Source organism: Apium graveolens, chromosome 6, assembly GCF_009905375.1.
Source record: "Apium graveolens cultivar Ventura chromosome 6, ASM990537v1, whole genome shotgun sequence".
NCBI classification, from domain to species: Eukaryota; Viridiplantae; Streptophyta; class Magnoliopsida; order Apiales; family Apiaceae; genus Apium; species Apium graveolens.
In genome coordinates, this window is record NC_133652.1 from 8,875,929 (window position 1) to 8,936,876 (window position 60,948).

The window sequence follows — 60,948 nt, forward strand, 5'->3', positions numbered from 1 at the left end:
TTAGATTTAAGATAAGTAAAACCAATGTTTATACATATGAGGGAAATAATAAATGTATAGATAGAGAGAGTGGTTATTATATTATCCAAGTCCTCCATACTTGAGTATTGTCTGATCACCATCAAGGATTGTTCAGAATCAAGTCTTATAGCAATGTAGTGAATACAAGCAAGGTACCTCTCATTAACATCATGATTACGACAATATATAAACTAATCCATCATCCAATTGTTATAGTTCTCTTTATTGAAAAAAATATTGGCTCAACTGAGGGATGTGTAATTGAAACATCCATATGGTTGAAATACTGGACAGAAAAGTTGCCATACCCATAATATTCAAAAACAACAACAGAATACATCTTTAAATCATAAAATCTCATAAATTCTTAAAGGCCGCAGATTTTCTTTCGATACTTATCATAATTCGCATTCCAAACAATTGTCTTGCATTTTATGTGCAATTGGAAATGAAGTTTACTCCGGAATTTATCAATAAAACTAGACGGAACCCTCTGCAATTTTGGATAAATGATGCAGTCAGGTACAATATAAATTCAACTTCTTAATAACGTTTAAATACAATCAGTCAAACACTTACAAATGCTCCATCCTCATCTCTCTCCACATTTGCAGAAACAAAGCTGCTTAACGGTTTTCGTCCTCTACCTACATTTAACATTGATTAATCATGTATACCTAAATTTTTAATTCAACTTCCAATAAGCAATGAAAAACATTGTGTGACATATTTACCCATATCCCCGTCAACATTCCATTAGTCATGTTTTCTCTTAAGTTCCCAAACATTCAAATTTAAAACTCAATCCAAAACAGTTCATGCAGAAATCTTAATAAAATAGTGAATAATATACTATTGGAAATCTTAACAATTTGCTCTACAGAAATACAGGCATCCAGCGGTGAACTAGTTATATCAATTTGAAATCAAATCATTGTCTATATGACTCCGAACTAAAATATGCAATCAACATCAATACATGGAATACTCTTATACATACAAATGGAACATTATATATACTGAAAATTTATATTTAAATGAAAATTAAAGTTTTAATCAAACTATTCACCTTGAACTTTACAACCAATTGACAACAACTAAAACATGGATGGATGGGGTTACTAACTTCCAATTTTTTTTCATAATCTTCTGATTTAGAGAGTTGGTTTCCGTGATTTGAAGTAGTAGCCATCGATCCTCCCTCCGCGGAGCTCTGTTCTATGTTTTGTTGGTCGTTAACGGTATTATTCAATAGGCCTAAACCCAATACTTTGTTAAAGATATGTTGGTATGAATTACCTAATCTTAAAATATAAATTTAAATTCTTTTAAATTATATATTACAATATACATATTATTGAAATTTTGTAAAGTTTATTAAATTAAAATTTACAATTTACATATTGTTGAGATTATTTTAATTTTTTATTAATTAAATAAATTATTTTTAGATCATTTCCTTCATAAAATTGTAATATACCTTAAAATTAATCTATGTCATATGAAAAAAAGTGAAACATGTACTGATTTTATTACAAACAAAATTTAAAATTAGTTAATTATGTTTTTAAAAAAAATTATGACAACACAGCATATATCTTTCTAACATATGTGAAAAAGTATATCCGCGTAATTTTTTTTTTGTTAGAAGAGTAATGTTGTGTTAGTGTTCAACTGAAAAGTTACGTAAATATTTCTCTTTATATTATTTAATATTTTTCAAAAAATTAATTATATTTAGAACGCGTAGCGCGTGCAAAAATCCCCCGTGAGAACGAAAAATTATAATACTCGATCCATTCTGATCCCCAAAATTTTTTATATATCTATTCACAATTTCTGTCCCGTATATGAATAAATCTCCGGTTTTACCAGAAGCGGGAATCGGATAGGGGCGGGTCTGATCGGGGATCGGGGCGGGAGAATTCACATCCCTGGCTAACTCGTGGATTTGAACCCGGCCCACTAAAACGCAGGCCCAAATCTTCCGACCCTGGTGTTTACTGTTTAGTCCTGGAGTTAGGTATTGAGGTTTTAGCCGCGAGGGATTTTGTATTGCATCGTTCTACTGGTACCCTGTTTTTCATATTCAACTTGTGCAACCAAGCTTAAAATTATGTAAGTATCTTCCACTTACTCTAATTCAGCTGTGTATGTATTGTGTGTGTATATGTAGCTTGAATTTGTTTGATTATAAGATATGAAGCTAATTGAAATTATTATCATTTGTGGGGGTTTAGGTCTAGAATTTGTGTCAAGAGCTTACCAAAGCACGTTAATGAAGATCGACTCAGAGATTTTTTCTCTCAGAAAGGAGAAGTCACTGATGTTAAAATTATTCGTACCAAGTACCTCTCTCTCTCTCTCTCTCCCCTCTCCCTCCCTCCCTCTCTCTCTCCCCCCTCCTCTCTCTCTCTCTCTCTCCCTCCCTCCCTCAATCTCTCTCTCTCGACCTCCCTCTCTTTCTCTCTCTCTCCCCCCCCTATGTATATTAACATTTGTGTTTTTTTGTGTGATTTAGGGAAGGTAAGAGTAGGCAATTTGGTTTCGTGGGTTACCGTAGCGAGAATGAAGCACAGCAAGCTATGAAGTTTTTCAACAACTCGTACTTGGATACTTGCAGGATTACTTGTGAGGTTTGTGCCCTTTTTTTAAATTATATGAATCTAATTTACTGACTATGCTGTGAGCCTGTGACTAATTCATTTTGTACGGAATGGTCATGATTAAGGTTCGAGATTAGGATTGAATATGTTATTGAGGGTAGATGCTTAAAGTAAAAAGAGGTATATCGTCATAAGTAGTTTCTTATGTTAATAGAATTCAACTTTGCATATAACCAGTTTTCTCGTAAAGTTTGTGCCCTTTTTTGTATATGAATCTAATTTACAAACTATGCTATGACTAATATCTTTGTATAAAATGGTCATGATTAAAGTTCGATATTAGGCTTGAATATGGTTATGAGGGTAGATGCTTAAAGTAAACAGAGGTACTTGGTTATAGGTAGTTTCTTATGTTAATAAAATTTGAATTTGCAAATAGCCAGTATGCTCGTAAAGTTGGAGATCCAGATATGCCTCTTCCGTGGAGCCAACACTCCCTGAAGAAACAACAGAAAATGTTAGAAGAGAAAAGTCAAACTGCTGTTCCTAAAAGTTCGAAGGTGAAAAATTCGGAAGAAGAGAACAAAGACAATCAGAACGACGACCCACAACTGAAGGAGTTCATGGAGGTCATGCTACCTCGTTCGAAGGCAAAACTTTGGTCAAATGATACCTCAACAGTTGTTCCCATGGAACAAAAGAAGAAAGCAAGTAAAAAAAATATTAAAGTAGGAGGTAATAATAAAAATGCAGCGAGCAAGCTAGATGAGACAGACGAGAGCGAAAGTGGGTCATCAGATGGTGAAGCCGTGACTCGCAATTTGGATTCCACTCAAACTGCATCTGATATGGATTACTTCAAAAGCAAAGTTAAAACAGAGTGGTCAGATTCAGAAAGTGACGAAGAGGATACAGAGAACAAACATGATGCAGACCAAGATATCCAGAAAAAACAAGCCAAGAAAATTGATATGCTCGAAGAAGATGATTCTAAAGAAGGAAAAGAAGAAGGCAAGAGTGATGTTACTGCTGAAGCTGATCAATTAGAGGAAAACGAAGATTTTGAGGCTGGTCGTCTTTTTGTCAGAAATCTTCCCTACACTGCCACGTAAGATTTTCCCTCAAATACTTAATTTGAAGTACTAGGGTCTAAATGAAACTGGTTTCTGGTCCACAGTTTTCCTTTTTTAGTAACCATTGCAGTATAGTATCTGTAACTGCTTTCATGAATTTTTGATGTGATTCAGCGAAGACGAGCTGGAAGAGCATTTTAGCAGGTACGGAAATGTGTCCCAGGTCCATGTTGTGGTTGACAAAGATACAAAACGGTCAAAAGGATATGCTTATATTCTTTATACGCTTCCAGAATCTGCAGATAGGTGAGTGGAGAACTTTTATCCAAATACACATTTCAAAACCTTTACGCTTATTTTATTTAAAAATTACCAAAAATACTACTTTTTCTAAGTTTGTTTGCAATTTTACTATCTTTTGAAAATAATTGCAAAAATACGGTTTGTAACCACATCTGCAACTTCTTTTATGTTTTCTAAAAAAGTGCTGAATTTTTTTTGTTGCATTTGAGGTTGCATTTGGTTGCAGTGGGTTGCAAAATCGTATTTTTGCAAAACAAAAATAATTGAAAAATCTTATTTTTGCAAATTAAAATTTTAAAAAGTCGTATTTTTGCAAAAAAAAAACTTCAAAAAAACCTATTTTTGAAAAAATCTCTTTATTAATCGTCCTTGGTCTTTTCTACTAATATTAAATAATCAGCGTTGTAAATATGTTTGAAGTGCTCTTTAATATTATGTTAGTTCTAAAACATCAGCTTTATTGATATGATTACTTGCCAAATATTACTTTTATGAATCAACCAACCATATTGTATGCAGTATGTTTCTTGTTGATATGCCTCTTCTTTGACTGTTCTTGTGCTGTTCAAACATCCATCTTTAATTTTGTCTTGATGTTCAAACATCCATCTTTAATTTTGTCTTGAGTAACTGTCTTATAGTTTTTTTGGCTGACAGAAAGCTTTATAGTATGCTCAGCGGTGCCTCTGATCTTCGTAGAAGATGTCCTTATTGTTTCTATATCGCTTTGATGTCTACTTCATTATACATGTTATATGCAAGTCACTTGATGCAGGGCTTTAGAAGAACTGGACAACTCTACCTTTCAAGGCAGGTTGATGCATGTTATGCGATCAAAGCACAAAAATCCTCCTGTAAACCAAGAGTAAGTAGTTTTGAGATGTTTTGCATCATTTATGTTTTTTCATGACTTCTATTGCCTTTTGGTGCAACTTCAAAAAGAAAATTATTTTGTATTAAAAGAATGTTTTTTTAATGCTTATTAAAAGAATATTTGAATCTGTATTTTGTAGAACCAACGTGCCAGCTGACAAATCTAAGACGTTTAAGCAAAAAAGGGTAGATGAAAGGAGGGAATCAGAAGCTAGCGGGAATACAAAAGCATGGAACACTTTGTTTATGCGACATGATACGGTATGTACATGCTACCGTGGTGTTTCATATGATGCTTTTTGTTCTCTTTAAAGTTGCATCACAATCACAATCATATTTCTTTACAGTGTTACGATTTGTATTTGTTCAAGTTTAGTATCATGACTACAACACTCTTAATTAATTCTTGGAAATGGCTTTGGGATTTTTCAAGTGCAGGGAAAAATTTAATTTGTGAACTTGGGTCGTAGTTGTGGTTTAGCCTAGTGTGGATAATTTTTTATGGGGAGTTATGAGGAACAGAAGTGAAAATAAAAGGAGTCTTTTAATCTTTATTAGTAAATAGTATAATCATAATTAACGTGGAAATTAGCATATGTATTTATATTTCCTATATGCAGGGGTACTAGTTTTTCGGATATGTAGTAGGTTATATATATAAGCTCAATAGTTTACGGGCCTTAGCCCATTAGGTTATGTTATTAGGATTTCTATTCCCTATATATGTATGGTGATTCCAGCATTATCTTAGACTTGGTTAATATACAGTGATTTGATATCAATTTTGAATTGAGTCTCTGTTTGGATTGCAATCCAGAGTTATCCTCCCTTCTGCGATTGAGAAACATGTTGGATTTTCTGCGGTTAACACACCCAAGTTAATCTTTCATACTGTTTTAATTCAATGATCTTTGTTTGCAAAGTTGTCATGCATCAAAGAGCACCCTTGGTAAAAGTTAAGAGCCTGGGGCAAGAGTTATTTAGATACATGTCAGGTTTTTTAAGGAGGCTAGAGTTTTAGTAAATACCTTGGAGGGGAAACCGCGTGGTTTGAGTTTGCAAATCCATGTTAACTTGTGATTGGAGAAACGGTTGGTGATTATGTCATTATTAGTAATGAGTGATGCGAGAAGTTCTCGGCCCATTATTATGTTCAGACTTTTTTTTAATACATAAGGAACTGGTGGACCATTTTCGCTACAAAAGTTGTTGGTCTTGATTTTTTTTTAAATTTTAAATATGATTTTGTGAGATGCAGATCTGATTGTCATGTTGATCTGTTAAATCTAAGGGTGGTGTTACCTAAACTTATAACTGAACTAGCTACAGCCGTATCACGAGACAAGTTTGAGATGATCGGCTGTGAACGGTGCTTTTATGTACAATTATGACATGAATAGGGGCTGGTTCACATTATGAAAAATCCGGGGCAAACATAACATTTCAAGGATTTTTATAAACTATGTTGGTAACCTTTCCTCACTAGTGCTCAATATTTTTTTACAGACAGTATATCAGATAATAATACCAAATCATACTATCAGCAATCTTACTACCATTTCATCCATAACTAAATGAGTTCATCTGAGGAAGGACCAGATGATCTTGTAAGATAGGTTTGTCTGTTTATATTATGTTACATTTTCTTATGATTCGTGATAAGCATCTCCTCAATTTCATTCTCACTTCCTACCTGTTTCCATATTGTGTGATTGGACCTGTGTTCAGTGTTGCGGTAATTTGATGTTCTAAGCTTTGAAGTGGGTAAATACATTGTTCGTGTATGTATCATACTTCCTTGTGGAACTCAAATAGAGGGCACATCCAGATATTTTCACGTTTTTCACAGTTACATCTGCAATCTGCCTTTTTAAGGACATTTTAACACTTTTTTCTTATACTTTTTTATAGGTTGTCGAAAATATTGCCAGAAAATTTGGGGTTAGTAAAAGTGATTTGCTTGATCGAGAAGCAAGTGATCTTGCTGTTCGTGTTGCTTTGGGAGAAACTCAAGTGATTGCTGAGACAAAGAAGGCTCTTGTAAATTCTGGAGTGAATGTAGCTTCATTAGAGGAATTTGCTAGCAAAAAAACCGATAGCATGAAAAGAAGCAATCATGTTATTATTGTTAAGAATTTGCCTTATGATTCTTCTGAAGGTGAACTAGCCGAAATGTTTAGTAAATCTGGAGGACTAGACAAAATCATAATTCCTCCAACGAAAACTTTGGCACTGGTATGCTCATATGTTGTTATGGCTTTGAGATGTTATCTTAGCTTGTGCATCAAAATACAATACTGAATCTATATTTACTAAATATGATCATCACACTTGGCTATATAATATATGTAAAGAACTAATTTGTCTGATGTCACCAAAAAAATTAATCTTATTACAATTTTTTATTGAAGTGAACTTTTATATTTGGTTTTTATATTTAAAGATGTTAGAATATCTTACTGATATTGTCTGTGATTTTCACAGGTCATTTTTCTTGAACCAGCTGAAGCACGTTCTGCTTTTAAACGTTTATCGTACAAACGTTACAAGTATGTTCCCTATAATATTGTAAAATACATTTTATAGACAAGGGTTGATTACAAGTGTGACCCATATCCCAACCATAAGAAATTGAAAAGCACTTGTAGTCAGTACTTCAATTGTACTTGCATGGTTTTGCATATGTTTTTTGTCTGGATGCGTTTATAGTTTCTCAGTTTCATTTGGCCTATTAATCGGAAATATTCTCTTTCCTCTCTAATTTTTGATATATAGGAACTAGGAAGTATATTTTTTTTATGTGTAATATTACTGCTTCCCTTAGCTAAATTAAAGCATGATATTGTGCCATATCTTAGTCATGTACTTGTATGTTATAAAGAGTCCATCACATTAGATTAAGGGGTTTTGTTGTACGTTAGTCAAGTGATTGTCCATTCATTTTGTCACATCCCCAAGTTCAAGTGCATGCAAAGCTTAAACGATTGACCCCGAATTTGGAGAATATTTTTATTTTCAAAATTTCACTATTTTCTCAGTGGACGAATTTGCACTTTCAAAGATGTCTTAGTTAGAAAGTTTGTGCCACTATTTTAAAAATTATTTCACTAGCTCTAACTTTTTAATCTAATGCATCTTCTGGAGAATGTGTTACATATTAAAAGTTACAACATATATTTCATGTGTTGGTGGTTTGTCTTACTAAGAGATTATTTGGGTCAGAACCACAAAAGTTTGTGCTATTTTGGGCCAGTACCCACAAAATTTCTCCAGTGAACTCTCACCACTTTCTAAACTTCAATATGTGTCAGTTTGGGAGTTCTGTGTAGAAATCACTTATGCTCTTTTTTAATGCAGGGATGCTCCTCTATATCTGGAATGGGCACCGGCTAATATATTAAACCCGACATCAGCATCTTTAAGTGATGTAAACAACTCTGTCAATATTGAGGAACACAATTCCAAGCGGGGTTTTCTAGAAGATCTTGTGAATGGAACATCAGATGCTGATATTGATCCTGACCGAGTTGAGGTGTGGTGTAAAGTCTTGTTTGTGTACAGTAGTTGTTTGCTCCATTATGTTCCTTCTCTTGCGATTTTAAATTGCCACACTGACTCTATGGGTCCCACGGCCTGTTCTTTTTTTATCCATCAGCAACCCCCTTCCCCACCTATGATTTTTTATGTATGAACATGCCCATGATGCACTCACAAAACTTATCAATTTGGGAATGTAGACAATGATGTGTTTATGCTGGAACCCGACTGAACTGTATAATCTCATAGTGCCTTGTTTGCATATGCTTGTTTTTGAATTGTTCTACAGGTGAAGTTTTTATTTAGTGTGGGTTATATTTTCACTGGGCTAGGTGTAAATGTTGCCAAGTTTTGAAAACCTTTGGTCATTCCTAGTTTTGATTTAGTTACACTATAGCATGTACCAGGTACTATGAGACAGCACGGCTTGTAATAAATGTTTCAGTTAATACTGTATGGAGTTTTTGCTCCATGTTTACCTATCATTTATTTTGCAATATTTGTTTATTACTATATGTTTATCCTCTTTCTTTCGTGCTGGGTGTGTAGATTCTCATCAACAGCTCTTTTTTTTCTTACAGTCACGGTCACTATTTGTGAAGAATCTGAACTTTAAAACATCTGACGAGAGTTTGAAAAAATATTTTAGTGAACACATGAAGGAGGGAAGAATACTCAGTGTCAGGGTAATTCTTTTGATCCATTACCTTATTAACCTTTTGTTCACTTTGGAGCAGATTATTTTATTTGGTCGGTATTTGTATTCAATCTGCAGGTGAAGAAGCACATGAAAAATGGGAAGAATGTTTCAATGGGTTTTGGTTTTGTTGAATTTGATTCTGTGGATACAGCAACAAATGTTTGCAAGAATTTACAGGTTAGAAATTTTTCTACATGTACATGGCAGTTAAATAATTTAAGCAATATTGGTCAGTTTTCTATCATTCTTTTTTTCAGGGATCTGTTCTCGATGGGCATGCTCTAATACTGCAACGTTGTCATGGTAAGAAGGATGAGCAGACTCTGAAAAGAGTTCAGAAGGATCACAGTTCAACAAAGCTAATTGTAAGAAATGTAGCTTTTGAGGCAACAGAGAAAGAGCTCAGACAATTATTTAGTCCATTTGGCCAGGTAATCATTATATATATTTCAAAGTTCCAAAGTGTTTCTAACAAGTAAGGTGGTTCTGAGAATAATTTAGAATTTCTGTTTCACCCCTTTTAATTCTAGTAAAATGTCAAAATCAAGAGGCAATCAAAATAACTGAGTTTGGAGGGTCATTTTAGGACAGTAAGCGTTTAGTTCAGTGGTGAATAGTATTACAAAATAATTTTAAACAGAACTCAGTTGCAATATCCATTTTCTTCTTTACTGGTGCTGTGTCAGTAATATATATTTTATATTGATTTCAAATAACGGGCACCGAAAGACTTGGAGATGAGAACATTAGCCATCTTTATAAACATTGCACAAGGACTGTTGGAACATTACTTACTAATTTAGGGGAGTACTTAAAATTATACCCTTTAAAACTGATCAATTGTCACTAACTCGGTAGAAGTGATATTTACAGAAATGGGTGTTGTGACCTAAATGTACTTGGGAATAATTTTAGGAAGTAATTATTTTTTGAGAAATTTGTTATGAATCTTGTGCCGCCAAACTTGGAAACTTCTTCAATAGAAGTGGCAACGGCTGAACCTGAGTACCTATTTCTTCTTCTCTTTATATACAAAATTCCCTCCCTTCACATAATTACATTTATAAAAATGACGTATTCCTTCTCCACCGTGTTCTACTTAGTATTGACCAAATGACTAATGCTTAGACGTGCAGCAAACCTTTTTATTTAATAAGCTCAATAAACCATTTTTGTTTTGATATATTTGGCTTCCCATTTAATTTTCAGATTAAGAGTTTAAGGCTCCCGATGAAGTTCGGGAATCACAGAGGCTTTGCTTTCGTGGAGTATGTAACAAAGAAGGAGGCCCAAAATGCACTTGAAGCTCTTTCAAGCACCCATCTTTACGGCCGTCATCTGGTTCAGATACTTCTATTTCCCTTATTTTATGTACCTGCCCACATCAATCAATACTAAACTTTTATTGTCTGCCCAACTTTCAGGTCTTGGAGAGAGCAAAGGAAGGTGAGAGTTTAGAGGAATTACGTGCCAGAACTGAAGCTCAATTTACAAATGAACAAAACGGCTTTCAAAATCCAGCCAAACTATCGAAAAAAAGAAAGAGTATGGCTGCTTTGGATGACGGTAGTTTTAAATTTGGAAGAATAGTGGATTAATTTACTACATCTCAAGTTATATAAAGTATATTGTTTTTACCAGTGTTTTCACTTTCGATGTATTTTCATGATTGGCTCCATTTTTCCATGTTGAGAGCTATTTGGAGTTCTTTATAAATTACTACTTTTTTGTTTAACATATATTATATAACATATATTATATAATACAAGTAGTTGAAAAATAGTTTACAGATTAGTAAATACAACTTCTGAATTCTGAACAAATGGTGTGGTAATATGCTAGTACATTGACCAGTCGAATAGTAAAACAGGGTGAAACAAAGCATATTGACGCCAATTTTAAATTACCATATGAGTTATTAAAAAAAAAAAAAACCATCCAAGTTTTTTTGGAGAGATCAAGATTTGTTTGGGGGATGACCCTGAGTTGCTATTATACACATTTGAGTTGTTATATGATCACCTCTGTTTTACTTGTTCTTCAAGTAGTCTAGTATAATCAACGGTGGATCTTCTTTAATAGTAATTGAAAGATCAAGATTTTAATGGTCTATCAACCAAGTTTTACACTCTTAATTAGTAGGGGCATTATATTATAAAGTAATTGAAAGATAATTTCATCACTTGTTAAAATAATTAAATTTGTTCGTATTTTAAATTTCTCTAATAATACATTTAAACAGACATTTTTTCCCTGATAAAATTATGGTGAAAATTATTTAGTTGGATTTTTATGTTATATATTTATATAGTGCTATACTATAATAAATGGAACAGAGTATCATTTTGGTTTATTCTGCTTTAGTTATCCTAATCTGCTTTAGTGTCCGTTTGAGAAATCTTAAAATAAGTAAATTATGACTTAAACTGAATAAGTGAATGATAAGTGATAAGTTAAAAAATGCTTAAAAGTTATACAAGTGTTTGAATAATTTAACTTATAAGTCAGAATTGTTTTTATTTAAATGAACTAAAATAAATAATTTTTATATATAATTATTTTAATTCTTATATTTTAAATTAGATTAACATTTAAAAAAATATATTCTAAAATTAAAATTGATAGAAAAACGAAAAATAAAAAATAAGTCGAGAAAAAATACGTCGTTACTAACATTCAACTTATCAGCTTATAAGTTTATAAGAACTTATAAGTTGGGCCGACAAACACTCGTCAATAAACTGTTACAGAATTATAAGCCAATAAACAGACCCTTAGTTATCACTTTTGGTCAAAGACCCGACCTTTATTTAAGTGAGTAATCAGGATCCATAGATCCAAGTAGTAATACAATACAATACTCAAATTAACTAACATCCATATTATTATTTACACACTAGCTAAATAGCTAAATGATTAAGTTCAAATTCGTCCAACAATAAAAATCCATATTATTTTTATATTTATGAAGCTTCAAATTAACTATTTTCGTCAACAATAAATATTTATATTATTATTTATAAATATATAAATAAGGTTTATGGTTGAAATCTCTTCAACCATATACTATTTTACCCAATTTGATTATAATTAAAAAATAATATACATTCAAATTAAAATTCTCATGATAAGATTATAATTCTATATTAATTAATTTCAATATTTCATTACATATATTATAATTATAAATAATAAAAAATAAAAAAAATTATTATTGAGGCGCGGTTGTCAAAGTCAGTAACAATAACAAACCCTAATTGAAATCGGATGTGTTGTGTTACATTCGCAATTCAGATCAAATTTGATTAAACAATAAAGTAGTATTTTGGTTTAGTTGGACTGGGATTTGGACTAAACCCAACTTATTGTGGTTATATAAACTATAAAGACAGGAAAAAACATAAAAATATCAACTAGCTCACTTTCTATGACCAAATATGTCAAGTGAGTCACTGATTACAAAACTGACTCAAATGAGTCACTCATTTGAAAATTTTTATCAAAAATATCACTTTATCGTTAGTCGAAAATTCTAAAAGTATTATATATTGAGTTTTGCATATTTTTTATGAAAGATTCAGAATTCTAGTATTTTAGATGATATTTTTAAATTTTTAAAAAATTATCTACTATTTATTTTTATTTAAATCAAATAAAATAATAAAAAAATTAAAAATAAATAATTGATAAAATTTTAAAAATCTAACAATATCATCTAAAATATTTCGAAAATAAGAAAGGCCATTGCAGCAGGATTTTTCTTCCATGCAGCTAAAAAAGGATCCACAAGAAGGATATCAAAACCAGTTTACATCCATCCCAGCAGTCCTCTATTTCAAAGACAATCCGATTGGGTCATCTACAACGAGCTGGTAATGACAACTAAAGCGTACATGCATCAAGTTACTGTCGTTGATCCTAAGTGACTTGTAGAGCTAGCAGCCAGATTCTTCAAAATATCAGATCTTACCAAAATGAGCAAACGCAAACGTTAAGAACGCATTGAACCACTTTATGACAGGTACCATGAGCCTAATTCTTGGCGTTTGAGCAGAAGGTGTTGTAGAAAAATTGAGGATAACTTGGATTATTCTGAAGTCTTGACAAACAATTTCAGATTGAAATAATTTGGTGGTTATCCAAACTTTTCAACCGGATAAAATCAGAATATAACATAGAATGATGTATTTTGTGTGAATTCAACAACCAACCTTTTTCTTTTTTCTATATAAATGACCAAATCTGTTGCAAGTATTATATAGGTGTCCAAAAGCCATGTTCTAAGACACATCCATACATGTCCAAAAGACATGTCCTAAGACACATCCATACATATCCAAAAGACATGTCCTAAGACACATCCATACATGTCCAAAAGACATATCTTAAAACACATCATTTGAGGTATGCGGTTGTGTCTAAAAGACATGTCTTTTCACATTAACACGAATCCCCGCCAATACCGAAAATCATAATAAACTCAAACAAGCATGCACTCCGCACTCTCCCGACTTGTTTGATGAAATATTACAATCACATTGGTCAACTAGTTAATCCAATTACACTAAAATATCTAACAATCCTCCCCCATTTTAGCGTAATCCATGATTAACTAAACAAAATCACAACAAACAACAAATTTATGCATAAATGAAATATCATGACAATTGAATTTCATATTAGTATATTACACATTCCAGATATTCGAATATCAAGGTATCACAACTGATTGAACCTTTGTTATTCATAATGAATACCTGAAGATAATATACACATAAATTTACATTCTCAAAAGTTCTCACTTGACACTATCTTTTACTAGCCTTGTGTCCTAATCCTTCATAAACATAATAAAGTCAAGTCCTAACTTCTTGAAGCGGCTAAACTTCATGCTCACATAGGTAGCTCTTTTATTCTTGCACCTGCATATGCAATTTTTCAAAAGAACTAATAAGTAGATAAACTTCAACCTCCTCAACTTGCAGGTCTGAACACATACCTTGGGATGATACTATTAATGTGTTCCAATCTCTAGATGTTAAGTTTTCCGCATTGAATTCAACATCTAATGTCATAATAGATGGGAATTGGGTATCTCAACATGAGAAATTTAGATGGACTTTAATCCCACCCCTACAACCGATTTGTACACAATATCTCTTCTCAACCCTTTGGTCAAATGATCGGCTAAATTATGTTGAGTTCTTATAAACTCCACTGATATAACACCATGCATGATAAGCTCTCGAATCATGTTGTGTCTAACACCTAATTGTCTAGACTTGTCTTTGTACACTTCTCTATAAGCATTAGCCAAGGCAGACTCACTATCACATCTGATAGATATGGGAGATATCGGTTTAGGCCACAATGGAATTTCATAAATCAGATTTCTTAGCCATTCAGCTTCTTTACCATCAGCTGATAATGCTACAAACTCAGATTCCATTATTGAGTTATTAATGCAACTCTATTTTTTTATGCCCAAGAAATAGCACCTCCCCCAAGAAGGAATACCCAACCACTCATGGAAGAATGATCTTCTTTATCACAAATCCAACTTGCATCCGAATGACCTTCAAGAACCGAAGGAAATCCAGTATAAGTCAAACCATTATCCATGGTTCCTTTTAAGTACTTGAACACTCGGCTTAAAGCTTGCCAATGATGGGAACTTGGTTTACTAGTAAACCTACTAAGCTTACCAACAACATAGGCTATATCTGGCCTAGTGCTTATCATGGCATACATGAGGCTACCAATCGCTCTTGAGAATTCAAGTTGAGATACTACGACTCCTTTACTAGATACTAGCTTAAGACTAAGATCAATAGTAGTGCTAACTGGAGAACAATTATTAAAGTTAAATCTTTTCAGAATCTTCTCAATATAATGAGATTGAGAAATTGAAATACTATTTTTCGTACGCTTGATCTTTATACCAAGAATCACCTCAGCCTCTCCCAAGTCTTTCATGTCAAAATTAGATGACAAAAATTTCTTGGTTTTATCCACTTGATTTTGGTCAGTACCAAAAATCAACATATCATCTACGTATAAGCAAATTATAACTCCTTTACCAGAAGCATCAAACTTGCTATATACACATTTGTCTGCTTGGTTAAGAAGAAAACCATTAGACAAAACCACACTATCAAATTTTTGATGCCAATCTTTTGGTGCTTGTTTAAGACCATACAAAGATTTCTTCAATTTACACACCTTGTGCTCACTACCAGGCATAACAAACCCTTCCGGTTGTTTCATATAAATCTCCTCATCTAATTCACCATTCAAGAATGCAGTTTTTACATCCATCTGATGAATTACAAGGTTGTGTATAGATGCAAGTGCTATCAACAACCTGATAGTAGAAATCCTAGCAACATGAGCATAAGTATCAAAGTAATCAATCCCTTCTTTTTGTCTAAAGCCTTGCATAACCAATCTGGCTTTAAATTTGTCTATGGTACCGTCCACTTTCATTTTTCTTTTGAAGATCCATCTGTTTCCTAATGCTTTACAGCCAGGAGGTAGATCACTCAATTCCCATGTGTTATTATTCATGATAGAATCCATCTCATCCTGAATAGCTTCTTTCCAGAATGCAACATCCCTTGATGTCATTGCTTCATTAAATGTTTTTGGATCCTCCTCAATAATAAAACAATATTGGTACTCAGACTCAATCTCAACCTCATCTCTTGAACCTTCAACCAAATAAAGTTGAAAATCAGGTCCAAATGATTTGTTTTTTCTAGCTCTAAAACTTATCCTTGGTTCAGAAGGTCTATGAACATCTTCAGTTTGAACCGGGTTCCTACTGAAAGAATTCTGAATCATGTCTCTTGGTCTAGGTATAAATGTAAATCTATTTTCATCAAAGTCAGCATCTCTTGACTCGATAATCGTATTCACAGATACATAATCATTAGATTCTAATACATATAACCTATATGCAATGGAATGCTCAGCATACCCCACAAAAATAAAATCTAAACCTCTTTCACCCAAGTTTCTCCTTTTGGGTTCAGTGAGCCTTACAACTGCTCTACATCCCCAAACTCTCAGAAAACTCAATTTTGGTGGCTCTTTATACCAAAGTTCATAAGGGGTAAATTTATTCCTCTTAGTAGGAATCCTATTTAACAAATAACAGGCTGTTAACATAGCCTCACCCCAAAAACCTTCATTCAAACCCGAATAGGATAACATGGAATTAACCATCTCTTTCAAAGTCCTATTCTTCCTTTCTGCCACACCATTTTGTTGTGGTGTATAAGGAGCAGTGGTTTGATGTATTATACCAGTAGATTGAAAGTATACTGGATCATAATACTCACCTCTATCAGTACGCAGGTTTTTGATCATAGTACTTTTATGTAGCTCTACTTCTTCTTTATAGATTTTAAATTTATCAAGAGCTTCATCCTTAGTATTCAACAACTAAACATAGCAATATCTAGATGCATCGTCAATAAATGTAATGACATATTTTTTATTTCCCAACGAAGGTGTAGCATGAAAATCACATAAATCGCTATGTATCAGTTCCAACACTTCAGATATTCTGTTTACGTCCTTGAAAGGCTTTCTGGTTATCTTAGTTAACATACATGTTTTACATTTCTCATTGTTTATATCAATAGCAGGTATGAGACTCATTTTAGACATATCCTTTATTCTTTTATAATGTACATGTCCTAGTCTAGCATGCCACAATTTAGATTTATTCGAATTATTGCTAGCAGTATTAGAAATCATACAAGCAGATTCATCATCAAATGAGACATTAACATTCAACATAAATATGCCATTACATAAATAACCAAAGCCAACAAAAGTACCATGCTTTGACAAGATATACTTGTCACTTTCATACACTTGTTTGTAACCACAATTATTCAATACAACACCAGACAAGAGATTCTTTCAAATTCCAGGAACATACAACACATTATTTAATAATACATATTTTCCAGAAGTAAAAACAAGCTTTACATTTCCTAGTCCTTTTATTGGTTCAGTTGTAACATTTCCCATCTTTAACATAGATCCATCTTCGATTGGTTGAAATCTTCAAACCAACGAAGATCTTTACACAAATGACTTGTTGCTCCAGAATCAATCCACCATGCAACATTATCATCCTGCACATAAAATGTCTTAGAGATTAGTGACACATAATTCTGCCCAGAATTATAATTTAGTACTAAAATCTGACCTTGTTGCTTTTCTGGATCCTTAGATCCACTTGGACCAGTGTTATGCTTGCCTTTACCAACCCGATAATCCTTCTTGAAATGACCAGGTTTGCCACACTTCCAGCATGCCAATTTTGGTTTCTTGTTAGAACATGTATTGTTATTTTCTTTAAACTTTCTATTCTTACCATTGTCTTTGTTTTAATTCTTAGAAGATCCACCATCTTCAACCATATTTACAGAAGAGTTACCGACTTGATTCTTTCCCTTAGGATTATTCTCAATTTCTTGAGCCCTTAAAGCCTCTTCAATTCTGAAGTGACTTCCAAGTTCAACCAAAGTCATCTCTTCCTTATTATGTTTCAGGGTGTGTTTGAAATCTTTCCACGAGGGTGACAGTTTGTCTATAACACTAGAAACCGAAATGGATTCATCCATTTTCATGTCGTGTTGAACAAACTGTCCCAAAATCCTTAACAGTTCATTATACTGTTCCATGACCGGTCTAGTATCAACCATTTTATAGTTAATAAAATTACTAACCAGAAACTTTTTGCTAGAAGCATCTTCAGCCATGTACTTGGATTCAAGGGAATCCCACAATTCTTTTGCAGACTCAATATTTTGGTATATATCAAAAAGAGAACTAGACATACCGTTTAAGATGTGACCCCGACAGATGTAATCATCATTCTCCCATTTGCAGCGTCTTCTAGTCTGTTATACAGTTTCCTCCTCAATCATTTCTGGCATTGGAGTACTCAAAACGTACACAACTTTTAATGTGGTTAACAAGAAATGCATCTTCTTTTGCCATCTTCTAAAGTCATGTCCCTCAAACTTGTCTAGTTTTGCAAACTTGCTAGTCATGTCTTTTACAGATTCGTTGTTCGCCATCTTCAGAAAACAAATTTGTTTCAATCTTTGTTGTAGAAAAATTGAGGATAACTTGGATTATTCTGAAGTCTTGACAAACAATTTCAGATTGAAACAATTTGGTGGTTATCCAAACTTTTCAACCAGATAAAATCAGAATATAAGAACAGAGAATGATATATTTTGTGTGAATTCAACAACCAACCTTTTTCTTTATTCTGTATAAATGACCAAATATGTTGCAAGTATTAACATCCATACATGTCCAAAAGACATGTCCTAAGACACATCCATACATATCCAAAAGACATGTCCTAAGACACATCCTTTGAGGTATGCAGTTGTGTCTAAAAGACATGTCTTTTCACATTAACATGAACCCCTGCCAATATCGAAAATCATAATAAATTCAAACAAGCATGCACTCCGCACTCTCCCAACTTGTTTGATGAAATATTACAATCACATTGGTCAACTAGTTAATCCAATTACACTAAAATATCTAACAGAAGGCGTGCTTAGTTTATGCTTTTCCGGAGGAACTGAAGCTCAGTTTACAAATGAATAGAATGGCTTTCAAAATCCAATCAATGTATCGAAAAAAAGGAAAAGAGTATGGCTGTTCTGGATGATAGAATGTTAATTTTACCAGTGTTTCACTTTCGTTGTAATTTTTTGATTGGCTCCATTTTCCCATGTTGAGAGCTATTGGGAGTTCTCTTTAAATTACTTATTCGTGAACTATATTATATAATCCAAGTTGTTAGAAATCAGTTTACTAGTAGATATATGTTTCCTGGTAAATGAATATGACCATCATTTTAGTACCCCAAATGTTCCTTTTTTTGTCTCTCTCTCTCTCTCTTGAACTTTGGTGTTTAGAAGATGTTATTGCACCTACGGTAGGGGAGTATCCAGTAAAGGGCACCGGGGGACACGTACCCCATAAAATTAAATTTTACATTTTTTTATTATTAATATTTTTAAAAATATATGAATGTGTTAAGTCAATATTTAAAAATATAAATGTATTTTCTCAAAATTTGTCCGGTGTCCCCCTAAACATATTTTCCTGGATCTGCCCTTATTTGCACTGATACTAGAAATAATTGATCTACAATGTTGGGTTTTAAGAAATTTTCGGGTTGAGTCAGAGTCGAACCGGGAAATTGTGACGACATAACGTAAACTCATAACAACCTTAGTTATTCAATAGTGTTTGGCTCTATAATATGTTCTTACAGTAACACCTTCGTTTTATTTCCTCCCAGTAAATCACGTTTTGAACAAGCGACCTTTAAATGTGAGAGCTGGATATAGATATTAAATTTTGTAGACTTACAGCCGGATACTTCAGTTTTGCTTTGCTTTGGTTTTTGTTTTAGAGAAGCTCTGCACAAAATATGATGTGGTCATTTAACCAATTAGAATTAGTACTATCATATCGGCGGTTATTGGTCTTTTCTATCACAATTTTAGAAAAAAAGGACTAAAATCTCACAATCCGGAAAAATGACCCTTTTTATCACTTGAAAATGCATTTTTTATTTACGTTTTTACAAAATACATTTTTTATTTACGTTAATATTAATTTTAGAATATAAAATAAATTTTAAAAAAAATAAATAAATAAGTGAAATTTTGAAAACGCATCTAAAAAATGCGTTCATAGTGTAATCTCATAATAAACATGCGTTTCCAAAATAAACAACGCATGAAAAACATGCGTTACCTTCAAAATTTATGCAGGCCCAGTTCAAAGCCCATTAACAAAATTAATAATTTTAGTTGTTTGGTAAACACAAGTTTTAATTGCGTTTGTATGTGATAGTAAAAACCATTTTTCTAACTTGTGATATTTTGAATCATTTGCTAAAGAATTACGAGATTAAGGGTCTTTTTTCCTTATTGGCCTGGTAAGGTTGAATTGCCTTGGTGTTTGGACCAAACAATAATTTGATAAGTTAAAAACTATAACAGTACCTAGGTCGGTATTATACTACTTCAAATAAACTGCTTGTCACTTGTTTAGACAAACAAGCCCCGGCATCCTTAAAGGTGCGCATCTCAGGTGCATTTCCAGCTTTTTGACTATAATTTCAACTTTTAACTTCGATGCTTAACTTATTTGATCAATAATTCAAGATTTTTTTTTTAATTTTCATTTTGATTTTTGTAATGATTAATGAGTTTAGTTCTGATGTATATTATGTACTAATTCCAGTTTCAGTATTTACGTTTTAAATTGTTAATGCATGATTTATGAATTATGATATATTTTTTTACTTTTTCTCGATCGAATTCTGGTTGAACACAACTCGAACACCGGTTTGTTCATTAAGCTTAACAGTTAAAAGAAATAGTTTGAACTCGAGTTTGTTACATTGGCGAACCGAATTTATCAAACTCGAAATAAGGCTGCGAACCCGAACGAATTTAACGATTACGAATTTGTTAGACTATCAAATCAAAGTTATCGAACTCGAGCAAACTCGACCGAGTTTAACGAACAGTTTGTTTGATTTACAACTCTATATGAGAATATGCAATGGGGATTAGAGAAACTTTGAGTTGGATTAAAGCAACGCACCTGAATGAGATTATTGTGCAATCAGATTGCATTATTGCGTTTCAAGCTATTAGGAGCAGTGCAATCATGTTTTCTTACTTTGGTGCATTGGTTCAGGAGTGTAAGTCATTGTTAAGGGAGGTTAAACACAAAAGATTATCCCTTAAATTTGTGAAACGATCTGCGAATAACTTAACCCATGTTTTTGCAAACTGTAGTTATTCAGTTGGTGACCGTATCTGGAAGGCAAATAATGTCTCCCTAGAAATCTCTCTTGTACTTGAAATTCATTTGATTTAATGAAAGTCTATTTTCCTTTGGCAAAAAAAATATGTAATGTGAAATAAAGTTAATATTGACGCCTATTTTTAATATCTTAGGTTCAAATTTTGTCAGAAACAAGGCCCGGAACGTGACCACCAAAGAAATAAACATAAAAGAGTTGTCACTCTTCGTTTCCTCTCAATTTTTTCCTAGTCATTGTACAAATCCATTAAATTTTATGACTTGTGAGTTCGTTCGATTCGAACTCATTTAAGTGGGGTTCGACTTGACTCGTTTAGTTAAATAAGTTGAATTCGGACAAGTCCCAGCTCGTTTAAGACGGAGTTCAGGCATAAGTTTTTGGCTTGTTTAATTAAACGAGTTGGCTCGACTTAACTCGTGAAATTAAACGAGCCGAGTGCGTGAAATTCAGTCTCAATTAATTAAACAAGTCAGTTAAACATAGGGCTGTCAAAAAAATTCGAAAAATCCGATATTTGTCCGAAAAATCCGCATTCGTATCCGAAACAAAGCGGATATTATCCGTATTCGAATCCGACGATTGCGGATACGGATACTGATATAGGCATATTTGTATTCGATAATATCCGTATCCGAATAAATATATTTTATATTTAAATATTTAAATAATTTAAAAATATATTATATTAAATTTATAGTGTGTTTATGTGTTATATACACAGATATATTATGTTTATAAAATTTTATAGACATATAGGAAAAAATCATTTAAGTTCAACAATTTAAAGATAACGATTAATTTGAAAAGATAAATAAAATTAATTTTTTGAAAAATTAAAATATGATTAAATCACTTTATCTCTTATTTAAATTTTTTTAAATGAATTTTTAATTTTTACAATTTTTTTAATAATTTTTATTTTTTTTTAATTTTTAATATAAAATTTAAAATCTGAATGAAAATCGGATTCGGATTCGGATATTATCCGTATCCGGATAGTATCCGTCGGATCCGAATTCAGATATTATTCTTTATATATTTCCGGATTCGGATACGGATACGGATACAGATACGGATTTTCGGATTCGGATCCGGATACGGATATAGACGGATCCGTATCCGAATTATCCGTTTGACAGCCCTAGTTAAACACGACTAATATCTGCTCAAATTATATCCGATTCAAAACTCGACCTGGTCCACCCGAATTACGGCCCTACGTACAATCTCTCTCAGTCTTGGTTGATTAAAATTTAAACATCAAATTAAACACACCCGCTCCCTCTCTTTTCTTTATAAATTCCTTTATAATCACTAATTAAATTTAATTAAATCAAATTAGCTTCACAATGTCAACCACCGGCGACGACGCCGTACTAAGCGACGTCGAAGACGAAACTCCGGTACCGATCGAACTAACCTCCACGTCACACCAAGACGACAAATTTCAAAAACTTCTCGCCGATCTCAATCGCGAGCGTCAATCGCGACAAGCTCTAGAAGCTTCTAACTCCGACTTACAAACATCATTCAATCGCTTAAAACTCATAGCTCACGATTCGATTAAGAAGCGCGACGAGAGTGATCGATTGAAACACGAAGCTCTAAAAGCGCACGATCAGTTGAAAAATGAGTTAATAGAAGTAATTAGACATAGAAATGAGGTTTTTAAGGAGTTTAATATGAAGTGTGATGAGGCGATTAAGTCGAAAGAGTCGTTGAAATCGGAAGTTGAGATCGCTGCTGAGATGATGTTGAGTGGAATCGAGACGGTTTCGGATAGAGTGAAGGGAATTAAGGAGTTTAGAGTAGGTGGATTGCCTAGGTCAGATAAGTTTAGTGGATTAGGAGGTGTTGTTTATGGTGTGATTACGCGGATGAGTGAGATTGTCGAGGAGATTATTAGGGAGGTGGAGATGAGAGGGAAGGAGAGGGACGAGGCGCGAGAATTGATGGATCAGAGGAGTTTCGAGAGTGTTATTGAGGTCTCGGAGCTTGAGGCGAGAATTAGGAGATTGAAGGAAGTGGTGTTGGATTACGAGAAGTTGTTGATTGAGAAGGATAGTAGGTTAGGGTTAACGGAGAAAGAGGTGGAGAGGTTGGGAATGCGGTTTAGGGAGAGTGAGGATAAGGTGGAGAGTTTGGAGAGGAAGATGGAGTTGCAAAGAGCGTTGGTGGTTGATCAGTTGAATTATGTTGCGAAAATACATGATCAGATTGGTAATGTTGTTAAGATGGTGGATGTTGATAGGTTGGATCAGTTGGAGGTGTCTGAGTCTTTGTTTCTCCCTAAAGGAAGTGATGTGGAGGAGAATTTGCGTGCTTGTTTGGAAGGAATGGTGTCGATATATGGATTGAGTGGAATTGTTGTTGAGAAAACAAAGGTATTAGTGGAGGAGAGGAGTAATGAAGTGAAGCATACTGTTGAAGAGCTAAGGTACTTTCCTTCTACCTGTTAACATGTATAATATTCTTATTATTGGATAGTTTTATTATTGTAATAGTTTCCTTATTAGGATGTTTTCCCTTATTATTGTTTGCTTGTTGGCTATATAAGCCTCTCTTCTATTGTAATAGAGAACAAGTCGCATTACATTAAAACCCTACTTTTCCCTCTTCTGTCTCTCTATACTCCATACTTTATCACTACCTATGTTCTAACTTCTAACTCGAGATGACTTGAAATATTGCCTTTAATGGTTCCACTGTGGTATAAATTACTACTAATACAGAATGATGAGAGATTATACTACAATTTGCGTATGTAATATGTTAATGTGAAAAGTAGGTAGACCAATAGTATGTTATAAAACTACTTTGTCGTTCGTGTTCTTGGAAAAAATTCGTTCGTGTTCTTGGAAAGGATTCTTACGGACTATAACTTGAATTTTAGTGGTTGACTATGATTATTCCTAAATACAGGCTTGACTTTGGGATTTTCTTAGTGTAGGGAAGATAGATCATCAGGACCTGGTAACACCATATCAGTACCTGTATATTCCGATAGCGTGTCTTGCCATATATTGGAAATGCAGAATTGGGCTATCCAAAGTTGCATTTAATGATATCATAAACAATTATCATATGAGTATCTGTATACAGATAAGTGTACAAGCTACTTGCAATTGACATTGACATTGACATTGACATTGTAGAGACATCTATGTTGAATATTTTCCTTGAAAATCCCCACACTATCTGCACTAATAATAGTGGTTATATCTGTGTTCTATTTAACTGAACTAAGGCGAGAGACAAGTTTACTCAAACAGCAAGCTGAAGCTCAAGAGGAGGAGCTCATTCGAAAAAAACAAAAAGTGGAGGAACTTGAAGAGAAAGAGAAGATCGCAAATGAAAATGTGACTTTCTCTTTACATTTATCATTATATTGCCTTTATAATGCAGTTATTAGTAAGATGCTACATTAGTTCTTCTCTTTTGGTTGCTGACCTTTTGATCGAAAAAGTCCCAGAAGGGGAATGGGAAGTGATCTGAACTCACAGAGAGTATGAAGGACCACTGATCCTCTCCTTTGGGGTTGCTTGTTCTTTATCATATTCATATGTGAATGCATCCTACAGGGAAATAAGTACTTCCTTTTTAATTAAACTTTCCTTATTGACGCTACTTTTTGTTGTTTAAGGTTGAAGGGCTTATGATGGACATTGCTGCAGCTGAAGAAGAAATTACAAGATGGAAAGTAGCTGCACAAGAAGAAGCTTATGCCGGCAAAGCAGTTGAACATGATTTTCTGTCACAGGTATATCCAAAATGTCTACAGAACCTTCCTGTAGGATATTAATATTATCTTTATGGTTCTTCTACCACTTTGAAGTCTGCTTTTGCCATTCAATGATTTGATTAGGTACATTATTGTACAATACCTAAATCAAGTCAACACAAGGCATAGAGAAAATTTATGCATATTTAAAGAAAACAGTATAGCAACAACTGTTTCTTGATTCAGTAGTTGTTAGCAGATTTGACTGTAGAGTGAAAGTGCCATGCACTCCTAAATCCTAATTTGCCCTTGTAAGAAACATTTAAAGCTGGAATAGCTGCAAAGCTTTCTTCACCTTATTTATTTTCACCTATTTTTTAGGCTGTCAATATTTTGGCTACTTTAATATTATAGTTAATGCTTGCGATACCTTTTGGGTGGTCATAAATAGGAAGCCAATGTAAGAAAAAAACTCATAATTATTATGAGCATTTGGAACTCTATCCGTTTCACAGTTAGAGTTAGATTTGAGATGCTGTACTCAAATTGTTATATTAGCTCATTGCAATTTTTGTTTAACAACATCTGCTACTTGTTGGACTTAATATACAATTTAAGGTAATGAAAAAATGAGCAAAAGAAATTGTAAATTGGGAGTAATTTTTGGAACAAGCGTAATAAACCATTAGTTGATCGTATTATAACACTAAAATTGATACTCAACATGCGTGCTAAACCTGCCCAGGATAATCTTAATGGAAAATTAAAAACAGACCATTTCCCCAGTCCCTATTTTTCCCGATATTTTTGCGTATTAGTCTTTTTGCCCAGTTGATGTGTTAACGTGCGCCATTCTTGCAGTTATTAGCTGTTCGCCAGGAACTTGAAGAGGCAAAGCAAGCTATAATAGAATTGGAGAATAAACTTAAATATAAAGAAGAAACAGCTGATGCTGCCATGGCGGCAAGAGATGCAGCTGAAAAATCATTAAGTTTGGCTGATTTGAGGTCTTCTAAGCTTAGAGACAAGGTGGAAGAGCTAATTCGTCAGCTTGAAATGCAGGAAACCTCGAGGTCTGTTTTAAGTAGGTCAAGATATTTATGTTGGCCATGGGAATGGCTTCGGCTGAACTTTGTAGGTTTTCCCCAACTTGATACACATCAAGAACGTTCTAATGAAATGGAACTTTCTGAGTCTCTTTTGTAGCTGTATATTGATCTTATATGAAGACTTAGAAAGCAAAAAGAACTTTAATGCAAGATAAAGTTTACCCTTTGGAGAAAAATCTGATACATTGATGCAAGTCGGCTCTGTTGCGTATAAATCCCTACTTTCTCAGCTTTAATTATATATTTCTGAAGAAAGATCTTAAAGGACTAGATTTGCAAAGACAAATATGACGAGTGGACATGGCAAAACAGAGAAGACAAATGACATCAAAAACCTTATCTCTAGATGACGAAACAAGAATAGGATCTCTATATTGTTTAGCGTTTGGTGCCACAAGTTTTTGCTCTCAAAACTCCATTAGGAGGGCCAGTCATTACAATACTACAATGACCATATAATGAATATGAATACTTAAGGACATTTCCCAACTTAGATTTTGCTTTAAACAGGCCCTTAATATCAAATTTGACTTTGCCGCTTTCGATTTGCTTCTTAAGCTTTTGGCTATGTACTGGAGAAAGCCTAACCTGGCTTGTTACCAAATGAATATTTGCAAGATGATATTGTGCCTTTCTCACATGAAAATGATCAATATACCTTGTAGCAATAGGAATTCCATCAAAAGAGAGATTGATGATAATGTGCTTGAAGTTCACATTTACTTTCTTGTTTGGGTTGGTGAAGTTGGCCAAGATAGTAACATCTGCGTTAAGGAGATAACCCATGTCAAGATATGCTGCATTCAGGGTTGCTCCTGCCACATCAAACTTGGGACTTTTCGGGTGGTATAGGAGATAAATTATGAGAACTATAAGCCCTACTAGTATGATTATGACCCAGAAAATTGCACAGAGAATCGCAATGCACCATGTAAAAGGCTTAGTTTTGCGAGGGGGTGGAATTCTTTGAACTGAGGATTGCTGCTGTTGTGTTGGTGAAGGTCCAACAAAAAGTGCAGTCTCACGAGGTTGGCGACGTTGTTGTGAGAGTGTTGGGGAGCGGGGATCATTACCGAGTTGTGATCTTGTAGGATCAGACAGAAGGCCAGCACCTTGCGGCGCCTTTGATCTTTTGCTTTGACGCTTTGGCCGTGTTGGTGGAGCCAATTCAATGCTGGGACCGGATAGTGGCCGTGCTTGTGGTTGTGCAGGCGGTTCAAGTCTGGGATAGAGCTGTGAGCGAGGTGGCTGAGGCTGGTGATGCGGTGGCTGCAAGGGGAGAAAATGTGGGTTGGTGACAAGATCTGATGGCTGCAGTTGGTTTTCTGGTTGCAAAGGAAGAATATTTGGGTTTGGGCTGGTGACAGACTCTGGTGGCTGCCGTCTGTTTTGTGGTTGCAAGGGAAGAATACGCGGGTTTGGGTTAGTGACAGACTCTGGTGGCTGCCGTCGGTTTTGTGGTTGCAAGGGGAGAATACGTGGGTCTGGGTTGGTGACAGACTCTGGTGGCTGCGGTTGGTTTTGTGGTTGCAACGGGAGAAAATGTGGGTTCGTCTCTCGTGTGCGATACATTGGGTTTCGTAGGTTGTACGTTTGGGCTGACAAGCAGAAGCAAGATCTTCCGGAAGAATGTGCATTGATATATGGCAAAGTACTACTATTTTTAGTGTGGAGAATGGCTTGGAGAGAAGTGCAATGTAGGACTCAACTGAGAGGCAAAGAATCAGGATATCGTGAAGACCAGCTAGCAAGTATTCATGATTCTCTTCCCTTTTGGTACATTATGTGAACAAAAACCACAAGTCAGTGTCTCCATTACCCTATTATGCTTTTCTATTTTTGCTTGTTTGCATCAAACATTCCCCTGCTTTTATACTGTACTACATGCAGATTTGTTGTTCTCTCGAACAGATAGTGAACTATACTAGATTGACTCATTTAGTATTTGAAAGGTGATTCACTAGCTTTTAATTTTCTGTCATAGATTTATTTTGTTTTTGCGGAGTTATTACTATCAGCTTAAATTAAATTTTAGGCTCAATGACCTTTAACCATTCGGGGACTCCAGTGTACTCATAAAATCCCTGAAGTTTAAAAGCCTACATTTTCAGCACTCGGTATCCAAAATGTGTTTTTTTACTCTTAGACCGGGAGAAAAACTGGGTAAAAACCGGCCGATTTAAGGGTAAAAGGTTACGTTATTAGTACCCGAGGGGCAAAAATGTACGGTAATGAACTACGGGGGCTGATAGGTATATTGGTGCAGACTTTGAGGTTTGAAAGGTCATTAAGCCTAAATTTTAAAAGAAATGCCAAATGCAGAAGGTACGACTGATTGTAAACTTCACCAAATGGTTAAAGTGTATGATATTTACTTTACAAGATTCATTGATTCCCAGGTAAATTACAATGAATAAGTTAAATTAGAAATGCCTTTAATTGAATGTAGATGAGACAACCTGGGAATAACAGCCATGGCATTATGGCTGCAATAAAATTGCCAGAGGTAGCTCGTCTCTGAGAGGCCTCTGTGTGCACTTCGGTAATTTTCAAATCGCGATGAACCTGTTGTTGGAAAAACGCCTTATCGGGATCATGCAAAGAGAAATGTCTGCACATCTCCCTTCGATTCATCAGGAAAACTGGAGGGATGGATTAAGAATATGTGCTACACAGAAGTACTGTGTCAGTGCCACATTTGTCGGTGCTTATCAACTAGACAGTATCACATTAGGTCTCGTCAAGAAGAAGTGTTGAAACCAAATTAACGATGAGATTTTTTAAGAAACCGATACTCCATTTCATGTTCCAGAAACATATCATGTTGGTGGTGTCGACTCTCAAGTCTCGACACAGACTACATGCCGGTTTGTGAGCTGGGACCTGAATGTATGAAGCTCACAAACTGAAGCCTAAGCTCAAGAAAAACAAATGTATGATGGTTAAACTAATAAAATTGAACATCCTACATAACTTATAAACCCCTGAACAAGTGAATGTCCTGTAAAGAAAAATGAATCTGAATGAAGTTAGTAGCACAATCATGAAAAATTAGAGAATCTTGGTCCAGAATTGTATCTTCTGATTGTTAAACATCTGAATTTTTAGTTAATATCAACTAATTATGTTCCTAATTCTAAATCCGAGCCTTAAATTTTAACATGTACAAAATTTAGCCCAATATGTTACATGAATTCGTCAAAAACAAGAACTGAAATCTAAATAATAAGTTCAGCCTAAATATAACTCGTCAAAAATAAAAACCGAAATAATAATAAATAATAAGTCTAGGCTAACGGATATAACGGATATCTCTCGTCCATTTTATCGAAGATCAAGGGTTATATTATATACAGCACCATACTAATAGACCACAGTCAGTTCATCTGGCATGAACCCATTAATCAACTATTGAAACTTTCCAGGATCAAGTAGAATAATCTACAGATACATATAAGTTGTTGTACTAATAAAATTATCAACTGTTGACAGTTAACATGAGACTATAAATCAATGACTCAGTTTGTTTGTGAGTATATTTTAGTTAAGAGAGTTAGAGTTAGACCATGTCTACAGAAGGGCTAGGTATGAACTGGAGTTATTTCTATCTTTGATTCAATCGCCAGCTTTTCTTGACCCAACTAACTCTCTTGGTCGTTGCATCTAACTTTTTGTGTTGTATTTCCAAATTAATAACAATAATATAAACCAGTCTCATTTTTCACAAATAATAATTCATATTTTCTGTTAATATTTAGTAAGAAAAAAATGTAACTTAGCCTTGAAATTTCCATGTAAAGCGGTAAGGAACATGCTAATGTTATGTTGAAAACTAACTTCATGAAAACTGAGTCTTCGAGAAGGTTAATTATAGTTTTATTATCATTTGTTGTTGTTACACATTATAGTTGAGTTCCAACTTCAGGTATACATAGTCAAATGATAACAAATGCTGCCCAATCTGTATGCTTAATATTTATTCATTTGGGTTTAGTCAACATCAATATTTTAGGAGTATTTTTCAAGGCTCGAGATACTCCACTTTTTCAAACGTATTAAATTTTGGATCAGAATTTTTAGCAAATTCTTTATCATCATCGTCATCCTACCCAATAATACCTCTTATGATATTGTGTGGGGAGGGGTATAGTGTACGCAGCCTTATTCTCATTCTAAAAACCTTGTGTGTGCACAAATATATTTGTCCTAAATAAAAAATGATAAAAAATAATATATAAAAATAAATAAAATTAAGTTAGACAATACCTCCGCCTATGATTTTTTTAACATGGGACTTATTTATTCCGTAAAAAATTATCGGTCAAAAGTAGTTGTCGTAAGTCCCCAATTTTTACCCTAGAGATCCCGTTCTAAATTCACAAACCGTCGATCAATCTTTCTCTCCTCTATTGATTCAATTTTTCATCGTGTATAAATTCGTCAAATCTGTAATATAGACTCCAAATGCCGTCATAGGGTACTCACACGCCGAGATCTGACGAATTTTAGCAAATTCATATTTACCGAAAATCAGATAAAGTTGGATTTAATCTTTGGCCTATTGACTTGAGATTATTATAGAAGTATTTTCTTAATCGAAATTTTAAATTACATATTTTTAACTTAACTTAAATTTTAACACTAAAAATAATAGAAGAGTTTTTAAAAATTGTTGTTGATTTTAATTTTACACTGAGTTTGATAGATTTGATTTGAAATCCCGTAAGTTTTATATTGAATTTGGTTGATTTAAAAAAAATCTACAAAATGTCTTATAATTTGTCTGAATTTTCAAAATATATGAAAAATAGAGAAAACACTAAAAATAACAATTTTTCTATTTTTTTTTGCAATTTTGCTATATTATGCTTTTTTTCAAATATACAGAATTAACCAAAATCAACCAAATTTAAGTAGATATGCAACTTGTTTAATCGAGAATTTTTGGTTGTATTTGAGGTTGCACGAGATTGTGTGGAGTTGCAGAAATTCGTCGAAAATTGCATCTAGTTGAATCAAGTCGCATAAAACCGTATTTTTGCAAAATAATTTTAAAAAAGGTTCTTTTGCAAATAAAAATGTATATTTGCAATTTTTTACTAAATGACAGTATTTTTGTAAAAATATTTTTAGTCTTGAATATTTTTCAAAAAAGCCCAAAAAGGAAATTTATTAAGATCTTTTATTTTATAAAATTAAAAAACAACATAAATTTTTGGATACAATTAGCTTCTAAAAGGTTGAGATCGGATCTCGTATTTATTGACTGGTCCACCTGTAGCTTTGTACTCCCTCTGTCCCATCCATTTCTTTACGGTTACTATTTTGGGCCGTCCCATCCATTTCTTTACATTCCAAAAATAGTAAACTTTTAATAATATAAAACACTATTACACCCACTAACTTCCTCCACTCTCTCAAATCTATTATTTAATATTAATAGGTCCCACTACTTTAACCACTTTTCATCATTTTTCATTACTTTACCTACTTTTATATATATATATATTGGTCTCCGTGCCCACCAGAGATGTAAACATCCTGGTGGGACGGAGGGAGTAATAGTTTTATTTGAAAATTTAAATAAAATTTAACATGTTTATAGAAATATAAATTGACCAATTTTTCAAAAATTTCTGATAAATTTTGAAAAGTATTTGTTGAGAGAGAATTTGACATGTTTATAATATAAAGTGACTCATATTTTTAAATTATACAATAATTTTTTGAATAAAAAATTGACCTAGTCAATAAATCACTGATAAATGATATGAAAATTTTAACTCAACATACTTTTAAAAACTAATTTGTGGACTATTTTTTTATGAAAAAACTGAATCTGAGGTTGTTCTCAGGCTGAAGCCTGAGTTTATAAGGATTTTGAGTATAATTTTAAATGGGTAGTTTTGTAATTTTAAGTTAACCCCTGTATTTACAAATATGAGGACAATGTCAGGCACATCAATCCCATTTTTTATTCATCTTAAATATATGTAAAAAAAATTTGTATTTTAGGACGAAGGTTAGATACATATCACACTTATTTGAAATCTATGAACATGAAATTTGATGGTAATGTGGGGGCAGTTGGGTCCACAAAAGACTGAATCACCAAATTCAAACGAAAAAAAACTACCTAAGTTTGAAAACAAAAGAATCTTCTTGTTCTCCCTCTTGTTTGGTTTTAACGTTATTCTTGTTGTTTGTTATAATGGTCTTTGTCTTAGGGCTTCCTGTTCAAATGTGTGCTGCAACAAACACCCAGTAGTAAGTCTTCTTGCTTTCTTTATTTTTTTTTAAATCCCTCTTTTTTTTATTCCTTTATTTTATTATTTTCCCCCTTTTGTTGAATCTTGCTCCCCATTACTACTTCCTTGTTTACAGCTTTTACTAGGTCACTTTTTCAATTGGGCTTTTCAATATAATCATATATATACTTACATGATTCATTTAAAGATCAAGAATTGTTTGTGTTGTGTTGCCTTATTAGAGTAAAGATTCAATTTTTATGATTTTTAGGGTAAATGGGAGGTTTTATAAGTAGCTCAAGATGTGTTTGATAGAAATTTGTTAGTTGTATTTGTGAGATGTTGAGAGTGGAAGATAATGCTGACCCTTCTGGTGGTTATGGGAAAATGTTTTCGGGTTCGGGTTCTTGGACTGATAGGTCACCTGTGAAGGCCATTTCAAGGCCAAGATTTAGTAGTAAGGCGCGGGGTCTTTTGCTTCCCCTTCAGCCACTTTCGATTTCTAGACCAAAGGCTGAGGAGTGGCCTACAGCCGGGTCTGATGATCTTGGTGTTTGGCCTTGTCCCTCGACTCCTGGGGTGAGAAGGGAGGCGGTTAAGCTTCCTTGTGGTAATTTGGGCTTGGGACAGTCACCTAGAGAATTTGAGTCGGAGAAAGGCAAGCTTGCTTTTTTTGAGAATATATGTTCAAAGATTACTGATCATGTATACTTGGGAAGTGATGCAATTGCTAAGAATCGGGAAGTACTTAGGCAGAATGGTATTACCCATGTGTTGAATTGTGTTGGATTTATCTGTCCGGAGTATTTTAAGGGTGATCTCAAGTATTTGACACTTTGGTTGCGGGACAGCCCTTCTGAAGATATAACAAGTGTTTTGTATGATGTGTTTGATTACTTTGAAGATGTACGAGAGCAAGGCGGGAGAGTATTTGTCCATTGTTCCAAGGGGGTCTCTCGATCAAACTCCTTGGTTATTGCTTATCTCATGTGGAGGGAGAAGCTTAGCTTTGAAGATGCATTTCAACATGTGAAAGGAGCAAGAGGTGTGACTAATCCAAATATGGGTTTTGCTTGCCAACTTTTGCAGATCCAGAAGCGCGTACATGCTATGCCTGCAAGTCCAAGTTCCGTCCTAAGGATGTATAAAATGGCACCTCATTCCCAAAATGATCCTGTTCATCTTGTACCAAAGTTGTTAAGCAACCCTGGTTCTGATAACCTTGATTCTCGCGGGGCATTTCTTGTTTGTGTCCCTGCTGCTATATATGTGTGGGTTGGTAAGAATTGTGTTTCAGTGATGTCAGATAATGCAAGGATAGCTGCTTTGCAGGTCATCCGATACGAAAAGGCACAGGTCTCAGTTTTGACTATTAGAGAAGGTGAAGAAACATATGAGTTTTGGAAAGCTATTGGGACTGAACAAGTTTTAGTAGATGATGACTACCACAAAGCAGCTACGAAAAGGCAAAGGTACTATTCTACGGATGTTAACAAGACAAGTGGTCCTATAAGCCCAGGTGGTGGCGAAAGAAATGTTAAATCTTATGATACAGATTTTGAGATTTTCCACAAAGCACTCTATGGTGAATTTGTTCCATCTGCTTTATTCAGAACCGGATCAGAGACCCCTCTTCCTGCAAGAGAAAATAGGTGGGGCCAATTGAAGCGGAAGTTCGCAAAAGATGCTATGAAGAAGCTCATTACTCTATCCAAAGCGAGTTCTGATATACACGGTGGAGTTGAATCCTCTGTTTATCATGCGGATCTATCACCAGTGTCGAGCCCTGGATATGGTTACAATTCTGCCTTTACCCCTAAAAACCAAGTTTGTACACTTGATACTTACAAAAAAAGTGAGATTTTGGTTCCTCGTATTGGACCTGTATTGTCTCTACAAGCTCCACTCTGTTTGCCAGAAACTTTTTCATGCCTTTCTCCCTATAGCCAAAAGTTATTATCTTCCACCCCATTACTCTCACCTTCATCCTCTGAGTATTCAGAACCATTTACGCTATCATCCCCATCATCCAACGGGTCTGAAGTTTCACTTTTATCAGCACAGCCTTCACCTACTTAGTTGGAAGCTATAGAACCATACCAGCCAATCACGAAACCTTGCAAGAAGTAGCTTGTGTAATCTGTGTAGGAATGACATTCACCAGGAGACACTATTTCTTGTGTATCAGTGAAGGAATTTCCCGTTTACCAGTTAGTGCTACTTCTAGTAGCTACGCCAAAATCACTTTCTTGTCTTGTATTGAGACCCCTCATTGCAGACGGCAGAGGGAGGAAATGTTTACTTTTTAGTACAGTGTTACTTTCAGTTGTACCTCTAGACTCTAGTTAAGAAAAATCTGCAAAGCTTGTGTTACTCTCACTTAAACCGGAAGATTATGTGCTACTAAATTACAAAAAAAGAGCCTGAAGACAGATGTTGATACCCTTGCTCGAAATATTTATCAGGTCGTTGAGGCCTTATTAAGAGGATCGATTTTCTCATGCGATGGACTCCATGTTGTACACTCCTGAATTTTTTTCTGAGCTGCATATCAGTCTCTGTTCATGAAGGGAGAACTTAACCAACAGGTTGTTTATCATGAGCTCTTGTGGTATGTAATTATTTAAATTTTTGCATAGGTAGTTGGGAATTTTAACAAGATGAATCGTGGTTGCATTTCATTGGATATTATGTATGATATGTTAATTAATAGCAAGCAAGAATCATTAAGACCTTGCATTCATTTTGTTCTACACCAGCTTCTCTGTTACAAAATGAAATAACAATTTCTCCTTTCATTGTATTGGTACGAGAAGAAGATTTGTAAAATGTCCACATGTAAGATGTTGCAGCAATTGAACAAAAGCAAGGTCAATAGATATCTATAAGGCGCCACACAAAATCATTCGCAAGTTCTGAAGTGCTTTTTGTGCAAAGAAGTTGATCGCAACCAACTCCAATATTTAACTTGTAAGAGATGGCAACCTAACTGAACAAGGACCATACTTGGTCAATATAACCAAAATTCACATGGCCATGTGGCATAGCTATTTCATTTGCTCTAATTTGCCAAAATTTGCACAATTCCGGGAGATCCTGTTGTCATATGTCGTTATTTGAACGAAGAAGAGCCATTACTGGACCAAGTGCACTGCCTCTCAAGGCTCTATATGACCATGAACCCTTGACAGGACTTCCCTTTATCCAGCTATTTTCCTCGTATAATTGTGCCTTTTTAGCATTCAGAACCTCGCTGAAGTGATCAAGCAGATTTACTTCTCCATTACCTACAGTTAGATAATCAGAATTACTCATAACACGTCCCGCAAATTGCACTTCAGAGACTAAAAAGCAACTATTATTTAGCAAAAAAAGAACAAAAAAATTACATCATTTGGCCCAACAGTATTGCTACCTGCTTTGGGTGAATTTGATACTCCCACTGTATTGGTAAGAGCACTATTGCCAACTTTATCAGTATTCGCTTTTAAAGAATCGCCATTATTGTAATCAACAACTGGTTTTGAAGAATCGCTGTTACCGTGCTTTACAATACGTACATCAATAAGCGAAGAAAAATCTATCTGCAGATGAAATTCACAAATTATAACAAAATTATAGAAATATAAAACAATTCATTTTTCCAAAATAAAGCTTATAGACATGACAGAGGAAGGAAGGAAAAACTACATAGCTAGGTAATTAGTTAAAGTTAGCTTAAGAACCTGTAATGATCCATCTTCATTGTATACGGAGTTGTTTGGCTGAGATTCAGATGCATCCTCATTTAACTTCTCAGGAATAACAGGATATTCTGGAACTGGCATCAGCATGACTTCTTTGGAATCAGGCTTGTACCATAACACATTTCCGACCTAAAGAATAAACAGTTTAAGGTATCAGTATGACTGATGATAACTGATAAGTTGGCGAATCATTTCAAAATTTTAATCAATAATAGAAATATACCCGAAAAGAGGAAACTTCAGGGGTCCATGTTGATGATAATTCAAGTATACGATATGCAATAACATCACCCTCCTGTAATTTTTTATATACAAAAAAGGAATAAAAAAAGTAGCATACCGTTAAAAGAAAGCAGGATCAGAGTTTAATTTGGTGCATTGTCATCAAGTGATAACTTCAGTTCAAATTCTGAAGCAAATCTTTTGCACCAGCACACAAACACAGATACACACACACATTGACCACAAATTAATAAAAGGATTCTTGATAAATGTAAGGAATGAAAGAATAAACCTTTGGAAGGGTTGTAAGTGGGTGAAGCTGATCAAAGTCAATGGGATCATGCACAGGAAGCTCTACTTCAGCAGTCGATGATATATTAGGCTGATCATGATCGAAGTATTGGTGCTCATTCATGTCAGCCGACGAAATTTTCTCTGTACCCCATTTCTGCCCTTTTCTTTTGCTGGTAATTCCATCCCACTGGTGTGTTGCCTAAAGCCAACTAATAGAGTTATTAAGCTATCGAGACCGACTTAAACAAATGCACTGGTACAACTAATATATGATTAACGATGATGGGGCCATGGAGACGGAAATTATACATGAAAACCCAAAGCCCTATAATATCCTTGCAGTAATATAAAGTTGTTTTCTATCAAAGCATATGACAAGCGGTATATAGTACATATGCATCCATATATAATTTTAATTTCAGGTATACATAAAGGACATGTATGTACATGCGTGGAATCAACATCCTTCCTAGACCTATACCTACAATTGTATAAAGTTATCATTTGAACATACGAAGTACAGCAAAAACAGGTATAGTCAGCAGAGGGAGGCATACCACAGATGATTGTTTTTCTTGGACAACTTCTCCTGCACCGACCAGAAAAGTTATGTCAGAATTCTTATTTACATGGTATGCAGAAGGTTGTGCTATTTTGAAATGTGAGTAGTGAGGTAGCTCTCATCAGCTATATGAACCACGTGACTGGAATTCTAGAACATGAACGTAATCTATTTATTATTATGGAAAGAGAAGCCAAAGAGGTCACACCTCAACAAGGAAAGCTTCTAGAAACTTGCAAGCAAAGAAAATATTAAATTTCATAAAAATTTCAGAAGCAAAAAAAAACTAAATTAAAGTCTCTAACATGAGATGTATCCAGTCCACTGTAAACTGATGCACTAATACTCTAACTTCCTACATTCTTAAAAACTTATACTATGCTATTAATAAGTTTGAGTTATTTTATTTAGCAAACACATCTTTAAACAGAAAATTACTGGAGCACACAGTATAATTTAGGATCTTTTACTACTAGAAAATAGACTTGGCAATTTTGTACACAAAACAAAATTTGGTCTTTAGGTTTGGTTTTGCAGTACAATAAATTACACGATTTCATGTCGTGTTTAGGTTTCCATTTCAGGTGCACGAAACGACATGGAAGTACACAAAATAAATTAAGAAATATTTATAATAAAATATACATCATTCTTAAATAATAATAATAATAATAATAATAATAATAATAATAATAAACAATCGATATCATAAATTAAGAAGTAAAACTATTATATTAAAAGTGTTTTAAACCTACAAAAGCAATATTAAATTAATAAATTTTACTTTTAAAATAAATTATGAAATTATAATATTTTTATTATATTATGTCTATGCATAAAAACATGAGACGTGTTTGGATTTGAATGTTGGTACAAGAAACACAAAATAGATGATAAGAAAATACATCAAATTTAAAAACATGAAAATATGATACGATTGCCATGTCTAGTAGAAAGTGGTTATTCAACTTTTACTTGTTCAACAAATCTATAAAAGTAAACAGAAAGAGAATGTTCCCTCCTCTATATGCTCTACTATTTTTAGCAACAGTTTCAAGGATTAAAAGCCCTGTTGGCCACTATTAAAAAAATATAATAAGAAAGCTGATTTTTTAAAGCTTCTTATACTCATTTATTATTTGGAAACTAAAAAAATCTGGCTAAAAGAACAGATTAAAATCCAGATATTTAGCAAATGTTTAACACAGAGTTACTATTTAACCTTCTTCCAGAGGCTCAAAGCGAATGTGCCCTGGCCTTATGACAATAGGGACAAACTCTTCTTCTCCATCACCCTTCTCATCGGGCTTTTCCTCATCTATTTTATATTCAGGTTCCTCTTGTTCTGACTGCTTTAAGTATAGCTGCAATTTTTGATGTTGCAGACTGTCAAATTAATCAACATTTAAGCAAGTTAGAACAAGGGCTTCCTAAGTTTATGTCAGCACTTACAAGTACTTTTGACTGGTCAATGACTTCTTCATTCTTAGAGTCAGTTTGTCTCTGCTTCCGCTTTAGCTGTGAAATTCAGAATGCATGTGGTAAGTATAAGAGTGTGTACACCAATGAAATATATATTCACTTGAACTTCAGGTACTTACAGGTAATTTAGATTTGCAAACTATCTTCCTTTTTCCAATGTTAGCCGTAGCCCGCAACCATTGCCTCTTAGCCTTTTTTCGCCGAGCACTTCTACTAGGGACCTAATACAGAAAACACATCGAACAGTTTAATACCCCTCCCAGTGTAACTTAAGCTAGAAGACTGGAAAATTGAACAAACAATTGGATAGGCACAGGTGTACAGACAAAAATTGTTTATCAACAAATTTATAAAAAGTCAGATATTAAATAACACCATCCAGATAAAAGATAATATATTGAGAAAGGGAGGCTAACATTGTTAAGAGGGGGGCTTAATTAGATCCTATAATATATTTGACAACATCAAGTGAAAGGAGCTACAACCAACAAGAACAGTGGTAGTGAAGAAACAGTATGTCGAAATGTGTGCTAAATATGGCAGACGAAGTTTACCACATTTCTTTAGCATAACAGTGTGGTATGTTTTTTTTTATAATTTTCTTTGGGCATCCGGCTAATATCTGGATTTGCAAAATTTCCACAATAGACCCTCCACTTTATCTTAGTCTGGGGACTCGGTGTCTTTTCTTAGTTTAAGCCTGCTAAACAATATTAATTGGGAGATCTGGGAGATTTTGGTCAGTCATATATTTGGAGTTCCTTGGATAGCCTGGCTGTCAATTTGAGCATAAAGACCCTGCAACTCATATTCTTGACTACCTCACAGATGCAAGTTCCAAACCCAATGCTCATGCTCAACTCAGCTAAAGCATGCCTTTTGAGATATATAATTAAAAACCCAAATAATCTGTCTTTTTAAACCTTAAAACAATAAAAAAAAAACTAGTCAAAACAGCCATTTCTTACGATTTCAATTATCTGGAGTCATAATGGATAAAGATATACTTTCAGTCATTCATTCTTTAAGAATAAAGATATCAATAAAGATTATCCTATGTTAACATACACAAACCTTTCTAGTATCAGTTACATTGGACATATCTTTGGTCTTTTTATCATTCTCTTGAAGCTGGTCACTTGACATGCAAAACAATGAGAAATATATTAGATCATTATGTATCCATAAATCATATGACAATGAATAACAACAAAGGGTAGAGTTTAATATTATTATTGCAATATAAACAAGACTCATGTGATGACAGTAGTGGCGAGCCGCAAGTACTAGTATCACAGATTCTTATATTTCAAATCTCTTCATAATTGACAAGGCAGATATAATATAAAATTGATGTACTCAAAAAAATCCCAAATGGTAACATATTATCATCTCGATCTTAGATTACTAAGCAGATCGATCTATAAGCAGGATGCTCTCACTTATTAGGTAACCGGTTCTCACAAAAGCATTAGATTAGGAGTAACGCATAATATGTGTGTCATATACGTAAGTAACATGTTAGTAATTCCCTCAACTGAAAAGTCGACTTGGACTCGGAGAGGAGTGCAGGAAAATTATCAGTATGCAATGAATTAATGAAGAATTGAACAGCTCCCATTCTATGGGAAAGTGTTTTGTTGACAGATGCACAAAGTGAACATCTTTTGCCATGATGCGAGAAGGTAAAATTCCCATTTATTAAATTAATTTCATGTTGGTGACCTCATAGGCAAGGGATTTGAAGGAAAGCCGAATGAAAAGGTACAAAACATTGTACAAATGCAGCTGACACAGACTGGAGATCTGATATAAATCTCCTTATTTTGTATTAAGAGTTCCACTTGAACAAGGAACTGTCAGAAGAACCATATGTTACTGACATAACAAGGCCATCACTACTACAACTTGTGTTCGGTCAAAACATCAGTAATTTCAGCTCTAGAAAAAAGGGGAAGACTAAGTAGATTTGATCCACAACACAATACTTAATTCAGAACACAAAATTCTGCTAAGCAGTATGCACAATCAGCATCTATCAGAAGACAATGTTTCTACTAAAAAGTAAAGCTTACAAGGCACTACTATGACTCGTCTTCAACCACACATAATACTGTCAAATATCCTAACCTCTGAAAGCACAAGAAGACATTTAAAACTAACCCTTAACACCATAACTTGGTGTATAGATACCAAATATCGGAAGACCCATATCTCTAATAACAGAATGTGAGGTTTATTAGTATTTGGAGTTTAAATGTTTTATGACCAATAAGAGCAAGTCCAATGCAGTGCTATAAGTGATGTCATTTCTATAATTTGAAATCAAATGTCAAAAATTTCAACTCCAAAGGAGTTCTATACTTGGATGCAAATATGCATATATGCATCCTTGGTTCTAAATTTGAAACCAAGGATGCATTTATGCATCTAGCCACATCATCATACTACTACAAATGAGATGAATGTTGTTGTACTTTAAATGAAACTTAGTTAAGTGACAAAATTTAGGTAAATAAGGAAATATTTAGTTTCAAAATGCATCTAGCATTGGAGTTGAAGTTTTGTTTTAGCACCAAATGACACTTTTTGATGCCAAATTATAGCAATAACTATAGCTATTTTGCATCTTGCATTGGACTTGCTCTAAGCACCTCCATAAAAATAAATGGAATGTAATAATAGCCAAGAATCTACTATAACACCACCAGTCAGATCTGTGTATTAGTATATAAATGCGTACCTATTTTCATCTGATGTTGATTTAGAAGGGCTACTACTTTTTTCAGCACATTGTTGCGTAGGATCAATTATCTGCTTGCACTTTGTATCAGACGCTTTCTGCTTCTTGCAAGAGATATGACCCTGATCATCACCGATTTTAGTATGATTATCCTTCCCTATACCATTAGGAACTACCGTTCGGGGTTTCTTCTGCCTGTAATTGACAAAATGAGCAGATCATATAGAAAGCATTATAGACTATGCGCAGGCATTATAACAATCTGCTACATTTAAATCACAACAATACAGACAGTAAGAAATAGGTCGAGGCAAATACTTTGAGCTCTGAAGTTCTGTGGACGCTTTTCTTTCCTTCTGCAGTGCATTTACGGGTGTCAAATTTTCTGAAGGCTCTGCATCCTCGTCAGATTCAATTTCACAGCCACCTGCTTCCTTTTTATTAGGTGGTACACCACCATCTAAAGGTTGCTCCTCCACATTTTCAAAATCCTCCGAGGCATCAGCTGCATTACGTGTCTTGAGTATTCCATTCGATGCACCTCCTTTTCTTTTCACACTGATACAGCGTGCCGAACACGTGTTAGTGGTTCATGTACATTCACCGACATTTGCTACTAGTAGATTACAAAATGATCAAAATGAAAGTGACCTGATAATATCTTTATCGTTCAAAAAAGATGTAGACTCAAACGGCGGAAGTACAAAGTCATCCATCTGCAATAAACAATAACACATAGTATATTTAATGCACAATGATATTGAAGACAACAATCAAAGTCGCTTGTCAACAAAATTTAAAAGAACGCTGATTTTGCAATTTCCACATGAAAAGGGCCATTAAATTTAAACCGGATGTGCAGTACTAGAGTGGTAGGTAACTCTTTTTTCTTTCAATTAAGTTTATATCAAAAAGTAAACACGTTGCATCCTTCAAACGTGTAAACTGAGATGAATGCTTCTCTACCTAATACAAAAACAATAAGAAACAAACACACCAAAACGAAGCAACCATAATACCTCAAGAACGGCATCCATATTATCAATTTCTCACCAACCCCATAAAACTCTCCCACGTACAAATAGCCTCTATTATATGTGTAAACAATGACTCTCATGGCGAAGAACGAACTTTAACTTAAATCTAAGGCCATTTTAACTAGGGGTGGCAATTTCGGGTAATGGGTCGGGTTTGTGTCGGGTTTCGGGTCGTGTCTGATTTTGCCACCCCCAATTTTAACCTCCACTACCAATTCCTTCCCCAATACGCAAGCCCCTAAAATTCTCCCACACGCATTCAACCTCTATTATCATATCACAACAATGCATCATCTTCTTACTTAAATAAACAGGCATTTAAACACACACACACACACACAATCACACACATAAACCTACACTACCAATTCCTTCCCAAATACACAAGCCCGTAAAATTCTCCCACACACATTTACCCTCTATTATCATATTAAAACAATGCACCATAATCTTACTTAAACAAACAATCATTCAAACACATACACACAACATCACACACAGTAAAGCACATAGGATTAACGAGACGATTACGCAAAGCAGGATGCCATGAGGGCAAGACTGGGCAAGCTCAAAAATGGCAACTAAATGCTCAGCCAACTCAGAGAATGTTGGAAATTGATGTGAATTAACAAGAACCCAGCTTTTATACAACCCCAAAGATCTCTGTAACTTGTTTAAACAACTTTTATCTTCAAACACCAATCGAACTCTCACACTCTCCATTGACCATGCAATTATAAATTATTATCTCACAATTTAGCAATTAAATTTCCAAGAAAACAAAAGGGTTTTGCTTAAAGATGTATATGTATCTATCTGTAGCTCTATTTATGTATCTATCTGTAGCTCTATTTCGGGTTCTAAAACCCTCAGCAAAAACCCCAACAAGTTATTTTATGGACTTTCTTGAAAGTTTAGGGGTGTAAGTGATTAAATAGTAAAAGTTTAGTGACTATTTTGTAATTTATTATATTGTCCTAAAAAGGCTTTGAAGATTTATCTAGTTAGATGTCTTTGGATTGGGTTTTTCAGATTAATATTTTTGTTATAAGAAAATGAAGCTGAATATTCAAAAAATAATTATTATGTTTATAAAAGAATAGAGAGTACTGTAATAAATCAAATTGTGACAAGTTTATTATTATTTGTTTAATATATATCTATACTATATTATAATAGACGAAACATTAAAAGTTTCGTAGTCGGTCGGTCGGTACTTGTTGAAATTACTTAATTACCATTACTTAATTGTTCTAATTCTAATTATTGGGTCGATCAATTCTAATTATAATTGATATTGAAGTCAACCTCATCTATTACTTTACCAATTTCAATTCTATTTTATATCAAACTCTATATCACTATAATTTATATTAAATTCAACTTCTTCTACCAATTTAAATTTTAATTCATATCGAGTTCTATATCATTCTAATTTGTTACTTCGGCCTAAATTAAATTTAAACAAACTAAATATAATTTTTAAGATTAAGTTGATATATAATGTGACTCGGGATAAGATAAAATAATAATACTATCAATCCTCCTAAAAAATTATACTAATGAACTTGGATAAACAAAATAATATATTTTAGTTATCTAGGATAAAAAATACATTATACAATTAATTCAGACTAACACAAAACTAAAATAAAAATGCAATTCGACCAACAAAATAAAATATATACAGTAGAAACTCTTTAAATTAATACTCGTTAAATTAATAAACTCTTTAAAATAATAAATTTGTCCGGTCCCGACTTGGGCCAATGTAAAAAAGTTGAAAAACTCGATAAAATAATAAGATAATAATTTTTCGAGAAATCCCTTTATAGTTTTCAGTCCCAAGAAAATCATAAATTAATAATTCATAGGAACTGAAAAAATATATTACACCCTAGTTTTATTTTAAAGATCAAGTCTCTTTGGAGCTCATCTCTAACTTTGCCTATTGCATCCAATAACTCAGGTGTTGTATTTTTGTATTGTATCATAAAGGTGTGAAGAGTATTCGACGCCATAAGAGCTTCCTTTTTCGTAATAGGCTCCAAAGACACTGTATCATCTTCGTCGTCATCATTTGTATTGTCATCAATGATAGTACCCACAATATCTTCTAAACTCTGAACCTCGGAACATGCTTCATTTTCACCTTCGTAGTTCATTAGATTGTTGATATCCATCTTATTACGATAGCCACATTGATTGATCATAGTCTCGAGGTCTTGAGTTTCTTCATCAAAAGTGGGTTCATCCAAATTTCTTGCAACGTCACTAGCTGAACGAATTTTACAGTGTCGGAAACAATTCACTATTGTTTCTTTTCGAACATCTATCGTCCAAACTGGGATTGCCAAATTGATAACATCAAGGACATTTATCTTCCCTGGATCAGATTGTCCTACCTCATAACATTTCAATATTTTACGATAAAACCTTCTACGATAATGCATCTTGAAAGCCCTTATTATCCCAGCATCGCAAGATTGAATCTTTGATGTCATGTTGGGTCGCAAGAAGAACAATTCAACATTTCTTAGCCCTTCAATATTTTTTGGATGTGCTGGACAATTATCCATCACAAGCAGAACTTTTCTATCATGCATCATTTGGTCAAATGAACGAACATATTCATCAAAAAGCACACTAGTCATCCATGCTCTTTTGTTAGCTTGATACTAACAATCCAAGCTATTCATGTTGACATTCTTGAAGCAACGAGGCTTTGCATATTTTCCAATAATTCATAGAGGGATTTTTTCAGAGCCATCTTCATTGCAACAAATAACTATCGTAAGCCTTTCTTTATCTTGTTTTCTTCCTTCAAGTTGTTTTGTTGTCAGTGAATGATCAGCTTGTAGCCTATAAAACAACTCAGTTTCATCCATATTGAAAACATCTTTTACAGGGAATTGATCAATTTTCTCTTGAATCGATACCAATTTCTGCTCCATGTCTTGTACATCAACAGACCCACTCTCGCCAAAACGACGAAATGACTTTATGCCATGCCGCTGCTTGAATTTCCCAAGCCATCATATAGAGAAGTTAAAATCTGAATCATCGTGAGGGTACAAGAGTTTCATTGTTTCTCTTGCCTTCTGCAAAGTTAATTCTCCTGTGATATTCACACCTTCTTGATGCTGAAGAAACCACTCATAAACAACCTTCTTCATGTCAGAATATTTTGTTGGTTTGTGTCTTTTGATCTTTGCGCTTCCCTCTATTTCAACAGAGAGATACTCATCTGATCGCTTAAGTGTGTTTGATATTGTTCCTTGACTAACTTTTAACTGAAACTTTCCCTCAAGCCATTTCTGCAAGTCTTTTTGTGTGCTTGAAGGATTATCTCTCTTGTACTCACACAACTCCTTACGCATTTGATCTGACATAGTTAATTTTGCAACACATTTTAGATGAGAAACCATCTTGTGAGATATGTTTTAAATACTCTAACACGTTCATGTAATTTATATATGCCAAACTTGTTTGAGAATACATTGAACACATTTATTAATCTTGTTTACATTAATTAGACAACACAACTTCAAAAGTCATTGTTAATTTTCCAAGGTTACTAATTACGTTGAATCCCAAGTTTCGTTGATTCTAAAAGATATGTACATTATAATAGGTTAAAAACTCTTTAAATAATAATTATTAATTTATCGATAAATTAATAACTCTCTAAATTAATAAATTTCTCTGGTCCCGACATTATTAATTTATAGAGTTTTTACTATATACTAATTATTCAGTCTAAAACAAAATTATTTTATTGATCCAGTTTTTTTTTTAAATTAAACTAAAAATAATTAGTTTAATTTGATCAATATATTGGGCATCGGACTAAAATGAAATAATATAAATCACTGATCCGAGATAAATCAAATTAATATTAGACCAAGTATAATTCGTATCTTATTCATGTGAAATAAAAAATTAAATTTTATTTAAAACTTTATTTTTTTTAAAATACACTTAAAATTTTCAATAAGACTATATTGTTCAATGAATAATATTGCATTTTTCAAATATTTTTTTTATAGAATTATAGTTAATCGATTAAGTAATCACCGTGCTAAAATAATAGTTTTTTAAGGTACCAACATAATGGAGACATTATATTTTTATCCTTAATAAAATAATATTTCCCCCCACTTTAAATAAATTTAAATGTTCTAAAAAGGTATGACGTTTACTTATATAATTGTCATGAAATCATATCATTTAAAGTTTTTAATCAACAAAATTAAGAATTTAATTCAATTTTTTTTTAATTAAGTAATATTAAAATAAAATTCGTGCAGTCCGTGCATGACACGTGTTTTAAGCTAGTAAATCTAATATTTTAACAATGTATATGTGTGTAGATAGGACTATTGAAGTTGATTACATATATATAAATATATATATATATATACATATATATATATATAGGGTCTTACTCCATTGAGAACCTTTTTTTGGTGAGATATGAGATCTAATCTCAACCATAAAAAATTAAATATTTTTTTAATCTAAAGCATTCATTTTAAATCTCATCATTTTCTTCAACCATCATCTCTTCCATTTTCTTCTTTCTACTTACTACCACCATTTCCGGCCACCACCACCACCGGTGACCACTACTACCTCGGGCGATCACCAGAAAATCACCACCGACAGATATAAAATCACCACCGTCAAATCAAAGATCACCACCGGAATACAAAAAATCATCACCGGAATACAAAAAATCATCACCAGAAAATGAAAAATCACCAACGGAAAAGGAAAATCACCACATACAGCCAGGATTTTTGTCCACCAGATCTGACCACCTGCTCTATTTATCAACTCCGGAGAACATCATCAAAACAAAAAATCACCAGAAAAATCACCACCGGAAAACGAAAATTAACGCATCCAACAAATAATCACCACAGCCAACCACTTTTTCTGCCCACCAGCACCTCACCATCATTAATCATTGTTCACCACTCTAACCAACACGAATCATAATCACCACCAATTAAATCATGAAAATCGAAACAAAATTTCCAAATCTCCAATTTAATCAATTTCAGCCACCTACACCTCAACATAACCACCTCCACGTCTTCATCCTTTTCAACAATATAAAGTCAACAAATTCAACATATCTGAATATAAACAACTCCGGTATAACAAAAAATCACTAATTTATCTTCGTATGGAGCTGGAGCAGAGCTTTAATGGTGTCATCGAGCATATCAGAATTAGAGGAGATGCGTCGCCGGTATTTGAAGTGTTGCGACGGTTATGGATGACAGTGGAGGTGAAAGGGATGGTAGATGAAGGGATTAAGATGAGAAAAGGGGGATGGGCGGCGACTGTGGGGGAAGTTGAAAGTTTTGTATGTATAGGTTATATGTATGTCGGATGGGTGGAGGGAATAAATCGGGGGGAGAGAGTATAGGCTTGGGGTGGGTTAAATGAAAATAATATTAAAAAAATAATTATGTGGCTGTGATTTAATTTAGGAATGAAAATGTATGGCTGAGATTATATCTCAGTTCTCCTATTAGTGGGGGTTCTCATTTGAGCAACTCCCTATATATATATATAAATTAAAATACACAATTATATAATTTTTTTATATTTTTTTAAATCTTCATTTTAGTCTATCACTATCCAAAATTTTAAACATATCTTGATATTTTGGAGATACCGCAATAACTTGCTATTTACTATGCTAGAGAACATTAGTCAAAAGACTTGAGACAGAAAATGGTCTAAGCAATGACGAAAGAAGAAAGTAACGTGATATGGGAACACCAACTTTGAAAATGAGCACACAATTGATTGCTTAACGTAATGGATTTATTCTATGATACATATCTATCGTACCAAAAAAAGAATTATAGTGTGAATCATTTATATTATTCTTCTTTGTTTTGTATTAGTGAGTCAACAAAATTTATTAAAAAAATCACATCATTTCATTTTTTCTTTATTTGGACATAAATATTTCTCTAATTTCTAAAAGTTTCTTTGCTTAAAAAAATTATTTAACTAATTGTTCATTTCAAAAAATTTAAAATACTCCATGATGATAAAAATTTACAACTATTCGAATTTTAAAATAATTTTTTTACAGGAAGCTGGTAATTTTCATTAATAACCAATGGTTATTAATAGTATATATATACTCCTCTTGCTATTAAATAAAATTAATCTTTTTGTTTGACCAATGGTTTTGTAAGGACAATATTATATACGGAATTTATCAAAAATACCACATTTTAGTAAAATATTTGCAAAAATACGGATGCGGGTTGCATAAGTGGTTGCATATGAGGTTGGTCCGTATTTTTACAAATATTTTCTGTAATTTGGATATTTATGAAAAAAAACCCTATTATATATTCAAAAAGTTTTTCAAAAATATTTTTAGAATGACATATATTATTTTTTATTCGTGTAATTCATATTAATACACTGATAAACTTATTTTATTTATAAGTGAAGATTCAATTTGGAAACCGGCGCACCAATTTAGTTCTATAAAAAATATTTTAAAACCTTCTCCGCCGACCTAAAATGATAAAATTATAAGCAAGCACTCTGCACTCAAGCAGCCCCCAGTAGTATATATCTTTGCCGCCTTGCAAACATCAATTTTAACCTGCCCCTCAAACAATAATACATGTACTCTCCTTGTAACTTCAGTTTGCAATCTTTGTTTCTTTTTTCTTACATCACTCCGCACTTCTAGCATATCCAACTTCTTCTTCGCCGCCGACTTATCTATCTCTATATATAATCTTGTATTTCCGATCAAACACAACCAGTCCATTACACAAACACATACTTACAACCATAACTATTCAAACATGTTTTCCTTAATTTCCACATCTTCACAACCACCTCTATCTTTGTCTTCTTCATCTTCAACCTCTTCGATATTTATCAACACACATGTAAATATTATGCCCAGAAATAAAATTTCAAGAAAACACACACTCACACACTTTTCTTTAAAATGCAAACAGTCCGTTTGTTCACCAAGAATTGTGAACCCGAGTGTGAATTCTTGCAATACTGTTGCACGTAAAGTTCAGTGTTTAATTGCGGAGTTCAAGTCATTAAAAGAGCCTATTGATAGAGTCAAGGCATTGTTACATTACGCAACATTGTTACCATTTTTAGACGAGTCTATAAGGTCAGAGGAAAATAAAGTTCCAGGATGCACAGCTCAAGTATGGTTAGAAGTGAAAATGGACTTTGAAGGGTTTATGAGGTTTCGAGTTGACAGTGATTCTGAAATTACTAAAGGGTTTGCTTCGTGTTTGATTTGGTTGTTAGATGGTGCTACACCTGAGGAAGTTGTTGGTGTTAAGGCTGAGGATTTGGCTGAAATGAATGTTGGAATTTTACCTGCTAATTCTAGAGTTAATACTTGGAACACGGTTTTGATTAGTATGCAAAAAAGGACTATTGCTTTGGTTGAACAAAGGTTTGGTGATTCCGCAAAGTCTTTGGCCTTGTTAAATTGCAAATGATATTGGAGGATTTAGAGTCTATGAAGCTAAAACACCTGATAGGAGTTCATGACTTGATGTAAGTGTTTGTATTGAATTTTCGTGAACTATACTTGTGTTATGATTTGTAATCTAGATTATGTTATTTCGTCTAATTTTTTTTCTGTAGTGTAATGAGCATATGAATGATCATTCATCCTGCTCTGCAATTCAGCTTCTGAGCTAATATTATACAACTTGATTAAACAAGACAGTGGAATATATTTAGAACATGTCATTGCAGTCTTTTTTTGGACTTTTAGTTAAGTTCTCAAGTGAAAGAATTGTGTTAGTTAAGCTGCTTCATAATTTTGAATTCCCACTTTATAAAGCATAATAGTGAAGGCAATGTCAAAATTGTGGGAAGGCTACAAAAAAGTCTGTGAATGGGGACATTACTAACTCTTTGTAGACTTGTTTTTGTCATGCAGTTTATATAACATACTGTTTTGATTTGTAATCTTGATTTGGTCTGTTTTTCTATAGTGTAATGAGCATATGATTGTCCTTTCATCCTGCTCTGGAATTCAGCTTCTGAGCAATTATTATACCACTTGATAATGGTAAATATATAAAACATGTCAAGTAACTGCAGTCTTTTTTAGACTTCTAGTCAAGTTCTCAAGTGAAAAATTGAATTATTTAAGCTGCTTGATGATTTTAAGTTTCCACTTAATAAAGCATAATAGTAAAGGCAATGTCGAAATTCTGGAAAGGCTATAGAAAAGTCAGTGTCGAAATTTCCACTCAATAAAGCATATATAATAGTAAAGGCCATACTTTTTGTAGACTTGTTTTTGTCATGCATTTTATATATCTTTCCTTTGATTTACTTAACAAAACATTTTAAGGTTGGTGAAGAAGACTAGGACCAGATTAATACCCCCAAGAGTGGTTGTTCCACTTGATTAAAATAATATTAAGGAACGAAACTTTGTTGCTTAAATTATTACCAGGTTAGACAAGATCTTTTTCTTTTCCTTTTGCTTAATTAACATAATCTTCTTTGATACAAACATATGGTAGTTTAATGTATGGGACCAAAAATACCATCTCAACTAGCATTAGAAATGGTATATAATAGTAATGGTGTAGATGGTGTTGACTGTTGAATGCTTATTAAATTCATTTTGTAAGTGGTCCATTCTGGCATTTGAATTGGCCAAACATTGGCACTATTGCATAGGTTTGTGTGCATGGTATGATCATTCAAATTGTTCTCAAATTTGAAACCTTATCTTTACTAAGATGAAATTTATTTGTTCTGATATAATGTATTTTTCCTTAATCCAATCTTCTGATATAATGTATCTTTACTTAGTTTAAATTGATATCTTCTGAGATTTTGTAAATTGACCACTTTGATTCCCTACTTTGTTGTGATTCTGGATTAGATAGATCTATTTGCAGTAGCGTATCTGGTCATCTGGTGTTAGTAATAGGTATATCAGTTTGTAACCAATCATGCCCCAGTTTCAGTATGATAATGTTGTAATGTGTACCCTTGGATTTATAAGTATTGTTTTTAGCATTCCTATTTGACAAACCGAGTATCATGAACTTCTTGAAACATTTTTGAAACAAAAGGCTCGTATCTCAAAAGCGGCCTTCTAGGACTGAGAACTTCTTGAACCATTTGTATTCAAGTTAGCATGGACAGAATAAGATTGTCATACCGGCATGCCATCAGTGACAGGAAAGGCAGGTGCAAAAGCAAAGATCAAATAACACTGATGAGTGATGCTTGTCTCTGGGCTCTGGCTATGAAGGTAGCTCCATGCTTTGATGCTCATATTTTAGAATGGAAAGAAGATTAGATGGCCCGAATTAATCCAGGAGCCTCCGCCAAACTATATGCAATGTTTTCATCTTGGCAGTACTTGCAGTGGTACATTGTAGACATCTAAAGGAAAGGAATTATTGAACCTTAAGGCTAACAGTGACCTACTATTTACTTGTTGTATTTCCTTATTAACGGCATTTTCTGAGTCCGGTTTCTTTTTCTGAATTCACCAACATGGACATGGGGCATTTAGTTTTAATAATCTATTTTTTGATATCAGTTATTATGATTAGTGATTTCTAGTTATAATTCTTTTGAAATTTAAATTTTCAATCAGGTTTAAATCTTCTTGAAGCACTTCTTTTGAACAGGTGTTTTGATTTTAAAACTTTTTAGACAGGTCTTGTGATTTTAAAACTTTGACATATATCCTGGGATAAAATGTACGGTTTAGGTATTACTACACTTCTTTTGTTGATGTCAGAAGTCTGGGGAAAAAATTAAAAGGCTGGAGTTCGTCAGCATTAGAACTCTGGTAATCATCAGAAGCAGAACTCCAGATAATGTCAGGATTACGATTCCTCAAATGTGGCATAGTCTTTCGGGGCTGACAGAGATTTGAACTGCACTTCCATTGCTGTCTGCAAATCGATGTTTGTTGTTGATGTATGCTTATATTGATGCTAAGCAACGGTGTATCTTTTCATGCAAATGGCTACATATCTTGTCTTAATTACAGAAAATCAAAGTCCTGATGTGTAATTTTTTGAATGGAAATCAGTGTTTATGGTGTTGGATAGCATGATTTTCAAATATTGTTTCGATTCTTTAATCTACTGAAAAAACAGGACCAATTTTTTGTTAGAACTTAGAACACTTTTACACGGTGTACAGCATCAGCTTTCTGTTTACAAGGGACTCTGCTGTGTCTCTGCATAATTTTTGCAATTAATTTTCAGTTACCAAGTTTTAGAGCAAATTAACAACTTCTTTTTATGGAAATTTCACTATAGTCTTCAATTAAGATCCTAAAATTAGTCTCAGTAATACAACTTGATACACACGCCTCCCTTTGAATCTTCTAAAAATCAGGATATTCCTGATTTACAATAATTTCTCATGTTAAACCTATCCGGAAAAATAAGTACTCGTTTACTTCTACAGCCGGTCTGGCTCAAGTATATAAAGCAAGCAAGGAGCAAACTGAATTGGAGTTTAAAAAAGCAGTGGAACCATGGAAGTGGTGAATGTATTGCAGCAACAGTATGTTGATTTCTTGTCATCTCTTTACAGTGAGGTAAGTTCTTCTATTTTTTTTACTTAATATATTTTATGTGAACATAAATATAACTCTAGAAACATGATCTAACATGTTTTTTTTACATAAAAATATAGGGGCTATTGGAAAAACATTTCGGAAATGTTCAGATGCTGACTGAAAATGAACCACATGTTATGAGTGAATTGCTTGCTCTTTTCTTCGAAGATTCTGAGAGATATCTGCAGAATTTAGCCACTGCTCTGTAAGTTTTTATTTATGATAGCTTTGAAATTTATTATATATAATTTTGAATTTAACTTGCTTCTGGTTTCTTTGATTAAACAGTGACCAAATGGATGTTGATTATGAGAAAGTTGATGATTTTGCGGTGCCACTATACGATGGTAGCTTAAGGTATCCTCTCATATTCTCAGCTAATGACAAAGCTCCATTTGTGTTACAATTGAACTCAGATTTATTTGCCTTTAAGTGAGATTCATATTGGCTATGCATCACTAGCCTGTTCATTGGGAATCATTTTAGATCACAATATCAAACTCTTTCTAAGCTTTGTGTAGCAGAGAGCAAGTGAACCAAAATCATCTTTTTTAATGGACATTTGAACCACAACAGACCCCAGTAATGTGGCACAAAACCCAAAATCACGGTTTAATTGGTTGCTTGATTGCTTTGAACCATTTCTAAGCTGCTCACAATCATATACCAGAACACAGTTCATTCATCGAAAGAAAAATATCCATCTTATCCACACCAAAATAAGAAAATGCAAAACTAGAAAATTCAATGATTATGAATTAATGCTGCAAAAACTCAGCACGTTGTAGAGATTTATTTTGTAACAATTCATGACAGTAGCGAACTTCCTATATTTGCAGGAAATTATGATTTTGTATCATGCTTTCTACATAGGAGTCCTTTATTTGGTTTTCATGCCATCCCCTTACTTCTGTTGGAATCTATTGTACTTGGTTTGATGTATTTATATTAGGAGTTCATCTATCTCTTGGCCTGTTCCGTAAAGAGCTCTCCATATTTGAAAAAAAAACATATTGCGATTTTTAATTACAGCATTTGTGTGATACTAACAGGCAACGATTTCAATCTGATTCTTGACGATGTAGTGGGACTCTTGTCCATGGAATTGCTTTCCTACTTAGACTGACATAGTTGTGTAATTGCGTTGTTTATTACAACTTCTCCCTGTTATATTCTTTTTCTACTGCACATTGTGTTAGCTAAAAAATTTGTCTTTCTGTAGGCAACGTTTTATTACTTTCGTTCGCTCAATGTTATTGTTATTGGTTATTTTGTAAAGCTGACTTATAATTTTCTTTGCAACAGCCTTGGTACTCAAAGAATGAACAACGCTTGTGTTACCTTCAGATCTTGTTACAAATCTAAGAACTTAGAAGGGTTAGTCTTTCTTTTCACTCTAGCATAATAATTAATGTTTAGGCTATATTTCATAACCGAAGTTTGTCAATGTATGATGACTGAACCATGAAGATAGCCAAATTGAACCTCTAAGTAAAAAAATTGATAACTATCCTGCACAAGCCAAATTGATGGAATTTCTGCATGCTTTGGGCAAGGGAAAGGGATTTATTAAGTCATATCAGCAAGTTCCTATAAAAGTTAAAGCATATTGACAAGTTCTTGAATTCTTTCCTAAACTTGTTAAAAAGAGTCATTTATTGATTATCATCAGGTCAGTTATGGAGTACCCTGTATCATCTGTTAGTTGCACTTTTGTTTTTAGTATTGCGGCCTAATATGTTTTTTTAAGATGATGGCATGGGATGGCTAAAATGTGTAATGCAGGTGCTTGAGATGTCTGCGACAATTGAAAGATGAGTACTACCTTGTGAAGAGCAAGTTCCAAACAATGCTCGCGGTAAAGCACGCTCATCATTACATTTTATTACAACCTAAGTTATTTTAGCCAACTTTTGCTAAAAGATATGATGTTCTTTGTTATCTGCAGCTGGAGCAACGAATTGTAGCTGCTGGGGGATCAGTTCCGATTGTGAAGTAGATGAGTAATGAGTTCATCTCTTTTAAAAACAAAGCTCCCTGTTGTTGGGCTTTACTCAAGGTTATGTTTCGAAGCATCTTGAGCGTCAAAGGACTCTAGAGTTCGACTTAAGAAAAATAAAGTTTATGATGCTACCGCCAATAATCGCTGAGTAACTATGATTTTATGGGGCTCTGGTTTCTTTATCTTCAATTTTTGATGCTTTTCAGGATTATTTGTTACTATGATAATTATTTGTACTAACACGAGACTGCTGTTTGATCGATAATTATTTATACTACCCGATTCGAGATTATTTTAGCGGATATGAATCGGCCTATTAAAAATTCGATCCAGATCCGATAAGAAAAATCCGACTATAAATGAAGCGGATATGGATTTAGGCCGATCCCATCCGTTAATAAGCCGATCCAGTTCATATATTATATATATATATATATTATAATAACATTATTTTTTTACAATTTCCAATTTTGAATTCTTATCCTCAGTCAAGTTCCATTTTTTGTACTTCATTCGATCTAGTCTCCAGAATCCGGTACATTTCTATATTCTTCTAATAATAACAGTTTCTTTTGGATACATCAAATTTTTTTTCCAATTTTAGAATCCAATTATGTAGCTTAAAGTTTATTTTAAATTGAATAATGAAATTTATTTATAATTTTTTTTAATATTATTAGCTTCTAACTCGGGCGATGCATAATTTTTTAAATTTATATTTTATATTTTTTAAAAATTTAAAATTTATTAATTTTTTTACGGCTTTTTAAAATTTTACTTTTTAAAAAAAATATTTTCATAATTTTTTAATGTATATATGTACCGTACATTGTTATTTCCGATATTTTTGCAATATTATTTTTATTTTTTATAATTTGTTGCAATATTTTTGCAACAAATATGCAGATATTGAAAAATTATGGATGTGGAAATGAATTACAGTGTGCGCATGGGTCGGGTTGGTAGGGTCAGAGTCATTTTAGCAGCCCGACCCAATTAAATCAGTTTGAAAATTCACAATCTGACCCTTAAAAAATAAAAATGCAACCCAACCCTATCCTTTATTAATCGGGCTGATTCGGTTTGGGTTGAGTTGAACGGTTTGTTCAAAGTCATTTAAAATAAATAATTGATATAACATTATTTATGATACTCCCTCCGTCCCTTTCAATTGTTTACATTTTTTAGAGAGTGTCTGACACGCATTTTAAGGTGCATATAAAGTGTAGTTCTGTAATTTTTTTTTACAATTTTGTTTTTCTGAATAAAAATTAAAACATTCAACTTTTATTCAGAAAAAGAAAATTATAAAAATAAGTTACATAACTATATTTTTTATGTACCTTAAAATGCGTGTCAGACACTTTCTCAGAAATGTAAACAATCGGAAGGGACTGAGGGAGTATGAGACTACTTATGAAGACATACGAATCCGCAAACAAGATCATGTTATGTGTCATTCGAGAACATTTTTTAGATATCTTTCGGAATGTATAGACTCTATGTTACACTCTTAGGCTTATTCGTAGTAAAATATATTTTATATACAAAAAAGTACAAAGGATCTCTAATGGTGTATGAAAAACAAATTATCTAATTGACTATAATTGATATGCAACAAATTTAGTTTGAAATTGAACAACATATTAATACAAGAAGTATAAAATAGAGATGTACACAATATATATTTATACGAATAAATTAAAAAATCGGGTTGGGTTGAGTTGGTTAAAATTAACTTAAAATCCATACCCAAACCATTAAAGTCGGGTTAACGTATTTTTAACCCAACTTAATATCGGGTTGTAATGGTTCGATTTAATTGGTCAAAAATAGGGTCGGCTTGGGTCGGTTTGATCGGTTTCGTCAACCCATGTGCACCACTATTTAAAACATATAAATACATATTTTATTTAATTTTCTATCATATTTAATTATAAATTTTAATTATCAAATTAAAATAAAGTTACAAAATTTTTTTATTTAAAAAATAATTGAAATTTGATGAAATAATTTAAAGTTATTTTGTAGTAGAATTACTGTAAAATCATACTTATCCAAAAATATTTTGCAGTAGAATCAAATTTAAATTCAATTTTTTTTTCAATTTTCAATTATTAAATATTTTATTATATTTAAATAGAATTATTATTATAAATTAGCAACAAATTTGATAAAATTGTATTATAGAATCAGGATTGTGTACGTATCTAATCATATTCTACTTGGTTGTAACAATATTGTTCAGGTTTTGGTGTTTAAATAGCAGTAAAACAATATAATTTTATTATATTTATGATTGATTTAATCTCTCTAATTATTTTCTATCTAGAATTGCATGATGACTTTGTATTGCAACTGGGGTTTGAATAGCAGTTTATTTTGGTGTTTAATTAGTAGTAAAATAATGTAATTCTTATATATATATGATTTGTTAAATCAATCATATTCTATTCTATTTAGGTTTGTATTAGAGCATTGCAACTTGAATTGGAGTGAACAACATAATTATTTTGTATTTATAATTGTATTAATAATATATTTATTTTAATAGGATATAATCTTAAATGTCTATTTTTAGTTTATATAAAATCAACTTTTGAGATTATTTTGACGGTACATATAATTTTTCAAAGCTTATTATATATAACTAGCTTATAAGTTATAACCTCTGCAAAGTACGGTTTTTTAAATTTACTTTTTATTTTTTAAGATTTTATAAATTTATTTTAATAATTTTTAATGTACATATATATTGTTATATCTAATATTGTTCCAATATTATTTTTATTTTTTATAATTTTTCGTAATATTGTTGCAACAAATATGCAGATATTAAGAAATATAGTGATTTTGAATTGAATTATAGCTATATATAATGAAATATCTAATAATATCTTATCTACTTCATTGAATCATATTTTGGTGTTTAAATATTAGTAGACTAATGTAATCCTTTTATATTTTTGATTTGTTAAATCTCTCTAGTTAGGATAGTATTAGTACATTACATAGTAATTGATGTTTGAATAATGTTAGAAAAATATAATCATTTTGTATTTATGATTGTATTAAGAATATATAATAGGAAAGAGTTACCTCTTACCCACTGTATACACTACAAGAAAACAGGACAAAACCGACCGTAAAAACGGTCGGTGAAGAGGCAAAACGGTCGGTTAAAATAGTCATAACCGACCACAGGGCATGGTCGGTTTTAGCCTGGTCGGTTATGACTTTTGGTCGGGTTTAACCCTCATAACCGACCAACATAGTGGTCGGTTAAGTGCCTGGACATTTTATTCAGATGTGGGGTCACTGTGTACACGTGGCAACACGTGTGCACACGTGTTGCCATGTCACTGAGTCATAACCGACCGAAGGTGGTCGGTTATGTCTATTTTTAAAAAGTTGACTGGAACTCATAACCGACCGTGGTCAAAGTGTGCACATCGGTCGGTTTTATTTCAAAAGCTAACTCAAATGTCATAACCGACCGTCCTAAAACCGACCACCCTCTAAAGGAGACGGTCGATTTTATGAAGAAGGTGGTCGGTTATGTCCATTGACGGTCGATTTTCTGGGATCTGTAATGGGCAAAAGTGGTCATAACCGACCGTAAGTGGTCGATTATGTCTATTTTAAAAAGTTGACTGGAACTCATAACCGACCGTGGTCAAAGTGTGCACATTGGTCGGTTTTATTTCAAAAGCTAACTTAAATATCATAACCGACCGTCCTAAAACCGACCACTTTCTAAAGGAGACAGTCGGTTTTATGTAGAAGGTGGTCGGTTATGTCCCTTGACGGTCGGTTTTCTGGGTTTTGTAATGGTCAAAAGTGGTCGGTTATGCCTGTTTTCGGTCGGTTTTAAGGTCTGATTTTAAAAAAAATTACAGGTTTTTCTGCAGTCCTTGTATACCAAACCAAATCAATACACAAATCCAATCCAATCACAACCAAACAACAATGACAATCATTAAACTATACTACTCAAAATCATTCGCAAAAACTAGTAAATTTCACAATTAAACCATAGTAATTAAATCCAACACAAACATTCACAAACTCCGATAACCGGAGTATTAAACCGTATCATTACATCATTATAATCAATCCTAAATAACCGACAAAGTATCAAACCATCACAACGTACTATATTACATCCGACAAATTAAGTCTTAAAAACCATCCCATGACCATCAAATTAAGTCTTAAAATCGATCAATGTAAACTAATCCGACAAATCAACATCGGACGATCCACCGCCATCACCGCCGCCGTCATCAAAGTCCTCGTCATCGGAGGTCTCATCCTCAGACGTGTGATCCTTATCGACTTCCATAGCACGCCGATTATTTTCCTAGATACACAAGTTTAATTAAACTAGTTAAAAAGAAGAAACAAAATTTACATGTGAATGAAACAAATAATTAAACAAGAAGGTCAAAAATTATACCTCCGCAACACGAGCTTCCGTCTTTTGAACGATATCTTCAATCAAGGAGCCCACGATATGCACGATCTCGCCACCGAGGCCTCGAGAGCAGTACGTGCGAATATAGCTATCCCCGCATCGGAAAGTTGGCGAGCAAACCGATTTAGATTAGCACGGATCTCCGTAAGCACATTCCTCACGATGGCAAGATATACATTATTGGGGATGGCTTCACGTTGTCTCGGAGCGGATGGGGATGAGCCGGCTTCATTCCGTGTGGAATCTCGGTACCGGGTAGCAAGTGTAGGCAAGAGACCGGTGGCCCGAGCATTGGGGAACCCCACCACATAATTCTTTTTCGGCCTTGTACCTTGGGGGACCTCCAAGGCTTCCATCCACCAATCCCACGACTCATCCCGATCACCCGTTTGTGTAACCTCCACGGGCATGCGCTCGAGAATGGCGACATATCGTTCCTACAAATTCATTTAAAACAATTAACGATGCATTTAAAATCAAATAAAAATGCATATAAAATCACATATAAAAATGCATTTAAAATCACATAAATACATATAAAATCACATATTAACGTTACATTTAAAATCACAAAAAAATGCATATAAAATCACATATAAAAATGCATTTAAAATCACATAAATACATATAAAATCTCATATTAACGATGTATTTAAAATCACATAAAAATGCATTTAAAATCACATGAAAATACATATAAAATCACATATTAACGATGCATTTAAAATCACATAAAATGCATATAAAATCACATATAAAAATGCATTTAAAATCACATAAATACATATAAAATCAATTATTAACGATGCATTTAAAATCACATAGAAATGCATATAAAATCACATAAAAATGCATTTAAAATCACATGAAAATACATATAAATTCACTTATTAAAGATGCATTAAAATCACATAAAAATATATATAAAATGACATATAAAAATGCATTTAAAAGCACATAAATACATATAAAATCACATATTAAAGATGCATTTAAAATCACATAAAAATGCATATAAAATCACATAAAAATGCATTTAAAATCACATGAAAATACATATAAATTCACTTATTAAAGATGCATTTAAAATAACATAAAATGATCATAAAATCACATAAAAATTACCGCAATACGCATGGTGGCCAGTGTAGTGTAGACGGGACTTTCCGGATCGGATCCAACTTTCCTATGACATTTACCCCACACCTCGAGTCTCGTCAGCTTTTTCTTATTTTTGTTCGTCAAAACCTTTCAAAATATTAAACAACTTATATTAGCACGTCTGAATAATTAGTTGATTATATTAAATATGGCGAACGTGTATGTATGTGTGTGTGATGGAATATAATAATATTACCTCCCGAACTTTATTGAATGATCTTGCACCGACACTATGCAATCTTTCAACTTGTTGTCGGTTGGCGGATCCAACCGATGACCGGTGCAAGTGACCTTCGTTCTTCTCCCAATACTCCAAAAGGTCCTTCCAAAAAGGAACGGACCAATAAGGCGGCTTCAAAGACAACTTGCTCACACCCTCCTCCCTTGCTTTTCGGTCCACCCTCTTCTTAAGCTCGTTCAAAGTCCTTTTTATCATCACTTTAATGTGATCTTCCATAATTTTTCAGGCCTTTGAATGGCTTTGCCTCTT

The 60,948-nt window shown here is 33.4% G+C and overlaps 5 protein-coding genes and 2 pseudogenes across 6 annotated transcripts; 5 read left to right on the plus strand and 2 right to left on the minus strand.

The window, feature by feature from the left end:
- The first annotated feature begins 1,914 nt into the window (after positions 1-1,914).
- LOC141666953 (multiple RNA-binding domain-containing protein 1) lies at positions 1,915-10,846 on the plus strand. Of its 2 annotated transcripts, XM_074473215.1 has the most exons (15): positions 1,915-2,139; positions 2,262-2,369; positions 2,543-2,657; positions 3,071-3,735; positions 3,875-4,006; positions 4,779-4,868; positions 5,017-5,137; positions 6,788-7,111; positions 7,361-7,425; positions 8,234-8,408; positions 8,995-9,099; positions 9,189-9,290; positions 9,371-9,544; positions 10,323-10,454; positions 10,538-10,846. In XM_074473215.1, coding segments are annotated over exons 1-15 (2,484 nt in total). In that variant the 5' UTR covers positions 1,915-2,137; the 3' UTR covers positions 10,712-10,846. The 2 variants fall into 2 exon arrangements, with proteins under 2 accessions (XP_074329316.1, XP_074329317.1); XM_074473216.1 differs by lacking the exons at positions 1,915-2,139; positions 2,262-2,369 and having other exon boundaries at positions 3,067-3,735.
- Positions 10,847-22,209: 11,363 nt separating this feature from the next.
- Positions 22,210-27,815, plus strand: LOC141666998 (uncharacterized). The gene is made up of 4 exons (XM_074473268.1): positions 22,210-23,446; positions 24,257-24,368; positions 24,653-24,769; positions 25,592-27,815. The coding sequence occupies exons 1-4, from the start codon at positions 22,359-22,361 to the stop codon at positions 25,934-25,936; spliced, it is 1,662 nt and encodes a 553-aa protein (XP_074329369.1). The 5' UTR covers positions 22,210-22,358; the 3' UTR covers positions 25,937-27,815.
- A 4,160-nt stretch (positions 27,816-31,975) lies between these two features.
- Positions 31,976-34,842, plus strand: LOC141666495 (protein-tyrosine-phosphatase MKP1-like; annotated as a pseudogene).
- A 100-nt stretch (positions 34,843-34,942) lies between these two features.
- LOC141666493 (coilin-like) lies at positions 34,943-43,006 on the minus strand. Its single transcript, XM_074472536.1, has 14 exons — positions 42,705-43,006; positions 41,788-41,852; positions 41,455-41,694; positions 41,137-41,331; positions 39,468-39,531; positions 38,513-38,614; positions 38,364-38,429; positions 38,134-38,275; positions 36,907-36,938; positions 36,348-36,548; positions 36,057-36,128; positions 35,813-35,962; positions 35,503-35,671; positions 34,943-35,374 (listed from the first exon to the last, which is right to left on the minus strand). The coding sequence occupies exons 1-14, from the start codon at positions 42,894-42,896 to the stop codon at positions 35,190-35,192; spliced, it is 1,875 nt and encodes a 624-aa protein (XP_074328637.1). The 5' UTR covers positions 42,897-43,006; the 3' UTR covers positions 34,943-35,189.
- Positions 43,007-44,041: 1,035 nt separating this feature from the next.
- On the minus strand, positions 44,042-45,601 carry LOC141664529 (CENP-B homolog protein 2-like; annotated as a pseudogene).
- A 3,160-nt stretch (positions 45,602-48,761) lies between these two features.
- LOC141668930 (sufE-like protein 2, chloroplastic) lies at positions 48,762-49,872 on the plus strand. The gene has a single exon (XM_074475998.1). It carries the CDS (start codon positions 49,031-49,033, stop codon positions 49,697-49,699), a length of 669 nt encoding a protein of 222 aa, XP_074332099.1. The 5' UTR covers positions 48,762-49,030; the 3' UTR covers positions 49,700-49,872.
- On the plus strand, positions 49,622-55,162 carry LOC141668931 (histidine-containing phosphotransfer protein 1-like). Its single transcript, XM_074475999.1, has 7 exons — positions 49,622-49,757; positions 52,665-52,797; positions 52,896-53,023; positions 53,107-53,175; positions 54,124-54,195; positions 54,604-54,676; positions 54,767-55,162. The coding sequence occupies exons 2-7, from the start codon at positions 52,735-52,737 to the stop codon at positions 54,815-54,817; spliced, it is 456 nt and encodes a 151-aa protein (XP_074332100.1). The 5' UTR covers positions 49,622-49,757; positions 52,665-52,734; the 3' UTR covers positions 54,818-55,162.
- The last annotated feature ends 5,786 nt before the right edge of the window (positions 55,163-60,948 follow it).

Bases quoted from the DNA above. Each gene is read 5' to 3' on its own strand.
- LOC141666953 (XM_074473215.1), top strand. The intron at 7,112-7,360 runs GTATGCTCATAT...TGATTTTCACAG, and splicing joins CAACGAAAACTTTGGCACTG to GTCATTTTTCTTGAACCAGC. The intron at 9,545-10,322 runs GTAATCATTATA...TTTAATTTTCAG, and splicing joins TATTTAGTCCATTTGGCCAG to ATTAAGAGTTTAAGGCTCCC.
- LOC141668931 (XM_074475999.1), top strand. From the start codon at position 52,735: ATGGAAGTGGTGAATGTATTGCAGCAACAGTATGTTGATTTCTTGTCA. The intron at 53,024-53,106 runs GTAAGTTTTTAT...TTGATTAAACAG, and splicing joins CAGAATTTAGCCACTGCTCT to TGACCAAATGGATGTTGATT. The intron at 53,176-54,123 runs GTATCCTCTCAT...TCTTTGCAACAG, and splicing joins CTATACGATGGTAGCTTAAG to CCTTGGTACTCAAAGAATGA.
- LOC141666493 (XM_074472536.1), bottom strand. From the start codon at position 42,896: ATGGAGAGTGTGAGAGTTCGATTGGTGTTTGAAGATAAAAGTTGTTTA. The intron at 38,615-39,467 runs GTTTGTGTATGT...TTTCTGTATTAG, and splicing joins ATGTAACTGATACTAGAAAG to GTCCCTAGTAGAAGTGCTCG. The intron at 38,430-38,512 runs GTAAGTACCTGA...TGAATTTCACAG, and splicing joins TTTGCAAATCTAAATTACCT to CTAAAGCGGAAGCAGAGACA.
- LOC141666998 (XM_074473268.1), top strand. From the start codon at position 22,359: ATGTCAACCACCGGCGACGACGCCGTACTAAGCGACGTCGAAGACGAA. The intron at 23,447-24,256 runs GTACTTTCCTTC...AACTGAACTAAG, and splicing joins CATACTGTTGAAGAGCTAAG to GCGAGAGACAAGTTTACTCA. The intron at 24,369-24,652 runs GTGACTTTCTCT...TTGTTGTTTAAG, and splicing joins AGAAGATCGCAAATGAAAAT to GTTGAAGGGCTTATGATGGA.
- LOC141668930 (XM_074475998.1), top strand. From the start codon at position 49,031: ATGTTTTCCTTAATTTCCACATCTTCACAACCACCTCTATCTTTGTCT.